We start from the raw sequence: 72,089 nt of genomic DNA, 5'->3' as shown, positions 1-72,089 counted from the left end.
CCTTGACAATAAGCCTCTCTCCGACAACTTTCTTTGCTTCTATCATCTTTCTTCATTCGCGTGTAGCAAACCTTGGATAGGGTAACCTATTTTTCCTCGGTACATGCATGATAAATGTATGACATGAAATCTATATGAAGAACTCGCCCTTCGAGGAGTGACATATGGTCGTAACTCTTGTATGATGAAACAAGAATCTTGATTCTTGCCCAAACTCTACAATGAAAATTTTCTGAGTGACGGCCATTGGGTCACCCACAAGTCCTGAATTCAAGATGCTTCAAGAAGGGTTTGCCCTGATGCAAACAAAAAAATAGCACATACAACCTAAGGACAGGTTCTATTCATTATGTGAGCAAAAGGTAGGTTTACTACTTGGTCTCTAAAAAGGGTCTCTCGTTGTCCCAGTGATCGCCCTTGTAAAGGCAATATGGGGGTTCAGCAGATAGTGGGATGGCACATGTACCAATCACTATCAGTCTAAACACTCAGCAAAGAGTTGGGGTTTACACAAACTTAAACCATGACTCAAGTCATAAGGCAAGCTGCTAGTCCCCCACCTAACCTAAAGCTTGTGTGTGCTTTCAAAAATTAAAACATGTGATGCATGAGACAATTCTACACAATGCATGAATAAAAAAAATAAGACAAAAGGTAAAAAATTTAAACACATCAAAAACACAAAGCTTAGTCCAATAAAGTTGAAAACAATACCGTCCCCAGCGGAGTCGCCATTCTGTCGCACGTCAAAAAATCCGCGCGGCATCGGCTGGCGATTTTTTTCATTTGTTGTTTGAGTTGATTGGTTCGTTGGAGTCGCCACCTAGTATTTAACTGAAGGCTACTAGGAAACCCGGGTACTGGTCTTATCAGAGATTTGCGGGTAAGGGACTGGTTGTGGTTAGGGAAGGTATTAGCACCCCTAACGCACCCTACCTGAGGTAAGCTGCTTCGTGGACTTGATGTGTTAAAGAAGTTTTAAAAATTTTGTTCTTTCATCGAATTTTAGAAATACGACTTACATGTAAGTTCATAATTCTTTATCCGTGATCAAATCAAAACATTAAATTCTTCTTTATTCTTACAATTTTATCATACAAAAAAAAACATTCATAAACAAAATACAAATCACACATTTCCTTTTCACTATACTTTTCTTTTCTTTCTTTTCCTTTTCTTTTTTTGTTCTTTTTATACATCACATTACAAAATTATAAAAAATTAAACACTAAACAAAAATTACATTACACAATTTAAAATTACAAAATAGTCCCTAAAACTCCAGAAATTGCAGGGAAGGACTTCTGCAAGCCGGAACAGTGCCGCAGGAACAGTGGCGGCGCGTGGGTTCACGCGCCGCCGCCGGTGAAGACCAGCAAGCTAGTAGATCGGGATCGTCTCCTTCTTCTCTTCTTGTCCGTACCGGCGGTGCATCTCCCAGTCACCTGCAAAGTAAACCAACAACACAAACAATTCCGGCTCTCCTTTTTTTCAGATCTGCCACGGCCTCTTTTGGGTCTGCTTCGTTGCAGATCAGCTGCTACTGCTGGTGGCCGGTCTGTGGGCACTGCTGAAGGTGCTTGCTGGAGGTGGGTCGGCTTCTGTCCGTCACTGTTGAGAGAAGAAATGGTCTTCTGCAGCTGAAGAGGGAAGTCGTGGGTCTGTGGGTGACGTTGCTGGAGAAGGGCTGCTGCTGACCGGTTGAAGGAGATGACGAAAGTGTTGCCCCGGCGCTGCCGTGTGTGGGCTGCTGGCTCACTGGTGAGAACGGGGCTGCTGGTGGTCTTCCTTCACTGCTGTTGTTCGTGGTTTTTGCTGCTGGAGCTGGGTCGGAGCTGCGGAAGAAGGGAGCCGCTGTGGAGGCTGTTGGGTGGAGCAACCGGGTCTGCTGGAGGAAGACGGTGCTGCTTCACGGGGAGGGGCCGTCGCTGCTGGAAGAAGAAGAAACCAGAGGGCAAAGGGGAGTGGTCGGTCTCTGTTTTTGGAGGAGAAGACGATGGAGAGGAAAAAAAGAAGGGAGGGTACGGTGCTGGTTTGTCTTCCTTCACTGCTGGTGTTCGGCGGATGACAGACTGGGAAGGCTGGTTGTGTTTGGGCGAGAAGGAGCAGGAAAACGGTGCTGGTTTGAGGGAAGAAGAAGATGCTGGAATGGGAGCCGTGAGTTCTGCTGATGGCCAGGAGAAAGAGATCGGCTGCTCCTGTGGTGGGCTCCGTTCGTTGAAGGTTGAAAACGCTGGGGAAAGGAAAATGAGGGAAGGAGTTGGGAGGAGGACGATCTGGTGAAGACGGGTTGTGTGGTGATCGGCTGGTGATGTTTTTGGCCGAAGGAGAGGAGAAGAAAGTCTGTGTGCAGAGGGGGCCGGTCTGTTTGGCCGAGGAGCAGCTGCTGGACAAGGAGAAGAAAACGAGGGGAATATGGAGAATAGGCTGCGGCTTGGAGAAAGAGAGCAGCTTGTGGGAGTGTTGTGTGCAGCTGGAAGAGGGGAGAAGACCGGGCTGAGGAGGAAAAAACCGAAAATCCTACAGGGGGGGCGGCTGCTGCCAAAAATGGAGAAGAGAGTGATGGTTTTAGGGTTTTTTTTGTTTAGGGTTTTATGTATTTTTTTTCTGATGTTTGTCAAAATTGCCCCCCCTTTTGTTTGAGTTTTGGACCAGTATTTATAGGTAAAATGTTGCATGGATCTCAAAATTGGTCCCTCAACTTTCTTTTTTTTTGTAAATTTGATTTTTCTTAATTTTTTTGTATTTTTTGAAAACGAGCAATATCAACGCCGACTAAATGAAGAAAATCAATGATTTTAAAAATAACGCGTTAAAATTTGAACGCGTTCCAAATGTCTTTCAAAAATTTAAATTCTTTTGAGACGATGCTAAAAATGCTAAAAACGATGCAAATATATTAAAAATGTATTTTTTGGATTTTCAATGTTTTTCGCTATTTTTGGATTTTTCTGAAAATTTATCAAAACATGGGTCAAAAATTGGGTAGCAACATATATATACCCCAAGATTTTTTTAGACTATTAAAATTTAATTAAATCGGTCCGTTTTGATTCGGTTCAATAGATTTTAGCTTTTAAAAATCAGAACGGACCTAATGATTTTATGGTTTTTCAATTAATTTTTGAAGTTTTTTTATTTGATTTTTTTTGGTTTAATCAGTTGGAAAGTTTTTTTAATACCCCTACAAGAAATTTAATTATTTTATTTTTGATTGATAAGAAATTAAAGTTTTGGAAATCCAACTTTGCTATGTAAATTAATAGCAGCACAAATTGTATTCATGTACAACAAACTGTGTAATGACAAACTGTATTCATGTATAACAAATTGTTGGGTAAGAACCAAGTAACGCCTTACAGATGGATATGGTGATTAAGTTCAATAGAAAATTATAGAAATAATGTTAGTGATGAAGCAGGAGAAAATAACGTCTAGTTTTGTGAATAGATCGTCATTCTTTGATAATAACCTCTTGAAAATATGAAAAGAAATAATGTTAGTGGTGAAGCAGGAGAAATTAGGATCAAATCTAATTATAAATTGTGTTAGGTTCAAGATGGGAGACAACTACATCCTTTTGAGAGAATTTGTGGGTGGAAGATAAGCCTTTGAAAAGTATATCACGAAGAAATTATCTTGTTCTTTTCTTGGTTGGCATGTTTGTGCTAGCCCTTACGTGTTGCATTGATCTATATGTCAGATCAGGCCCATGTAATTTTCTTTGTGCTGAAAATTACAAATTTAAAATGTTTATAAAAAGGAAATCAATCTTGCCCCGACAAAACTGGGTTAATCTGAAATTTCATTTGGTAATTTTTTTTAACTAGAACTTAAATAAACTGTCTTTTTCTGACGGTAGGGTTTGAGCTTCTCTTTCTTCTTTTTTTTCTTTTTTTTTCTTCTTTTTTTTTTCAGAGTTTCCTAAGGATAGTGTTTTTCTCACTTTTCTTTCAATGCTAAGATAATATTGGTGGCTTGGTCATTCTAAATTCCCATCTAGCAATCTCCTTTAACCAAAACCAAAGTCAATGTGTAAGGTTGGGCTAAACTAAGATCCCTTCTAACGATTCCCTTTCACTACAAGATTTCATAGTTTTACCGACGGAAATATTCTGTCGGTCTGTGATTCAGAGTTCGTCGGTATTTTTTTTACCGACAACATCACCGACGAAAAACGTCTGTCGTCTTACCTTTCGTTGGTAATACCTAATTTCGTTGCTAAGTTGATCGGCAAAAAAACAATTATCGATGGTTTTACAAATGAAAATTGCGTGCCAAAAACAAATTCCCGCTTGAAATATACCGACGAATTTTTTCCGTCGGTGATAATGGCATTTCCAGTAAATATTTTTCAACTCCAAGTTAAATGCCGACGAACAATATCCCTCTGTAAATTTATCGGTGAGTGTGGCATTTCCACCTCTCTGTGAAATTCCAACATAATTTATCCGTCTGTAAATTCATCGATGATTGTGGCATTTTCACCAAGCTACTGTGAAATGCCGACAGAAACACTCCATCTGTAAATTCATTGGTGATACTAGCATTTTTCGCTCTCTGTCAAATGTCGACGGATATAGTTCATCTGTAAATCCCTCGGTGATTAATTTTAAATATTTTTAAAAAAAATTATTTAGAATAAATAATATAAAATTATATAAATTAATAGTAAAAAAAACCAATTATGCAAATAAAATTTTTATTAAACATCAAAAACAAAAAAATAAAGTTAAATAATATTCATTAACATAATGACGAAGCTGAAGGAGGAGGAGGAGGCTGGTTGTTATACGGCCAAAAATAAGGCGTACATGTATCACCACTCTGTGATGTCATGTTCATGATCGTTTGGCGAAGCTGTTCATAATTCGTCAAGAGTTGATCGTATTTCTTGGTGTGATGAGTCGTGTGTTGTTCATAAGTCGCCAAAACAGTCAAAAAGAAAAACATGTAATAAGATAGAGGATAGCAACGACATTAGCTTGTTAACAATATTATTAAACCTCACCATCACATGAGCTGATCATCCAGTTTGACAAGTCTTTACACTTACAGATAGAGCTTGATAATTCTAGTCAAACAAGCTTATAGAAGGGGAGAACTTAACTGAGAATTTAATTAATAGATGTTACGTACACATAAATGATGAAGCATTCATTTTTTCTTTTTCTATCTGGCCGGCAAGAGCTGACCGCTGCTGACACTTCTCCGTTTACCGTAAGTTCAGACTGGCGTTTAAAATAAAGTAGGTGAGCAAATGAGCCTCCTGCCACAGCTTTCATTCTTTAAAAGGGAATTAATTAGTTCTTTATACAAAAGAATGGTAGAGATATATATTAATGTCAATTGAACTATGGGAATTAGTTATTTGAAAGGGAATTAATTAGTTTCTTTATACAAGAGAATGGTATGATTTGAATTCCAATGATATATTAATGTCAATTGAACTATAAATTATGATTTGAACTCCAAGAATGGGAATTAATTATTTGAAAGGGAATTAATTAGTTTTTTTAAAATAAAATAAAAAACCTCATCAGTTATTTAATAACTAAGGAATAACAAGGGACTCCTTAGAAATTAAAGCACCGGTAACAGCCCCAAAGCATCCCTTTTTTTATCCATAAGCCATCCCCACTAAACATGTATGTGTTTACACAACAAAAAAAAGTACATAAAGCAAGACAACAGTGTGTATGGAGAAGAACATTAAGAAAGAAAAAGACTCACTTCAGAGATGATAGGATTTTAGAGTACTTATTTGTTAAGGAGAGAGAGGGGTTGAGGGAGCGGCTGAACAAGAGAAAACGGAAAAATCATTTAGGGTTAGGTTATGTTTTTTTCTATACCCCATGTATTTTTTTAGACTATTAAAATTCAATTGAATCGGTTCAATTTAATTTGATTTAATAGGTTTTAGCTTTTTAATTTGGTTTAATTTGGTTCAATTTAATTTGATTTAATAGGTTTTAGCTCTTGGAAATATGTAAAGAAATAATATTAGTGGTGAAGCAGGAGAAAATAGTATCAAATGTAATTATAAATTGTGTTAGGTTCAAGATGAGAGACATATTTTTAGAGAATTTTTGGGTTGGGATAGGTCTTTAAAATTATGATTCACATGTTTGTACAAGTTAACTAGCAGAAAAGAAGGCAAGGTAGGCGACATGGGCTTGTGGTTAAATAATATATGGAAATGGACGTTTCATTGGCATCAATATTTATTCTTTTTTAGTAGTAACATCCAGAAAATTTATATGTTATTCTAGAAAGAGAGCACCTTTCACATAATCAAAAGATTTATAGCTTATACAATGATGGCAACTACTCGCTCAAATCGTGTAATTCTTTTCTTGATAGGCTTCTTTTAGGGTCTAAATGCAAATATTTATATGATTGGCAGTCCAAAATCAACTTTCTATAGGTGACTTTCATTTTAGACATCGGTTTTTACCAGTAGAGCAATCTAAATGTCCAAAACTTTGCAATTATGGACAAAATTCTTACAATGATAAGGAGTGTCCTCGTACATCCCTTGGACTCTGGATTTAATAATTTATCAGTGGCCTTCTTTAGTATGAGGTAGATTTTAGTCTTGTGCTTGGAATTTCTTTTCCTTCAGTATATATAGCATGGAGCTAGTGTTTGGCTTATAAGAAAGTATTTAAGTTTTAACAAGGTGCAATTGGATGGGGATTCTAGTTTCTCTTTGATCTTGTAGACTAGCGGTTTGATTAAAGTATAGTGAATCTAATTTCAGCTACATGGATAATGATCTCATGTATAGTGCAGATGTTATTCGGATATGTACAAATACATATCACTAATTTAGTTATTCTTTTCTATTATGTTTTTTTTTATTTTTTTTAATCTCATTTGTAACGTAGTCATTTTATTTTTTTATAAACAATTATTTTAGAAGTCATCTTCTAAATGACTATCTTTTGTTTAATGCACTCGATTATTATTTAAAAAAAAACTGTGATAATTGGCAAAATGTATCACAATATCATACTAATCACATAACATATGAACTATTAACGAAGAAATTATCTTGTCCTTTTCTTAGGTGGCATGTTTGTGCTAGCCCTTACGTGTTGCATTGATCATCTATATGTCATTTCAGGGCCGTGTAATTTTCTTCGTGCTGAAAATTACAAATTTAAAACGTTTATAAAAAGGAAATCAATCTTGACCCGACAAGATCAAGTTCAATATTTTAGTTATCGAATATTAAAAAACTAATTTGATAAAGATTGTATAAGACAGAAGTACGATATCATTACTTTTCTTAATTCTTATACAGTATACTACCTAGTACTGTTTATTCATCCTACAAAGAACATGAACAATGCTAATTCACTATCAGGGTATCAAGAAGTTTGCTATTTTTGTGATTTCAGGTTTGAGCACTATAATTGCTTATATGATGGCTACTGGAGACTTACATGGTTGTTAATTTCAGGGCCCGTGAGATTAGTTAAAATACGCATAAATTAACTGAACACCCATATTAAACTAAAAAAAAATTAAGGAAAGACCAAGCATCAGCCATGACATCACAACTCTATATTTGCAAAACTCTCTGCATAGTAGAGTAATAATAACTCAAGTTTTCTACAGTAGAACTTTTTTTTTTGGGCCAAATCTATGGAGGATAGTATCACTGAAAGCAGTCAGTAAATGTGAATTTGTAAGGCATTAAGATATCCACATCGAGTCAGATTATATGAATACTGGAATATGTAATTAAGTTTCGAACTATTTATTTCTGGTCTCAGATGAACAGTGTGGATAATTCTTAAGGAATATATATATTTGTAGGACAGCATTTTTTAAATGTCAAAAGACTCAAAACCAGTACCAGCCTGATGAGCAGATATTTGACTTTTCTTTCTTTTTTTTTTTTCAAAATACTAATCACCGCAGTCCCAAAAAGGGGTCTTTCCATGTTCACAACACGTAACAAGTTGACCATCTAGTGGGTCAAACACTCTAACGAGATGAGGCTTAGCCATTAGCCAAGTTGAACTATTAACAAATTGAAATTTCGAGGAAACGTTTTCAGAATAAATACCATTATTATAAGTGTCTTTAGATTCGATAATGGTAAGAATAAGTGGCGGCCAGAGTTTTTTAAAAAATGAAAGGATAAATTATTAATAAATACTATATTATATAGATATTTTAGAAATGAATTCAAAATATATATACTAATTTATATCAAGTAAAATTAATTCAAAAATACTTTAAAAATAAATAAAATTACATTATAATTATTCTATTCAAGTTTTTATATTTTAAAACCGCTTCATATATACTTCATTATCAATCTTATCGAATATATCTTTCTCAATATACACAACTAAATTATAATTTATCTACTTATCTTTTATTTTATTCCACATTCTACTCTTGACAATATGCATAGCAGAAAAATTTTTCTCTATTATAGCAGTTGTAACTAGTAGAAGTAATAACAATTGGATAAGCATATATACTAATGAAAATATTAAATTCTTCTTTGCTTTTACCATTTTCTCTGCAAGATTAGCAATATCTTCAATACCAGAAAACTCATCATCATAACATAGATCAATAATATACGTATTAAGTTGGTTACCAAGTACCGTAAGGTCCACTATAGAGAATTTATTGGGATAAAAATGAACAATGCCTAGTGTTTGTGTAAAATGAACGATGCTTGAAAAACATGTTTTCTACTAGATGTTTCACTTCCAAACAAATCATGTGAAAATATTAAATTTCAATAAACTATTCTATCAATGTAAGAGATGCTAAAAATAGTGGTTTTGCATTAATATTAATTTATTCCTTTATAATAAGAAAAGAAACATTTAATTGATTAAATTACCATATTCAAACGTTTATTTTGAACATATTCATATCAAAATCTCTAAATTATCATAAATCCTAATATTTTTAATAGCTAATTATAAAATAATAAAACTAAAATTAGACAATAAAACAAATAGAAAAAATTAAAAAAAAATTACTTATAGCATAAAGGAAAAGGCAAAAGAGGTTAATTGTTTAACTGGAGTTAAAGAGAAATTTGCATATAGGAGAGAGGCAAGGAATAACAACTCAAAAGAAAAAAAGATCTTAGTTAGTAAGGGGAAGAAAAGAAAAGAAAAGGGAAAAATTTAGAGTAATTGGCTGAACATATATATTATATATTATATTAAAATATAAATCAATTAATATTTTTAATATAAAAATATTTTAAAAAAATTAAGAGGACAATTGCCTCTTTTTGTCACTATGTGGCTCCGCCACTTGTAAGATTTGATATTTTCATTTTAAATAATTAAGATAAAATAAATGCTGCTAAATATATGTAATTTTTCTCTTATAAATCGGAGATAAAAACATCTTTTATTAGAAATGTTGCTGTAAATTGTACTTGGGTCAGGTAAAACTCAAACTTTGATAAATAGCCTGACATAATTGTTAGTTAAAATAGGATTCATAAGTGATGAAGTCTGTGAAAAATTTGAATAATTTTTTTCGAAACAATGAACTAAGTTGGTGGGGATTATGTTGGTATCAATTGCAGAAACAACTATCTGATGTTTAAGTTAGTTTTTGAATTTTTAAGTTTATTGATTTTTCGGATAAACAAGAAAAAATTATCTAGATATAAAAGATGAAATTAAGAGATGATTTTTTTTGTAGGTCGTTCAGAGATGACACATTACTTTTAAATGGCGATTGAGTCTTATAAAAACTTGTTCTGTAGCTTAACAACTTTTCCAAGACGACTATTCATAGCTAATCATGATTACGTTGAAAAATTCCTTGCATGTGAAATGAGAGAGTCAGCTTTATTTGTTTAGAAAATATTGCAGGATTGGCTTGTTTGTCGAATAAAAGAAATTTTATATTCATTATAATATATGTTTTACAATTTGGTAGTGATTGTTTTTCAAATAATTTTTTATGTTAAAATATATGTTAATGATTTTTTTTAAAAAAAAATTATTTTTGATATCAGCATATCAAAACATTCAATACATATTAAATTTTAACAAAACAAATTAAATTTTTTAAAAATACGGTTTATACCGCGTTTTCGAACGGTTTCTAGTCTTACAAATTTTGATCTAATCCCTTAACTAATGAGCTACCAATTTGAGTTGAAATGCCTAATTATCATAGGTCATTTCTCTTCGCCTTGCTATATTATTTTGATCACATTGTGTGTGTGAACAGAACTCGAATATACATGGAGTTCTTCTGCTTCATCTCAATTGCCGCGTGTGCCTGTGAGGCGCCAGAAGACATACACATAGGCTTTTTAGAACATGCAAATTGCCCACCGTACCCCATAAGACCACCCTTTGTTCCCTTTCATGTTTCCTCCATGCAAATGATGATTTTCCTTTATAATGCACTACACAAATCACCATTAATCGAATTTGAGATATCTAATCTCGACCCCATTTTCTTCTTATGACCTGAATTGATCTCAAGGGGAAAAAGTATATAGTTTTTCTTTTTTAACTCATGCAATCAAGGATTCTCAATCACAGTTGAAATGGCGTATGCATGACAATGAAGGGAATCTATAAATTTATTTAATGATGCTTTATCCAATAAGATTGACATGGAACATCTTAATTTTAAATGTCAATGGTGGATTAATTAGCTAAATTTTTAATTTGTGGTGTCCTTTGAATTTTTCTAGTCAGATATTCGGGAGGTGACTTGCATGATCCTCTAACATTGTTTTAATTTGTTATTTTAAGCGAAATCAAACATTATAAATTAAATCCCATAGACCAAGGTTAGAAAACAACCTCAAATCTCTTGAACAAGCCAAAAATGTTAAGGTCTAAAATGTTTGCATTGCTTTTAGTTTTTCTCCTATCCATCTCATGGGAGGCGACTTCAGATTTAGATCATGAAAATTTTCTCCATTGTCTTTTAAACCATTCCCAACCCTCTTACCCAATCTCCACAGCAATTTACACTCCGAACAATGAATCATACTCATCTGTCTTGCAATCTTATATTCGAAATCTTCGGTTCAACATGTCCACAACCCCGAAACCACTTTTTATTCTCACTGCATTGCATGAATCTCATGTGCAAGCTGCCATCATTTGTGCTCGTGAACATAACTTGCAAATGAAAATTCGAAGTGGGGGTCATGACTATGAAGGTGTTTCTTATGTGTCAGATGTCCCATTCTTTGTCCTCGACATGTTCAACATTCGATCAATTGATGTTGACGTAGCTAGTGAGACTGCTTGGATTCAAGTCGGAGCAACCCTAGGCGAAGTTTACTATAGAGTTTCTGAGAAAAGCAAAGCACATGGTTTTCCAGCTGGTGTTTGCCCTACAGTTGGTGTTGGTGGTCACTTCGGTGGTGGTGGATATGGCAACATGATGAGAAAATATGGCCTTTCCGTCGACAACATCATTGATGCGAAAATGGTTGATGTTAATGGAAGACTTCTTGATAGAAAATCTATGGGAGAAGATTTATTCTGGGCTATAACAGGTGGAGGAGGATCAAGCTTTGGAGTTGTTCTGGCATATAAAATTAACATCGTTCGTGTTCCTGAAGTTGTCACTGTTTTTCGGGTTCGAAGAACAGTCGACCAAAATGCAACAGATATTGTTGAACAGTGGCAACAAGTTGCATACAATATTGACGATGACCTTTTCATTAGACTTACCATGGACGTCGTAAACAGTACTACTCGAATCGGTGAAAAGACGGTGAGGACTACATTCCGAGCATTGTTTCTTGGAGACTCTGAAAGACTCCTTTCTATCACGGATGCAAGCTTCCCTAAACTGGGTTTGCTTCGGTCAGACTGCATCGAAATGAGTTGGCTTGAATCAGTCCTTTTCTGGACAGATTTCCCTCTTGGGACACCAACTGATGCTTTGCTAAGTAGAACACCACAATCACTGGTTTACTTGAAAAGGAAATCAGATTATGTACAAAAGCCAATCCCAAGGGATGGTTTGGAGGGGATTTGGAAGAAAATGATTGAGCTACAAGTGCCGCAGCTTACTTTCAATCCTTATGGAGGAAAAATGTGGGAGATTCCAGCAACTGAAAGACCTTTTCCACATAGAGCTGGGAACTTATGGAAGATTCAATATGCAACAAATTGGAATGAAGGTGGTCAAGAAGAAGCAAATTATTACATAGATTTGACAAGGCAACTCTATAGTTACATGACTCCCTTCGTGTCCAAGAATCCTAGGCAAGCATTCCTTAACTATAGAGACCTCGACTTGGGTATCAATCACAACGGCAAGGAAAGCTACTTGGAAGGAAGAGTTTATGGAATCAAGTATTTTCAGGAGAATTTCAACAGGTTGGTTAAAATCAAGACTAAGGTTGATCCAGGTAATTTCTTTAGGAATGAACAAAGTATCCCTACTTTTCCATATAGGAAGAGGTAGAAATATTTATTTTGTTTGTTGGACCTACGTGATTGTGCAGCAAACCAACAGCAAAAAAAAAAAAAAAAAGAGAGGATAGTCTGTTCTTTTTTTAAAATAAAATATTGTTATGTAATTCAAGAATATTATAAATTATGTGGTTAATTTTCCGTGACTTGATTGATTTAGTAAGAATAAATAGAACTCAAACAATTAATAACAACATAATTTAAATAAAAACAAATTCAAGGCACATCATTTATTTTTTAAATATTGAGACCATAATCTATTGAATTTATCAGGGTTAATTTATTAAATCTGCGATCCGGGTTATAAAACCATGATAACCCCATAAAAAGCAAATTGAAATAAATTATAAAAATGAATTTTCAACCATCTCAATATTAAAAGATAAAAATAAAAAAATTCAATTCAAAAAGAAATAAAAAAGAATAACCCGAGTTAATTCAAGTTCTCCTTCCAAACTCGTAATTTTGATAATGAGACCAGGATAACTTTATAAAAAAGTTAAAAAAACAGTTATGAAAACCATTTCTCAATTAATCTAACGTGAAAGAATAAAATTAAAAAAAATAAAAAATAGCAAAAAAAAGATTCAAGTTAATTGAAAATAAACTAAAGAATCTACTAACTAAGTTATAATAACGAGATAACCCCATAAAAACAAATCAAAATAAATCATGAAAATCAATCCGTAAAAAATCCAAGATAAAATTGAAAAAAAAAATAAAACCTTCTAGTTAAAAACAAATAAAAAAAATTTAAAGAGAGAAAATGAAAATAAAAATAAAAATTGGGTGACTGTCGATTTCTGCAATATTAGTTTTCTATCTAGGACAGCAATCGATCCAATTTCTTCATTTTAGTTTTCCTTCGGCCCAGCTATTAAAAGTGAGACCGGCCCAATATTAGACTCCAAATCTAAGATCATTTCCGGGTCCACCTTAGAAGGTCCCCAAGGTTTTGTTCTTGAACCAAAGCCCAAATTAACACAGCCGAAATGGGGCCCAGAAAAACCTAAATCCAAGACCTTAAAACTCTAGATTAGCAAGAACTAAATTAAAAAAGATTTCGTAACATGGTACTCAAGTTTTCTCACTCAAACTTCCACCAAGATTTCGTCCTCGAATTAAAAAAGCAATATTAATTCCCCATCCACTCCAGAATAATTGAGCAGGACCCACACTTTAGCAGGAGACAAGAGAGAGCCAACAAGGAGAAAGAGCACCAGAAATATTAATATTGCTGAGGGCTGACGCAAAATATTAATATTAAAAAAAAAGATTTAAAATTTAAAACTGTGTGATGCAACAAGGAAAAAACTATCATGTCAAATGACTCACGTGAAACCATCAATGTTTTTGAAGAGTTCCAATTTGGTCCTCAAATAGGAATCTTCTCGGGGTTATAAAGATTTATTTTCATCAGGTGGGTCTTAATTTCTCGCAGAAATCAATAAGAGTTGAGAAAATCGGTCGAAATTTCATACACATATATGGCATTGTTGGTCTTGAAAACCATTTATTTGAAAATATTAGTAAATATATGCTCAAGTGTGTTGTGATCCTCAATTGAGCCTTCCAAGAATCTTGAGTATTTTCTTCTTTATACGATAATGTCAAGTACGACTTTTGACAGGTTCAGTCAATTATTGCTATAAGATAATGACCAAAAGATTTGGCAGAAATTCAAGAATCATGATGCAGTTGGGGGCAATAATTTGAAGTTTGTCTTTATTTCCTTGACGTCTATTTTTATTACTATAATTTCGAACCACTTGTATCATAGTTTTCGGTTCAGGCTTGGTTTAAGATTTGAGTTTCAGATTTTAATTGGATTATTAAATTATTTAGGTTAATTTTTTAAAAAAAATCAAAATCTAATCATTTTAGCAAAACAATTTAAGAATCATAATAATACAGTTGGGGGCAATAATTTGAAGTTTGTCTTTATTTCCTTTACGTCTATTTTTAATACTATAATTTCGAACCGCTTCTATTGCCTCTCTCAGCACATAGAATTTGGTTGAGTGTTTTATTATTCAAAGTGTTCAAAAGTTCGAATACTATCCTTTCCAATGTGATTTAGTTTATTTAACCATCTATATTTAAGCCGGTGTCTTAATAAATATAGCATAAAATTGTAACTTTTCTTTTATTAATGTGATTTAGTTTATTGAACCATCTATTTTTAGATAATTTTAAGAATGCACATCCTATGAGTCTAATACATTTTAAAATTCAACAAACACAATAAAACATTAATGCAATGTAGACAAAAAAAAATACAAAAACAAATATGAGCTTTAGGATTGAAAAATGCTTACCTTAATAACGTGCTTAATTTTAAAGTTTATTCACGTTTAATAAAATAAGAGAAAAAACCAAAGAAAATAAGTCAAGAAATTCACCGCACATACCTTTTAATTATGTTGATAGTAAAAACATGAAGTCCTACTACTTAAAACTACAATAGAAAAAAGGATTTAAGTGAGGAACAAATGGTTTAGCAGAAAGAGTGAAGAGAGGATTGTGAAAATGAACTTCCAGTGTCCTTGCTGGGTTTTATACTAAATGTATTCCGACGGAATCCTAGATGGAACATTAAATAATATTATTTTTAATCAAACGGATTCTCTCAGTAAATTCACCTTAAAAATTTCATTTCGCACTAAATTTTTCAAAAAATCCTCCAAATGTTTTGCAGTCCATCCATGATTCCGTCGATAAAAAAAAATAGTACACGGTCAGAGATGCAATTATTAACAAGGCATTGGAATTCGCAGTCCGTCGGTAATTCTCTCAGGAACCTGACAATCACTTAATGCACTTTAATTGCCATCACCGCCATGAGAAGGGGAACAATTCCCTTTGCATCTAGAATACACAGATGGACACGATCCGTTGTTGTTTCCATTGGTTATTTGGGTTGTATTTCCCTCGGTGTTGTTGACTGTGAACAGTGCTAGAGGGAGTAGTTCCCTTCACCTCTGAAATACACTAAGGGACATAAACCGTCAGTGTTTTCATTGGTGTAATGGACAGTAAATAGTGTCAGAGGGAGGGGAACAGTTCCCTCTGCCTCTGGAATACACCGACGGACACAAACTGTCGGTGTTTCCATCGATGTTTTGCACAATGAATGACAAATTGTACCCATATTCCCTTTCTATCCATCAAGCAAATACTTAAATTAAAAGTTAAACGCACAACACAATAATACCAGTTCATATAACAATTATAAAATAAATACTTCTTTGTTGAGAATTTCATTAATAACTATTACATTATAGTTTATTGCATTACACTTTCGTATTTTGATAGTTAGTCATAATTTTCTTCTTCTTCTTCAATTGACTCGTCATCAGCTCCATCACAATCTTTTATGGTGATAACATTGTTATCATCATCTTCATCGACTTGTGCTTGTCCGCTAGAGCTCAGAACAACATTTAACTCCACAACATCAACGTCAACATTAACAAAAATATTATCTAAGACATGAAAATTTAAATTTTCTTCCAAGTCAATCGATGGAGCAACTCAATATGGTTCAACCAACTCACTTATTTGAAAGACATCATCTCCAACATTTGACTCATCATTCTCATCTTAAACAACCTTGACACGACTCTTGGGTTTGGTTTTCAATACGGATAACTAATTAACTCTTGAACGATCTTTTTTAAAGGAAGGGGTGTATGTGTAATAAACTTGTTAGCATTGCTTGGCGAAAACAAAGACATCATTGACATTGCAGAGTCTAGATTTTGAGTTAGTTTCGACAAAATCATGATAGGGATCTACTTTGATTCCTTTATCAATGGTGTCATACCAATAGCATTTGAATAAAAGGACTCTATTATGCTCGTTTTGATATTGCAATTCAATTACCTTTTCTAATTTCTCATAATAGTCAACTTCAAACTCACTAAAAGTCAATCCTTTAATACAAACCCCATTGTTATATCTTTCTACCCTGCCCATATTCTTCGGTATGAAACTCGTACTCATTAATAAAATATTTGTTATAGCACTTCATTTTTCTTTCAGGACCTATACTTAGTAAAGACAATGTAGCGATAGCATTCCTTCTTATTTTATAAACTTGGTACATCAAGTACAACAATGAATAGTAATCGAGAATCCAGTAATGAAATTAAGTATCTTGATAGATAATGAGTTTGTGATAGTACTTACATGTGTTCTAAACCACATCACAAATTTTTTATCTTGTAATCAAAAGATTTGAGATTCGGTCAACTATGAGTTATTAGACAGTAAATATCGATGATCTACAATAGGTGACAAACTACAAGGGTCCTTGTGTATTGAAGAAGGTTTTCTCATGAAAAGCTCTAAGGTTGTTTAGAATAGGTGGATAAGATCTAGCTTAGACTTGGTGAATTCTGATTCTGTAAAAAAAATACTATATATGATGTATCCAGTTTTCGTCTCATATCAATAAAGTGAATTTTGGTCATATTCTTTGTGTAAAGAACCTTTATTTAAAAATTGCATGGTATCACATCATTTTAAATCCTTTTTCCTAAAAAAAACTTGAAAAGAACTGGTTTTATGCATGATTACTAGGAATGAATTATAATATGTTCAAGATGAGGTTTAAGCGACTCTCGATTAAGAGGTGACCAAACCAAACAAACCAATGTTAATTATGATATAAAACCTATCTTTAAATGGCATTTTCTGCATGAATAAATGGTTGGTAGTGACTTTGTAATCACCCACAAGTTCTTTCAGAAAAAGGACAGTTTATTGATATTAACGATATGAGTTTAAAATAGGAAGGATCATCTTTGTTATCCCTCCACTTTCTAAAAATATATCTCTTGTGGTTCACATTTAAGCCTGAATAAGTTTTTGTTTGTTAAAACTCTAACTAAGATCACATCCCATACTAGAGGTAAGAAGAAAATATAAGCAAAGTGCCAAAATACACACATGGACCTATGAAGGTCAAAACCCAACACTAAAGGGCATCATAAAAAAAAAGTGAAAGAAAGGAAAAGAAAAATAAATGATGGTCTTATGATACTCCAAGACTAAAGCAAAGATCCCGAAGCGAAACTTTTCATTAAGAAAAAAAGTCTATACAAACGAAGTCTAAGAGACAACTTCATAAAAGAAAATAGGTAGAAGAAAAGTGATCATAGGTCTTTAAACCTTCAAATACTTTTTAAGCTTAAAAAAATCCATCTCTTTCATAACCTATAGCCATAGCCTTTATTACATGTCTTTAGAACTCCTTTCTAATCAAGCACACATAATATGGTCTAATAAACAACGATATTACCGTTCAGCAAAGTGATAAATGAGTAGCAACCCGCTTTTATTCATGAAAGAAAATTTTAAATTCTAACATGAGGTAAAACCTTGATTCTATACAGTTTTTCAAGTAAATACTTGAAACCTTTTTGAAAACTGAAATAAAAGGTCACCTCTAGTAAAAGCTTGGCCTAAAGACGACTCACACTCTGAAATCTGATAAAACCCTTAGGGGAATTGCTTAAAGAATTGTTTTGATGCATATATCGAAAGTTTTAGTTTTCATGAATGAAACTAAGTCTTTCAAAGATTTTCTTTTTGAAAAAGATTCATGTGCTAGAACAAAAAACCAAAAAAGCCTTTAAATGAAAAAAGAAAATTAAAGCATTGACAAGAGTATGATAGAAAGCAATGTCAAATCACATATCTGTCTTTGAGAAGATTAGTTTTGAAGAATAATTCATTTGTTTTTAATATTTACAAACTTATTATGCAAAGCATTTGATAAGTCTTTGCTCCATAAATATTGCAAAAAAATGACATCTGTTGTTATCCATTTTTGAGACCCCACATAAACAAAACATACAAAAAAAAATAAAAACAATATTGGAAAAAAATAAAGTATATATATCAATGAAAAGAATATACTAAAACGCCCAGGAAATTACCAATGTGCAATGACTCAATTGGAATTTTTCAAGGTCTAATCGAATTTATTAAGGGCTTAATCGCAAGAAAAATTGATTCTTGAAGTCAATTTAGTCTTTAATTGGAAGACATTAAAGTCTAGGAGTTGAATTACAATTTTTTTAAGAGTTAATTTGATCTAATCGGGGGTTTGATTGCATAAATATTGAAGTTTAATGGGCAATTAAAGATTTGATTGAAGAAATCCAAAATCAAGGACCAAACTGAAAAAGGCGCGTGAATATAAGAGCTAAAATTGATCAAATCAGGGGTCAAATCGAAGAAATTAGAAGTTTGTTGGTCAATTGAGGGTCGAAATATACAAATTCAAAACCAATAACTAAAATGAAAATAATGGTCAACTTGAGGGCTGACAATTGAGTTTGGTAACGATGAAATTGTATGAAATTAAAAGTTTAGAGGCAATTATGGGTACAATTAAAAGCAATTGGAAGAATAGGAACTTAATTGAATTTTATAAAATCCCAAATTAAGAACCATAAACAACACATCATTTAGAGTTAATGAAGAGAAAGTGAATGACATGTTATTCGTCAGCTTGCACCTTTATTTTGATAATTTTGACCGATCGAGTTGACAATCTCAGACGCATAAATATGGAATTATAAACCTTCAAATTGAGCAAAGTTGGATCCAAATGAAAGGTGTGAACCCCCTCTACCAACTTTAATTGGTATCAAGTGATGAAGTCAAAATTGTTTTGACAAGACCTCAAAAATGGACAAGTTAGTTAGCCCCGACAATGCGACCATCATGCGAAAAACAATTTGGTTTTCATGTGTTCACACATAAAGTTTTCTCAATGGATTCTTATCAGCAATACTCCTCTCAAGATCAAGAGGTCAAAAATAGATTTAAGACCTCCTAAAACCCTAGCAAAACCCTATAAATACCCCTTATAGATCAAGAAAATGGGCTGAAAAATAGTTCGGTGTCAGGCTCCTTAAGTTGTTTTTTGTTAGCATATGCTAGATTATCATTAGTGGCTATGAGGTTTACTGGATTACCAACAGCATCTGCAGGGTCTGATAGATTACCAACAATGGCTTCATTTGGAGTTGCCATATACCAATCCTCGTCTAGAGCCACTGGATTACCAATAGTGGCTAAAATTATAATTTTGATTTCATAAATGGTTTTCATGATGTGTCCTATATTTTTTTTTAAAAGCAAAACACAGCTCCTCACAGATCTAATAGAAAATCAATCTTTCAATAAATTATTTTTACTCGTGCATGGTTAAGTAAGTCGACTGAATTAAAGATTCAGATTATATAAATTTAGAATTCATTTAATTTAATTAATAAAAAATATTTATATTATATCTTGAATTGACTGATAGTCCAGGCCGCGTTTTATAGCTACGCTATTACTCTCAAAAGAAAGAGAAATAAATACCGACCCTAGGTTGATGTAAGCAATGGTGTACAAATACTTATCGTATTGACCTTATGATTTTCCTGCCGTATTAACCTCTTCTAGGTGATGCAGACATCCTTTTAAAATGCCTGCCTGCATTTGCTTTTCAATTATATCTACTTGAATATTCATCAATTTCAAAAGACCAAACCCACGAGCAATTAATTAACTTGGACTAAATGGCACCTCACATGGTCTGTCCAACCCTTTGTTATTTGATATTTATGCATACAAATATCACACAATTTATTTCTACATATATATGTTAGAGGCCTATATAAAATATCAATTATATTTCAGATTTTTATTTAATATATTGAAATGATTGGAGGATTACATAATTAATTTACTTACGAATTACGATTTTTATCAAATCACTCTTTCTATTCACTCACTACAACATTTAACAGTTTTACCGACAGAATTTTTCCATTGGCATAAGACACATATTCCGTCGGTAATTAATTTACCAATGAAATTATCAACAGAAATTCTCTGTCGGTAAATCTTTCATCGATAATTTTTTTGTCCGTCGGTAAATCCGTTGGTAATAAAAAAAATATTATTACCGACAAATTTACTAACGGAATAGACGTGTTAAAAAAATTACCCGCTTCATTCCATCATTATATCCCTCGAAAAATATCATCGGTAATTCCGTCGGTAATTATTTAAAAACATTTTAAAAAAATTCATTTTATAAAATTATAAAATAATTAAATTAACATAACTGAACACTCTATAATATATGCTCAAAATGCTTGGAAAAAAGAAGAAGAAAATCAACTCAAACAAATTTGCAACAAATAAATAAAACGAAAAAATAAATTCAACTAAAAAATTCATATGAAAAATGAAGTTGCGATTGCTAAAAATTTAAAAATCCTATAAATAAATCAACTAAAAATTGATCTCATATGAAAAAAAAAATCTCACAACAACATTTATACAATTATTAAGAACAAAAACAATTAAAAGGAAAATAAAAAACAAATATAGTGAAAACAATTATGAAAAAAGAAGAAAAAAAAATCTTACCTTAATGTAGTTGCAAGTAAAGCTAATGAGAGATTTTTTTTTTTGTTAAGCATATTAATTAAAAAAAACTAAGGGGATAAAAGAAGAAAGAAGAAAAAGACATACCCGAGCATGGAGGAGAAGAGAAGAGAAAGAAATAGATATTGATGTTTTTTACATATATGGAAGAAGAAGAAGAAGAAGGAATAAGTTTGTCTCTTGTGAAATAAGAGGATTCAAGCTTTTTTGTTGGGGCGCGTTAGCGATAGTTTTACAGACGAATAATTAAATATTTATATTTTATAATTATTTCATCGGTAATTTCATCTGTAATATTTAATTTAAATTTTCAATTTCATAAAAAGTTTTCAGAAACCGCCAACAATCACTAACGATTTTTTAATCTGTCGGTGATTCCGTCTTTAATATTTAAATAAAAATTTTAAATTGAATGAATTTTTTCAGAAAACCTCCAAATAACACCGACAACTTTTCAATCAATTAGTGATTTTGTCCGTAAAGAACAACAATTAACAGTGCAATTGGAAAGTGAATAGTTTTGGAGCTCTCTAGAAAATACCAACGGAATTTTCCATCGGTGATTCCCTTTGTAATTAACATAATGAACAGTGTTCATAACGATATTACCGACGGACTTTATTCCGTCGGTAATTCCATTGGTCAAATTGACACATCATCATTTTTTTTACTTTGTTTTAATTTTTTTCCCACTGTAATTCCCTTGGTATATACCAAGGGAATATGTTCTTCGGTAAATTCCCTTGAAAATTTACCGATAGAAATATTCTATCGGTATTTTCGTTTGTATTTATCAATTTTCTGGAAGTGATTTGCTTTTCAATTATATCTACTTGAATATTCATCAATTTCAACAGACCGAACCCACAAGTAATTAATTAACTTATTAGACTAAATGGCACCTCACATGGTCTGTCCAACCCTTTATTATTTGATATTTATGCATAAAAATATCACAATTTATTTCTTCATATGTTAAACGCCTGTCGTTTGTCAGCTTGACATAGAGCTTACAAATCTATCCGAAAGCACAAGGAATGGAGCAGTTATTGACCACAACTTCGTCTTATTCAACTTCCATACATATGAATATTCACATGAAATGGATAATCCATGCTGGAATTCCTGTAAATGAACAAACTGTTTAAAATGAAGAATCCACAATAAAAGTGTTGTGTGACTGGAAAGGTTGATGAAAGATGAGTTGTGCTGAGATGAGATGGGATGTGAGGGAGAGGGGGTTTAGTTTGTTGGTTACAGATTAGGGGGAGGGGGGTTAGTTGCATAGGGGAAGGAGAAATAGGGGAGGAGAGGGTTGACAATTAGGTCATATATTAACTACTACCGATAGAATTATCGATGAAATGTTTCTATCTGTCAGCAATTATGTCAGTATAAGTGACACGTCACTATATGGTTTTCGCTGTTTAAATTCATCTGTAATTCCGCCAGTAAAAGCATCCACAAAAAAATACATGTCATCGTACTTTTTGGTTTTTTAAATTTTCTTTTAGTTCGACTGAGATTCTCTCGGTATTTACAAACAGAATATTTTTGTTGATAAATACTGATGGATTGGGCAATGGAATCAATTTGGTCAGTAAATATCACCCCAAAATACGAATGGATTTTTTTCATCAGTGATTTTGTTTGTATTCGTAGATTTTGTGGTTGTCTTTTAGCTTATTTTCTTAAGCCTATGGTCAAAAGTTATTTTAGTTATTTTGCAGCTGGTTTTTTTGTTGTTTTTGGGTGGTGCAAGAGCATTCTAGTCTTTTAAGAAATAAAAATGAATTAAAAAAATTGACAAGTGCTGAGAATGCATTATCCACTCTGCTATTTATGGATGACATGTGCGACTGATTCCAGCGGCCAAAAAGGCCATTCCAGGGTTGCTTCAACTTTGTCTCGGCATCTCTTCTATAAATATGTAACACGTGCACTGATAAGAACTTTGGTTCGTCAGTGGTGGTCTTTTTTTTTTCTTTTTTCTTTCCTCTCTCTTTCTCGGTCTTTCAACCCTACCACCCAATTTTTCAAGTTAGCCCCTAAACTTATATTTCTTTTTTTATTTAGTCTCTGCTCTTTTAGTTATGATTTTATTTTTGAAATAATTCTTTGAATTAGATTTTTGTTTCGATTTTATCTTTTTTTTTTACTTGCCTTCATTCTTTTAATTACTATTTTGTGTAATATAAGATAATTTTTGGAATTGCATTTTTTTTTGCGATTTTCCCTTCATAATTTTTTTTTCTAATCGATTTCATTCTCATTCTTTTGATTGTTATGTTTTTTTTTTGCTTTGCAAAATTGGTATGTTTTTACCCGATTGAATTCTTCAACATTTAATTGGTTTGTATTTAAGCTTCTTGATTAAGCCTATGTCTAAGGTTTCATGGGTTACCAGATTTGGAAATTAACCTGGCTTCATGAGGTTTACCTATGATTGTTTTGGGGTTTTTTTTAATCTTTTTTTAAGGTGATATTTTTCAATTTCATCCTTTAATAGTTATTTAATTAAGACCAAGCTCTCTTTTTTTCATGCTTTTTATCACTTTGGTTTTATCATTGTTTTTTATTTAATTAGATTACTTCATGTCTTTTTATTTGTTATTCTTTGTTAAATGTAAATTTTATTTTTGAATTATATAGAATTATTTTTATTTTTTTTTTGTTAATCATGGATGTCCGAGTCAGCTTACGCGCACCTCGACTAATCCCCCGAAGCCCTGAAGTTAACGACCATATAAATCTCTAGTGGCCCTGAGGTTTGTGGCATTTGAACTAGTGACCTCTGAAAGCAAACTCAGGGTCCCCCCTTACATCCCATCCCATCACAACACAACTTATTATTCCTCAACCTTTCCAGTCACACAACACTTTTATTGTGGATTTTTCATTGTAAGTAAATCTACCATTTTTTTTTAGTTTGAACACAATTTTGAAATGTCAATTTTTTTATTGCATATTTTTGTAGTATATATATTTTGTTTGGGTGTTTACTTGTTTTATTATTTTTTCTCAAATAAACTTGTTGTATGGATATATGATTTTGTACATGTTATGGTTTGTTTTAGATTTTATAAAATTATATATTTGTGTAAATTGTTAAAACTTATGTTGAATTACCAACTTAGGTGTGTTGTGATGATATAAATAATGGCTTGTTTAACGAGTCTGTTTTATATTTTGTTAATTTTATTGTCAAGTTGTAATTTTCATAAATTAATGTGTACAAATTTATATGTACGTAGATAATTGATAATGAATTAAGAGAAGTATGGAAATAGGTTGATTATTTACTTAATATTTTAATTAATACAATTTTATTGTCATCATTATTATATATATATACATAGGTTCAATAGAAGTCATGAATGATCGTTCATGGATGTATCGAGATTTACCCTAAGGATTGCGAATGATGGATTATTGTAACAGGATTCAAGGTTTTATTAATTATAAAACATCTATTTCGAGAAATATTAATGGAGGCGGTATTAAGTGTCCATGTATGAGGTATAAAAATAAAAATTTTCTCCATTTAGATGTTGTAACGATGCATCTTCTACACAAATGGTTCATAGAGGAATACCTGTGTTGGTATATGCACACAGAGAATCATTTGTTCCTCACGAGACCATAGTAGACAGGATGGTTGGGCCAACTTCTAGTGTTAGTAACGTGCATGGAGTTGAAACTGACAACTGTAATCCTTATAGGACTATGGTTATGGATGTGATGAGAATGAATCAGGGTCATACTGATCAATGTTCAATCGTAGATGAAGAATCTAATACAGATGTGGCCAAATGTTTTGATCTTTTGAAAGATTCTGACAAACCATTATGGGATGGCTGTATAAATCACAGTAAATTATCAGTCGTTGCAGATGTGTTTACCATCAAGTTGAATTATAGGTTGAGTGAGGTCGGTTATGACAGAATTGTCGAATGGGCGAACAACATTTTACCTGAAAGGAATAAGCTGAAAGAGAACTTATATGATGTTAAGTTCATGATGAAACCCCTCGATCTAGGATACCAAAAAATTGACACGTGTCTAAACTTTTGCATGTTGTACTTTTTTGAAAATGATGAACTGACCAAGTGCAGGACATATGGGCATTCCTATTATAAACCCAGAATTGGAAGGGGAAAGACTCTTATAGCACATAAAAAACTTAGATACTTTCCAATCACACCCAAACTGCAGAGGTTGTTCATATCACCAAACACTGCTAAGCACATGACATGGCACCTATCACATGATACGGTGGATGGAGTTATGGTGCACCTTTTGATAGTGAAGCTTGGAAACACTTTAACAGCGCACATCCTCACTTTTCAATTGAATCAAGGAACATGTATCTTGGGCTATGTACAGATGGATTCAATCCATTTGGATCATTTGCTGCTCTTTATTCTTATTGGCTGATTATACTAACGGTTTACAACTTGCCACCGGAGATGTGTATGAGGCTAGAGTTCATATTTTTATCTACAGTCCTAATAGTCCAGGTCGGAATATAGATGATTATCTTTGACCATTGATTGATGAGTTGATGCAGTTCTAGTTATCTAGGGCATTAACTTATGATGTATCGACGATACAAAATTTTCTTATAAGGGCAACTTTGATGTGGATTATTAATGATTTTTTAGCTTATGGAATGGTTTCTGGTTGGAGCACATATGGAAAACTAGCAAGTCCACACTGCATGGAAAACAACAAGGTATTCATGCTAAAACATGGTTTTTTGATTGCCAGCGACATTTCTTACTAACAAATCAAAAGTATAGAAATAACAGAAATGATTATTTTATTGGTAGAGTTGAAAAAGATGTCGCATCCCTGCGTCTTTCCGGTAAAGAATTGTATGACATGGTATTAGAGTACGGTAACATTGTGTTTTTCCAATTCGATAAAAAAAAGTTTCATGGTTTTGGTTTGACCCACAACTGGGTAAAATGAAGAATTTTATGAGAGCTTCCTTATTGGAAGACCAATCTCCTCCGCCATAACTTTGATGTCATACACATAGAAAAGAATGTGTTTGAGAACATTTTCAACACGGTCATGGACATGAAGAGAAAGACAAAGGACAATATTAAGGCTAGAATGAATATAACATTGTTTTGTTACCATAAAAATATGGAGTTAGATTTATGTCGGGTCACAAGTCATAAAGCCCAAACCAAGCTCCATCTTAGACAAGAATGCACAACTACTAGTGTACCAATGGCTGAAGAGTCTGCGTTTTCTTGATGGACGTGCCTCGAACATATCAAGGTTGGTTAATTTGAAGGATTGCAAATTGTATGGAATGAAGACCCATGACTGCCACATGTTTATACAAACACTCATTATATTAGCTTATCGTGATTTATTTCCAAATGAGATATAGGATGCCCTCATAGAGATTAGTCATTTCTTTAGAGATATATGCTTCAGCAAATTACAGACACAACACACTGAGAGGCTTGAAATGAATATTGTCAAGACAATATGCAAACTTGAGATGATATTCCCTCCATCGTTTTTTGACTCGATGGAGCATCTACTTATATATTTATCATATGAGGTAAAAGTTAGAGGCCTAGTCTAGTATAGACGAATGTGTCCATTCGAGAGGTTAGAGATTACATATGCAATGTAATCTTCAATATTATTTCCATTGTTTATGTTAATTGAAAACATTCATTTTATTCCATACAGGTCTTGTTCAACTCTAAGAAAAAGGTAAAAAACAAGGTGCATGTTGAGGCATCGATATATGAGGCCTATATTGTTGAGGAGATCTCAACATTTATCTCGTACTATTTTGAGCCTCATTTGAGAACAGGAATCAATCGCATTCCAAAGCATGATGGTGGTGGTGAAGTGCCTTCGAGTGGAAAGTTGTCAATATTCTCCAATCCTGGACGACCCACACCAAAAAATGCTGGCAGGGAAAGATATTTGTCTGAAATAAAATTCAGACAAGCACATAATTATGTGCTATTTAACTACGATGAACTAGGACCTTTTATTCAATAAGTATACTTCTTAAACTGTGTTATTAATTGACTATTCCTCTCTTGTAATATCACAAACTCATACATTGTTACATACCTCGTAAGCAATAGCACATAATGGAAAGAAAGAAGAAAAAGATAAGAAATATTTAAGAAATATTAATAAGAAATATAAGGGTAGAGGTTCAAAAGTCTAAACAAAAGTTTTCTTGAACTTTGTAACTTTATGAGAGGTAAAAGTTTCTAAAGGAAAGCCAAGAGAGAGTAGTTGTTCTAGGTATACATTACAGACCCAAAAACAGGTCATTTATGGCTTGCTTTTGTTTTTTTTTTTGTTTTTTTCGGTTTACATTCATCTCTTTGTTGCTATATTGTTTTATTTAATTTTCTTTTGAAGTCTTTTTGTGTTTTTGATATATTAAAGTTATTATTCAAGTTTTCTATATATCTAATGTTGTTTTAGTTTTTTTTAGCTTAAGCTATGCATGTTAAAGTAAATGTGTTTATCCTAGGTTTGTTAGGCCTATTCATGCATAAAATGGGTTTAGAAAACCAATTTTAAATCCATGTTGCATGAACATGTAAGTTGTTTTAGGTTATTAATATTTTAATTTAGTACCTCATGCTTAATTCTGATGTTTTTTCTTAGTTTTGTTTTATTTAAACATGTTTGTATATGTTATTGTGACTTGCTGGGATAAAAAGAGCATGTTTTAACAGCCAAAAATGCATATTTCTAGGCTTGGCAGTGGCTATGCATTTATGGGCATGGCTAGGTTTTTTTTTATTTATAGGCAATGTTTTTTGTGTTCTTAGAAAGAATATTGTCTTAGCCCCTTGATTTGGACTAAAATTTTCAACAACAAAAAACCCTCCAGATTTTTGGTAGTTCGTCCATGATTCTGTCAGTAAAAAAACAAACAGTACATAGTTAGAGATGCATTAATTAACAAGGTATTGGGATTCACAGTCTGTCGGTAATTCCCTCGAGAACTTGATAGTCACTTAATGCATTTTAATTGCCAGCACCGACATAAAAAGAGGAATAGTTCCCTTCACCTCTGGAATACACTGACGGACATGATTCGTCGGTGTTTCCATCAGTGCTTTGGACTGTATTTCACTCGGTGTTTTTAACTGTGAATAGTGTCAGGGGGAGGGGAACAGTTCCTTCCGCCTCTGGAATACACCGATAACCACAAATCGTTAGTGTTTCCATCGGTGTTTTGCATAGTGAATGACAAATTATATTTGAATTCCTTATTTATACATCCTACAAATACTTATACTGAAAGTTGCACGCACAACACAATAACATCAGTTCATATAACAATTATAAAATATATATTTATTTGTTGAGAATTTTGTCAATATCTATTACATTATAGTTTATTGCATTACACTTTCGTGTTTTGATAGTTAGTCAAAATTGTCTTTTTCTTCTTCAATTTACTTGTCGTCAGCTCCATCGCAATCTTCTACGGTGATAACATTGTTATTATCATCTTCATCGACTTGTGCTTGTTTCCTGGAGCTCAATACAACATTCAACTCCTTAGCATCAGCATCAACAAAAATATTATCGAAGATGTGAAAATTTGACTTTTCTTCCAAGTCAATCAATGGAGCAACTTGATATGATTCAACCAACACTTACTTGAAAGACATTATATTCGACATTTGACTCATTGTTCTCATCCTGAACAACCTCGACACGACCTCTAGGTCTAGTTTTCAATATGAATAACTAATCAACTCTTGAACGATCCTTTCTAAAAAAAGGGGTGTATGTGTAATAAACTTGTTGGCATTGCTTGGCGAAAACAAAGACATCGTTGATGTTATGGAGTCTAGCTTTTGAGTTAATTTCGACTAAACCATGATGGGGATCTACTCTAATTCCTCTGTTAGTGGTGTCATACCAGTAGCATTTGGATAAAAAGACTTTATTATGCTCGCTATGATATTGTAGTTCAATTACCTCGCTATGATAAAAAGACTCCATTTGGATAAAAACACGTACCCATTAACAAAATACCCGTTGTAGCACTTCACTTGTCTTTCAGGGCCCAGACTTAGTAAAGACAATGTAACACTAGCATTCATTCCCATTTTATAAGCCTAATGCGTCAAGTACAACAATGAATAGAAATCAATAATTTTATAACGACATTAAGTGTCCCAATAGATAATGAGTTTATGATAGTACTTACATGTGTTTTGAACTACGTCGCACATTGTTCATCTTGTAATCGAAAGATTTGTGATTTGGTCAGATGTAAGTTATTAGACAATAAATATTGATGATGTTGGCTATGAGGTATAATTTGTGATATTACAAAAGAGAAATAGTCAATTAATAACAAAGTTTAAGTAGCATACTCACTGAATAAAAGGTCTAAGTTCATCGCAGGTAAATAACACATAATTATATCCTTGTCTGAATTCTATTTCAGACAAATATCTTCCTCTGACATCATTTTTTGGTGCGGGTCGTCCAGAATTGAAGAATATTAACAAGTTCTCACTCGAAGGCACTTCACCACTATCGTCATGCCTTGGAACGCGATTGATTCTTGTTCTCAAATGAAGCTCAAAATAGTACGATATAAATATTGAGATCTCCTCAACAATATAGGCCTCACATATCGATGACTCAACATTCGCCTTGTTTTTCACCTTCACCTTGGTTTTATTGTTGTTTTTTACTTGTTATTATTTGTTAAATTTAAATTTTATTTTTGAATTAAATAGAATTAATTTATAAAAAGTATAGGTGGATGCTCACTTGTATATATGTAGCAACATGTTAAACAGTTTGTTCATTTACAGGAATTGCAGCATGGATTATCCATTTAATGTGAATATTCATATGTATGGAAGTTGAATAAGACGAAGTTGTGGTCAATAACTGCTCCATTCCTTGTGCCTCTGACATATATATATGTAGAAATAATTAAATTGTGATATTTTTATGCATAAATATCAAATAACAAAGGGTTGGACAGACCATGTGAGGTGCCATTTAGTCTAATAAGTTAATTAATTACTTGTGGGTTCGGTCTATTGAAATTGATGAATATTCTTCAAGTAAATATATAATTGAAAAGCAAATGCAGGCACGCGGTTTAAAAGTATGTCTGCATCACCTAGAACAGGTTAATACGGCAGGAAAATTATAAGGTCAATTGCTTACCATCGACGTAGGGTCGGTCTTTAGTTCTCTTTCTTTTGAGAGTAATATCGTAGCTATAAAACTCGGCCTAATCTATCGAGTCAATTCAAGATCATATAACTTCAATATTCTTTATCATAATATTATTTAAAATAAACTTAAACCAATCCTAAATTTATATATATAATCTGAATATTTAATTGAGTGGACTCAGTTGAGTCAACCACGAGTAAAAAAAGATTTATTCAAAGATGTTTTCTATTATGCCTTTGAATTTGCAAAGAGATGCTGGAAATGCATCCAATCAAGGCTTTTTTAGAGGAGAAATTATTAGACATGTGAGGAGTTGTGTTTTGCTTTTTAAAAAAAATATAGGACACATCATGAAAACCATATGATAAAAACCATAAGTAAATTAATTATGTACATAATCCTCCAATAATTTCAATATATTGAAATAAAAATCTGAAAAGGAAGAACTTAGGAATATACATTGGATGAGAATTCATATGTATGATTGTGCAATTGCAAAGAATACGAACAAGACATATCTTTGTCCTGAGTACTGTGGACGCATGTGATTTGTTTGGTGACAATCGACCTATCACAATTATTAATTTCCTCTCGGTACCAAATTATTCCTTGTAAAGAATCCTTGCTTTTAATCGGATTGAATATATGAATTTAAGGTATTTTTAATAGTAAAATAACAAAAAATATTTATATATTTAATTTAAATTGTTAATGAATTGGGTGATTTATTCTTAGGTACCAGTAATAATTAAGATATTAGTACTGGTAGATTTCAATTTCTGGGATTCTAAAAGAAATGGAATTTTTTTTCAATTTTTTTCTATACAAATTAAGAACACGAAACACAATTTTCTCACAAACCAAATAAGTTCTAACAGTTTTTTTTTATTAACGTGGATGTCTGGACCAACTTACACGTACCTCGACTAATCCTCACGAGTCCTGAAATTAAGGACCAGATAAGCCTCCAATGATCATTAATATTAATAGTCTCAGGGTTCAAACCTGAAATTACGCTCTTACAAAGAAAACAAACCTTTTAATTTTAAATTTGAATAATTTTTTCTTAGACAATTTCTTTGACTATTTTATAATCTAGTCGTTTTTACATTTATTTTCCATGTCTTCTTGCCGTGTGCATGTCTTCTAATGGAAAGAGGAGTAGACAACGACGGGGAGATTGTACAAATGCATTGTAAATTAATTAACCATTCTAGAGTCATATATGTGCTACATCTATATGAAAAGTCAATAAAAATGAAAAAAAATACCCGATGTATTTCTTGGTGTATAGCCCTATAGAATATTCTTAATATATACGTTAAATTTATTGACTAATCTTTTGAACAATATATTTGTAATTAAGTAATCAATGATTATATATATATTAAAAAAAACTCATATTTTTTAAATATAATATGGATGTAATATTCATTTTTTTAATACTAATCTTTTGTTCAAATTAATTATGCAATTTTTTGTTCAAACTCAAGGAATGAAGATATCTTTAACCTTATTTTACAGCATAATGGGCTCTAAAAGGCTTTAAATTAATCTACTAATGAAGAAATACCACTATCTCATTTTGTTTTCGAAAAAATACGTTGACTTCCATTCGAAAAAGCAAAAATAACATATTAATCTAAATTATTATATTATAATTTGAAAAGGAAAAAAAGGAAAAAAAAAACCACTCATTTTGGTACCAAATTTCTATGTGCTCCAACTGAATGGAAGATTTCTGGGTGTGCCGCTGGTTTCTTAGGTTTTAAATGTTCTTCCATTTAAAAAAAAACTAAATAAATAAATAGATAATCATTGTTTGATTGGCCATTGGATTTTCACATCCTGATATTTGGTAAGAGAAATTGATGAATCAAAATATTAATTACTTACGAACGACCAATTATTTGGTGTTGTTTTTGAATAAGTTAGGTAAACTTAGATTATGTTAAGAGTTATTTTTACATGATTTAATTTTTATTTTAAACTAATTTTTTTTTTCAATATCATATTCAAACTTTTTTTATTAGTTTTTCATATTATTTTTAAGTGGTTAAGTCAACTAGATTAGGTAATAATACCTTCTACGTGATAGAATTTCAGATTTGAATTAGTCAAAAAGTCATGTAGATAAATTATAAAATTACTTATTAAACTGAATTTAAAAATAATATCAAATAATTTTTTATAACCTAAATATTTTTATTACATTTAAAAAGCTTGCCTGGATTCGTAGCTAGTTCTTTTTTTATTATTATTTCTCTACATTTTTTTCAAAGTCAACTGTCTTTTACACCAAACTACTCGTATACATCATTATCTTCTCGAATTTCAAGTATAAGATTTTTCCCCTCCATTGTTTTTCAGACTTGTCTTTCAATTTAAAAATTTTATCCTCCTCAATATTTAAAATAAAAAAAACACTCCATTGCATTGTTTTAATTTCTTCTAAAAAATTCAATCCAAGTATTCAATGCTCTCGTAATACAAATTCAATCTCTAAAAAATATATTTTTTATAAAAAATAATTATAAATTCTAAACGAAACTAGTTTTATTTTTTAAAATAATATGAAAATATTCAAATAAAAATAAAAATAAAATATTCTCAACACACAGCTCCATGAAATCACAATATTGCATTAGCAAATTAATTTAAAACATAATCATTTAAGTATATGGAAAAATGTATTCTTCTCTCTTATAAAAACATAGAATTTAATATAAAAATAAGAATTCCATCATATTATATGAGATTGGATATTACAAATACAAACATACTAAATAGTTTCTCTTAGATCGAACCACTTCGAAATTACCAGCTGCAACGTATGATTTATGTCCATTGCCAAATCGGATTTGTTAACAATCGAATTAGACTGGTTGGTTAATTAACTACCAAATCACCTGTGGATTATCAACTGTCAAATCGTCCGATTTTACCGTGGAATCCATGCCCTGAGGTTGTGCCGCTAATTGTTCAGACCTTCTTTCTGGAAAGTCAAGAACACCTTCTTCTTTTTTCCCTTTCAAAGAATTCAATGACATCTTAGCCAGGTCAAAAAAAATGTATAAAATTCTACATTGGTATCTATGATTTCACACTAACATTTTCTCTATGAAATTAAAAAATCTCAAGGATAGGTATCGACTTGTTGCCTTATGAATCGACTCGGCAACCTAATTATCTGAACCTGACCCAAATTAGAGCTTGTTTAGGAAATTGATCAAGTCAAGCCCGTGTTACCTGTGATGGCAATTCCAATAAACTTTTTTTTTTAATTTTTATTTAATATGATATCATTTTAATTTTTATTTGTTTTTCTAAACAACATTAGTTTTATTTTTATTTGTTTTGAATAAAATAATTTGATTTGATGAATAAAAAAACATGATTTTAAAATAGATTTAGGCCGGCTCATGACTCCGGGAGGTGACCTAATCAACCTGCAATTCAGATATTAGATCGGGTGAGAATTATGAGATCAAGGCTCGCTTGCCAAACGTGTCATATCCCAATTTCATCTTCTTGATCGTCAAAGAAAAGCTTCCATATTTGAATTTTCTCCTAAAAACACGCTAATCATTTTCAACCATTAAATAAAACGACATTTATTTTCTCTATAAACACTTTCTCTTCGCTTAACTAAAATCCACACAAAGGCAATCATTCTCTCTTACACAAAATCAAATGGCGAAACCAATCCTTTTAGCCTTCCTGGTCATCCTTATCTTCAATGTAACTTCTTCTTCTTTCTCTGCCGCGGCTGATGGTGATGATTCAGTTTATGAATCTTTCCTTCAATGCCTAGAAAGCAACACAAACCCACAAGACGAAATCTCAAAACTTGTTTACTCACAATCTAGCACATCTTATACTTCAGTTTTAAGAGCTTACATAAGGAACGCACGTTACAATACCTCAGCAACTCCGAAGCCAGTTGTCATTGTGACTCCAACTCAAATATCCCATGTTCAAGCCACGGTTATTTGCACAAAAAAAGTCGGTTACCAACTCAAAATCAGAAGTGGTGGACATGATTATGATGGGATTTCCTACGTTTCTGACATGCCCTTTTTCGTTCTTGACATGTTTAATCTAAGATCTATTGAAGTTAATGTCAACGATGAGTCTGCTACTGTTCAAGCGGGGGCTACTCTTGGTGAACTTTATTATAAAATCTGGGAGAGCAGCAAAGTTCATGGTTTTCCTGCGGGGATTTGTCCCACGGTTGGTGTTGGTGGGCATTTAAGTGGTGCGGGTTATGGCAATATGTTAAGGAAATATGGGTTGTCGGTTGATAATGTAGTGGATGCAGAAATTGTTGATGTTAATGGGAAACTTCTTGATAGGAAAGCAATGGGGGAGGATCTTTTTTGGGCAATTCGTGGAGGTGGTGGTGGAAGTTTTGGGGTTATAATTTCTTACAAGATAAAGCTTGTTTCTGTTCCTGAGACAGTTACTGTTTTCAGAGTAGAAAGAACACTTGAACAGAATGCTACTGATGTTGTTTACAAGTGGCAATTAGTTGCTCCTCAAACAAGTAATGATCTTTTCATGAGGATGCTCTTGCAGCCTGTGACAAGGAACGGTAATCAGACTATTAGAGCGTCAATTGTGGCATTGTATTTAGGGAATTCTGATAGTCTTGTGGCTTTATTGGGAAAAGAATTCCCTGAATTGGGATTGAAGAAGGAGGATTGTAATGAGACAAGTTGGATTCAGTCTGTGATGTGGTGGGATGAGTCTCAAAATCTTGGAAAGTCGCCTGATGTTCTTCTTGATAGGAATCCTAATGATGCCAATTTCTTGAAGAGGAAATCAGATTATGTTCAGAATCCAATATCAAAAGATGGGTTGGAATGGTTGTGGAAAAAGATGATTGAAGTAGGCAAGACTGGATTGGTTTTCAATCCTTATGGTGGTAGAATGAATGAAATTCCTGCCTCAGAAACTCCATTCCCTCACAGGGCAGGCAATTTGTTCAAGGTGCAGTATTCAGTGAATTGGGAAGAAGCAGGAAGCGAGGCAGACAAGAATTTCATGACTCAAATAAGGAGGCTTTACAGTTACATGACCCCATTTGTTTCCAAGAATCCAAGGAGTTCATATCTGAACTATAGGGATCTTGACATTGGTGTTATGGAGGCTGGTAAAGATAGTTTCGAACAGGGTAGTGTTTATGGCTACAAGTATTTCAATGACAATTTTGATAGGTTGGTGAAAGTAAAGACTGCTGTTGATCCAGAAAATTTCTTCAGGAATGAGCAGAGCATCCCTACTTTACCAAGTAAGGCATAGAAGATTTTTAGTGGTGATTTTAACCAAATGGTTTGTAATAGAAATAATATTCTATAGTTGCTTTATTTTCAATTGGAAAGCTACATGATTGCTTTTTGGTGGAATCTTGCCCTTCCATCATCTCGATCTTTTCCTTTTTCTTTAATTTATAAAATAAATCTTACTTTAGGGTAATGCAAATCTGTGATCTTGACAATAGCAGATCATATCCCCTCTATTTATCATACTTGCCTTCTTCAAGGCTGAAAGGTTATAAAGACCTTGATGCCATGTGTATGCTTTTTCTTCATTTGTTCTCTCGTGAATGAATGGTACTTGTTTTGCCATGGAGCAACTTCATCTACAGTCACAAATCACAATATATAGGACAAGGAAAGGTGCATGAAGCCTCCGTATCTTTAGGTGATATGTCGGGTTTCAAAATTCTGAAAAAAATATAAAAAATAACGCCCAACAGCCGCAATATTACCGTGTCAATCATATATGAAAGCTTCAAGGTTTTCAAGGAAGGAACATATGCTCGTAAGTCCAAATCCGTACAAAAGGCTTATATATGTGCTTGTAGTCTTTACTTCCTGGGTCATCCACACACGATAAGCCTCCACATGGCTGACAATGTTAAGGCTTGAAAACAATTGCTCCAACTAGTTTAGATTCTTCACACATCTCTTAACAGATAGCAGTCCAACAACTTGTTCCCGCAGCAAAATCCCACTATATACCAGCAACTAGCTTACATCTCATGAACCAAATCATCTTCTTTTTTCAAACAAAAATCATGTTGATGATGAAGATGAACTCATATTCTAGATAATAAATATGTGCTTTATGATTGACACCACATGACGAGGGTCGTTTCTCATCAATCTTTTGTGCCCCAGTTGCATCAATTATCCTCACAGATGAATATAGGTCCTATTGGCTTTAACAGCTATATATCACATGTGGCTCGTATTGATGCCGACACTCAATTTAATTATAATAGACTCAACTTGAATCAAATGAAGGCTTGTATACATACTTTTTCTTCGTGTTTTATGTCCTGCTCAGACTCATTGTGTTGCTTCCTGGTAACTGACGTTGTTCTTTTATTGCAGATGTTGAACATGACTCAGGGGTGACTGGAGGCTCTGCTTCAAGGTCTATATCATCCATGTTGATTCTAATAGTAATCTTGATATACTTTGCTTGTCTTTAAGGATCAGAGGATGATGATGTGTTCGTAGCTATTCTTGGATTTCTCTTCTCTTTTGTTTGGCATTCCAAGTGGGAACTCATAGGCCGGCCTGTTTGTATATAATTGAGGATTTTTCAATTCCATTTGGAGAGGGAAAAAAAAAAAGGAATCCTTGAAGGATATTTCTACTTCTTTGTATGGTGTTCCCTTGTTTGATCCTATTTATGAAAGGACTATAATTTGCCATAGAATGGTCACGGCTCAGTGACAACGACCTGATATCAGATGGTTTGGAGGTCCTGATTCCTGAATTTAGGCAGTGAAGATATGTGGCTAAAACTGGATGTGAATTAGGGGCTAGCCCAAAGGCCACAAACATCTACCGGGCCCTTCTTCTTTAATCAGAAAGGGCAGGCTGCTTCTATGCATACGAAAATGGAGGCTCATAATCTAAAACAAGAAAAAGAGGCATTAGCCCATCATATTAGCTAAGCTAAGAGTTAAGGATCTACAATCATATTTCGTTCTTATGAATTTCTTCCTGTGTTCATTCATAGGCTGGGTTGGGAAGAGGACATGTGGCCAGGAGTTATGATTTTTGTTTTTCAAAAATAGAAAGGCAGATAGACTATCTCAATCTTTGGGGGAAAAAAAAATATTATGTACACATCATTCCATTTTTTTTTATTTGAAAAATAATTAACCACACCTGTATTACGTTCGAAGACCAACAAGTCAAATAGAGTATGGCCCTATTTCTTTCGGAGATTATAATTATGCTTGCGGTTGTATTTACTGTTATGTATAATTTTTAATAGTATAAAAAACATAAACAATAAAAATATGTTTTTTCATGTTTTTGTTGTATTTTTTATTAGGATCTGTACATAGTTTTAAGACTCGGTCTAGCCTGGCAAGTTGATCCGAGACCCAACTGACCCGTGGCTGGAATCGGACCAGGTTGAAGAAAAAATAGGGAAAGGAAAAACCCGGTGTGACCCGGCGACACAGTTGATCCGGTCAAAAACCCGGTTGCAACCCCTTAACTTTTAATTTTTTTTATAAAAAAATTTACTCGGGTGACCCGGTCAAAACCCGGGCCTTGAACTGGACCGGCCACCAGACCAGATCTAAAAACTATGAATATGTATAAAAAGTTATCGCAACCCCTTTATCAAATATATTTTATGATTGAGGTTTTTTTTTGTGTAAATCAATATCAAGATCTTCTAAAAAAAGAAGATATCAACACTAGCTGAAGAAACAAAATTAAACTATCAATCATAGGTAATTTCCCAAAGTGACTAAAATTTTATTTGATTTATAGCATACGGTGAAACCATTCTAAATCAATTGTATATTGTCTTACAATTAAACATTCTCATATATTGGCAGAAAAATTGAATACCATAGGGATAGCAATCATAAACCAACGGTCCAACAACAGAACATTGAAATCAATAAAATTCTTTGCCATAAAAACAATGAACGAACGACTCCTAAATAGATTAAGAGTAGTGTTAGACACTAAAAATCTAAAGAATTCAACCAACTTAATCATGAAAAACTTTCTTGGTTTCAATTCTCTTGTTCTTGGTTTCCTCTTGGATCCTCCAACACAGATTCATCCACATAAGGCTCAAAATCTGACTCAAATGAAAAGGTCTCCACAACATCAAAGCCCATCTCCAGTCTCAAAGGTTTAGTTCTTCCATCTTTTAAGTTGAAAAATGTCAACTTATCAATTCCATCCCTTAATGCAACATTAGCATTGCAGACGCCAGTAAGGATAATATATGGTAACTCTTTTGTTAAAGCTTCAAAGTTCACTATCTGCTTCTTCTTCCATATTTTTCTATCATAGTTCTCGATGATCCATAGCTCCATGAAACGTTCGCCTTCCTCTTTACATATTAGGGCAAGATTTCCCTCAAACTCACCGAGCATCATGATCTTTTGATGATAATTCTTACGAACCGGTTCGGGTAGCGAAATCATGCTATATATCTCTTCCTTCACATGGAAGGCAAAAATTTTACATCCAAACGTAAGCCAATGAAGTGAACCACAAGCAGATACAGCAGGATTAAAACCAAGGAATGACTCGGACAAAATTACTTCCTTCAGTTGCTTCCATGCATGGATCTTTGAATCAAAAACCTCGCATCGAAGATTGTTAAATCGATAGGAATCTCTATCCGTACGAAACTTAGGCTGAGAAAATCTCACAATCTTGTAATGCAAAGGTCTTGAACATAACACAATCATACCAATTGCTTTATTCCTATATCGAGTCTTTGGATTCGGAATTTGTTTCCATTGTTTTGTAGTGGGCTTGCACACATAAACCTTCGGAATGTTTCGATATGTGGCGGGAAATGCGTGCAAAGCAAGAGACCTTGGTTTGTCGAAGCCTCAATCTTTACAGAACAAGGTAAGAAATCGAGGGATAGTGTAGGACGCGAAGTTGTATTGTCAGGAGACAAAAAGATAGAAGAAAATCCTGACCTTATTATTCTTTGCATGACAAAGCCAGATATGCTTTCGGTTCTCTGGCTATGGACATTCTTTGATGTTGATTCATCAGTATCCGAATCAAGATTCTGAGTACAACCCATTAACGTAATTGGTGTTAAGCATAAAAGACGTAAAAAAAATAGTAGGGGAGATGTAAGAGGAAATATTGAGATATAGCAGAAGAAGGTAAACAAGTTGTGCTAGCGGCTCATGGATTTATATGGAAGAAGAAAGTAACGTATATATATGGTAGCTAGTCAGTGTAATATAAGGATTCATCATTAAGTAGGAAACCTAATAGAATTCCTTTCCGTTTCCTACGAGGACAAGGAACGGTGGAAATCGAAAGCATTCTGTTTCCTATCTCCAGCAGGAATATTTGTGTAGCATCTTGGGCATGATAGTTTGGGTAGGAGCTGAACTGGGTGGGTCTTATGCGATGGCTTTTGCTTAGGCTGATTTGGGCTCAGGACTCCTGGGCTGAATTTTTGCTGGGTCAATGGAGAACCAATTGATGTTTGTTCTTGATACTAAAAAGAATAATAATAATAAAAATAATTTATGTTATTTGACTTTTATAGGCTGAGTGTAAAAAAATTAATTCAAAGTTAATGTTATTAATTTAGTGGGTCTAATAGATTTGACCTGGAACTTAGCTAATCTACATCTGGCTGAGGCTGGGTGTAAAAAATTTAATTTGAAATTGATGTTTTTAATCTACTGGGTGTAAATGTAATCGATCCAGTAATTTTTTTTTTTCCCAAAACAACACCACCCTCTATTTGAACTGGGTTTAATTACTACGATCATACTCGTATATATTTGATAATTACTCCTTAAATAACATAAAATCTCTCTTTTTGGCCAACCCTTTTTCCCCAGCCATTTGCTCAGATTTTGTTTTTACTGCATGTAACATGGTTTGACTAATTGAAAGGATTGGATGTTATAGGCTGCTGAAGATCTGCTTGCCATCTCTTTCACCAATCTTTCAGCCTCTTATGCCTCATTCATTAACACCTCTAAACCGGTCAGTATGGAATCCAACTCTAGCTGTCACGCTGATTTAATGGCTGATGCATTCAAGAAAATAGAAAAGTCTTGGAATAATTTTGAAAGTTCTTCATTTTGGACTTTGAAGTTTCCATTCTTTGAATGAAATTTGTGATCAGCATAAATTGGCAAGTGGCTATAAAGATGCAACTTACCTTGTGTTGATGCATCACAATCTGAAGGAAAAAAAATGGAAAGATCAAACTTCAGCATGCGTCTTTTACTTCTTATACTTTTAGTCTCTTTAGCTCGGTCAGCAAATTCAAGTTCATCTCATGAGATGTTCTTGCAATGCTTTTCATCTCATATCCAGCATTCCAAATCATATTCAGAAGTTATCCTTACTAAAAATAGCTCTGCTTACTCATCGGTTCTGCAGTCATCCATTCGAAATTTCAGATTCTTGAACACTTCAACTCTGAAACCTCAATTTATAATCACTCCATTTAATGAGCTTGAAATCCAAGCAGCCATTGTTTGTGCCAAGATATATGATATGCAAATAAGAGTTCGAAGTGGAGGCCACGACTACGAGGGCCTGTCTTTCCTGTCTTATCAAGAATTTGTACTTGTTGATCTTGCTGAACTTAGTTCCATCAGTGTTGACATCGAGAATGAGACGGCATGGATCGGGGCAGGTGCAAGCATAGGAGAGTTATATTACAGAATTGCGGAGAAAAGCAAGGTCCATGGCTTCCCGGCAGGTACTTGTCCTACGGTAGGAGTTGGGGGACACTTCAGTGGAGGTGGATTTGGTACCATATTCAGGAAGTATGGCTTAGCAGCTGATAATGTTATTGATGCTAGGATAGTTGATGCTAATGGAAGAATTCTTGATAGAGAATCAATGGGAGAAGATCTTTTTTGGGCCATTCGAGGAGGGGGAGCGGCTAGCTTTGGAGTCGTTTTCTCATGGAAAGTTAGATTGGTTTCGGTTCCTCCAACTGTAACTGTTTTCAATATCGAAAAGACCTTACAGCAAGGTGCAACCAATCTTCTTCATAAGTGGCAAAACATTGGAGATAAGCTTCATGAAGACCTTTTCCTCCATGCTACTATAGCAGTTGCTACCTCTAGCCCCAATGGCAATAAAACTATTCAAGTTTCGTTTGTGTCATTGTTTCTTGGCAGGGCTGAGGAACTTCTCCCTATGATGCAAGATAGCTTCCCTGAGTTGGGCTTAATGCGCGAAAACTGCAGTGAAATGAGTTGGATCCAATCTGTCCTCTATTTTGGTGGCTTCTCACCAAGTGACTCCTTAGATGTTCTACTTAGCAGGACTGCTCAGTTTAAGGGATTCTTCAAAGGGAAATCGGATTACGTTAAGGAACCTATTTCAGAAACTGGCCTGGAAGGGCTGTATAAAAGGCTCCTTGAAGAGGAGACATCAATGTTGATCTTGACACCTTATGGAGGGAGAATGAGTGAGATTTCGGACTCGGAAACACCTTTCCCACACAGAAGTGGGAATATTTTCGAAATCCAGTACATTATAACATGGGATGTGGAAGAGGAAACAGAGAAGAACCTAAAATGGATGAGAAAACTGTATGCCTACATGGCCCCTTACGTTTCAAACTCACCAAGAGCTGCCTATCTCAACTACAGAGATCTTGATTTGGGCAGGAATAATTATGGAAATACCAGCTTTGCAAAGGCAAGTGTTTGGGGCTTGAAGTATTTCAAGAACAACTTTAAGAGACTAGCGCGGGTTAAGACTGTAACAGATCCTTCCAATTTCTTCAGGAATGAACAAAGCATTCCTGTGCTGCAAAGAAAAAGGAACCTCAAATAAACTTTACCCCAAGATATTGTACAACATATTGGTAACAACAGGATAGATATTAATAAACTATTTAGCAAATTTTAAGTTAAAGTAAAAAGCCTCAGAGAAATGCTAAATCTCAATTTATTGTTTGCTTCGGGCCTAGTTTTGCCCAAAAAACTATTTCAACTTAAAAATTTAAATGATTAAATAAAATTTTAAAATATAATTTATATTATACTCTAACATGTTCTTTTAAATAAAAACTCTTTAAGCTTAAAACTTGCATAAATCTATATTATCATGTATTTATTTTTTTTATTAAATAAATAGAGATAATAAAATTTGAACTCGAATTATCTCAACTAAAAAAATTAACTTGTTAAATAAAATTTTAAAATATAATCTATATTATTTTTTAAAGGAGATACAGGTATCCAATGCCTAGCTTTCAGCCTCTTGTCTATGATTCACCTGTAAGAGTTGTGCATGGACTTCCCAATTTTGGGTTAGGCTCAAAAGTCTCGAAGTCCTTGTGCACAATTGGGCCTCTTCCTGTTTGACTTACAGAAGATCCACAGCCAAAATGACTGAATTGGACTAGGCCTCCAGAAAGCCTATATATATTCCTTTGTTCTGAGTTACTTGAACAAGAGTTCTTGGCAGAAGATCGACTTGATAGACCACATAAATCTGCAATCTTTCGGTGTTTGCCTTGTCAAACACATTCATAGAACTAAAGAAACTAAAATAATCAATCTTAACCAATTAAATTATTAACCAAATGCAGCAGAGTCAACTAAAATCTGATTGAAAATGTCTGTTGTCTCAAGCTGTTTGCTCATATTTTCTAACAATTCTGAAATTCCTCATCTACCCGACAGACAAAACTTTGAAATTCAGAAATAAACCATGTGATTGCTTTATTTGTCTATTTTTCAACTTCAGTTTTCAATCACTATCTGAAAGCTCCATATTCCATTATAGATTGCATCAAATCACGGACCGTTACTTGGTACCATGACATAAGTTTTATGCAAAAATATCATCATCATCTAAAATGTATATATAGATTTTTACATAGTATTTTTGTATATAAAAAAATTCAAAGCAGAATTCAAAAAGTTCGTACATACATCTAATTAAAAAAATCAACTATTTATACAACAAAAAATATATTATCAAGCTCAATCCTTACACAGTCAAAATTAATTAGTCAAACTTGTAACTCAGATCATAAACTCAACTAGGCTCAATAAATTTTTTATATATATAATTTTTTTATCTAAAATAAATACTTATAAAATCAATAACTAACAAAATATCAAAATGATTGGAAAAAACATTCACACTGAAATAAATTACATTGTTCAAATAATAATTAATTAAATATGATGAAATTAAAAAAAAATACAATTGTAATGAATAAAAATAATAATAAAAAAGAAGCAAAAAAGACAGTCTCTCGAACTAGGAAGGCTTAAAGTTCCTAGGCCTCCAGAAAAAGTTCAGGCACGCTTGGACCTGAAGTAGCCCACTACCTAGATTTTGGTGACCTCTAGTCGCAAGGAAATCGGACTGGTATGCTTCAGACCAAAAAAAGCCCACTTTCAATTATATTTCGATCCAAAAAAACAAAAAGAAAACCTTTAAACACCTTCTAAAGTATGTCAATAACCTCTAATCATCCAAGAATTGGCTCAAAAACTCACAATCAACTCAGAATAAAAAAAAATTTTGGGTTTAGATCTACAATTTTAGAAAAGTTCAAGGAAAAATAAAACATCTTGAATAAGCTTTCTTCGTCAATAAGAACTTATTGATACCAAACCACCTATTGTTATGTCCAAAATCAGTTTTAATCGAGATTTTTTTTTACTTTTTCTATCTATCACTAGAATCCAATCACTTTCTCTCTTATCTCTCAAATTAAGAACAAAAAAATAAAAAAATAAAGTTTGGGATCAAAATTGAATTTCATAAATTATTAGGGATTTATAATTGGAAAAGTTGGAGTACCAAAATATATGTTTAGTTTCAAGTTTAGGAAAACTATTTTTTTTTGTTGTTTTTTTTTCATCTTAGTCCTTTATATTTGAATCTTGCCCTTCTTTAATAAATGTGCTTTAATTAATCATTAATTTTGGCATAAAAGTGTAATAAAAAAAACAGAGACTAGGAAAAAAGGAGGGACAAGTCACTGGGGTAATTTACAGTGATGTGAACAGTGACTTAAAGAACAATATTTTCCCCATGTATTTTGTCTTTTAGAGCATTTCTTAATTGATTTGAAATATAAGAGTAGTATTTTCAAAGAAATTGCGAGGGGGGCAAAGATTTGAAGAAGCAAGGAAGATATTATTGGTGAAAAATCATCCATCCAAGGCTTCTTCCTTTTCCAAGAATTCAGCCGACATCACATGAGACTATGAAAAGTAAAAAGGATGCCAGCTTGAATGAACAAGTAAAGCTACAAAGTAAATATCTTTAACAATGTATGGGCTTCTATACTCTATAGTGAGAGCCAGCTCTGCTATATATGTGCTTTATTAAATCCTTAAATTCTTTACACATTGGATTAACTAAACTCATGATCATGGTGTAGTTGCAGACATGGCATGGGAACTGGTTAGGGTTACTGAAACTATTTCTTTTATAATGATAAATTTTGTTCTAATGATATTTGAAGTATTTTGAACTACGGCCTGACTCTCATGCAAGGATATCCATGGCTCCAAGCTAGGTCTTCAGAAGTCGGCTTCTTCCATTTTCACTCACAGCCGCTTCTTAAATTTGACGGCAGAAGGATCACGCAAGGAACAAACCAATTTTCTCTCCATATTTTATAATAAATGGTTAGTTACTCTGGAGTTTAGTGTCAAAAGTTCTTAATAGTTAGCAGAGCAGGAGACTCCTAAACGCATAATTTTTAATTTAACTATTATATCAAACTAATTTTTTCCTACGAGATTTTAGAAGTTTGGATTCACATGGGGTTAAGGTTTTATAACCAATAGAGTTAAGTAAGACATCTAAATTAACTATATAGTAAGTGGCCTGAGCTTGGAACCGAGATATTTGTTTTCCCTGTAACTTCAAGTTCGAACCCTGTAATTGTTAGTATATATGATGATCACTAGAGACTTACATGATCATTAATTTCAAGACCCGTGAAATTAATCAAGGTACGCGCAAGCTAACCCGGATATCCATGGTAATAATAAAAAAAAAGTTAGACATCCAAATTACATCTAGTAATTATTATTTAGGATTGGTCATGTTTTCTTATTTAATCTAGAGTTAATTTAGATTTTTTTTCTATTTAATTTACAGTTTTTTCAGTTTTATTTAAAATGTATATTTTTTAATAATATAGAAGAGAATATCAATAACGGATATAAAAAGTTATTCTGACATCTTCAGATAATAAAATATTTTTGGAGCAATTAATTTCGTTATCCAGTATGTATGAAAGACTTCTTTTGTACTATTTTATGTTTATCCAAATCATTTTTAACTGCCACAACCTCTTAAGGACAACATTGTTAATTATTTACATATGATCTCATAGTGGGAGAGCAATAATTTATTTGGTGATCAGTGAATAAGATTCCAAGTTATATCACAACAAATTTCTTGTCAGCATCTATATGTAAGGGAATTAAATTAATGACCAGACAGCAAGTCATTAGCATCCATGCTTGCTTATCATAATGTTTCTTTTCTGGTTAGAAGCCATGAAAACCAGCGTAATCCAAGAGAAAAACTCCTTTCTGTGCACCATTATGTATACTTTGACAGCGTCATCTTACTTGGAAAACATTGATATATAAACTTTCTTTAATGGGATGGAATCTTTTAGTACTAAGAAATACTAGTTGAATTATCAATACACTTAGCCTTTTTATTTTATTTTAATTAATGTGGGTATTTAGACCAGTTTACATGTATCTCAACTAATTCACGGGTCCTGAAGTTAATGACCATGTAAACTTGCAGTGATCTTGAGATTTGTAATACTCAAACTGGTGATCTTCAGGAAACAAATATATGACGTAACCAATTGAGCTATACTCCTTAGGTTCCTCATTTTAATTTTAAAAGTTATTTATCTTTTATATTCAAACATGTTTTTCATTTTAAATTGTGATAAATACTCAGATTTAAAAACAAAATTAAGCTAAAATTCATAATGCACAACCACCACCACTCCATCCAACTTCTCCTGTGTTGTCCAAACTAATGGCCATGGTTTAAAGAGACCTTGGAAAAATCTGATTCGTACGTGCTCGCAAGATTAATAATGGCAGTGGTTGAATGAATGCATATACCAAGATGCTAGACTTTTCTAAGTGTAAAATGAAAAGGGGATTTTGAGGATGGGCCACTAAATACAGAGGAAAGTGGTACGCATGCATACCCAAGGGGTGTAGTAGGCATTGTGAAACGTAGAATTGGGCCATTATATATACCATTTTCACCAAATATAATGCTTCCTGGTAGGTGATGTGATTTGAAGTATTTGACACCCATTAGTCCAAGCTTGGCGACTCCATAAAGTTAAATAATGATCAATTTTCTTTCTCTTGTTTTGGAAATCCAGCTTCAATGACCGGATGATTGACCATGGCCTTTTGGTTTTTACCCTACGAACACGCTGTATATTTTTTTTTTAATTTACGTGTTCGTTCAGACTACCTTATATAGATCTCGATTAATTTTATAAATTTTAAATTAATGATCATGTAAACATGTAATAACCTTAAAAGATTTAAACTCATTATTAACAAAAAGCAAATTAAAAATTGAATACACTTACTTTACTTGAAGGAAGGAAAATGTGTTTGGCAGTGCGGTTGTGAGTGCTTTTTAAATAATTTTTCGTGTCAAAATGCATGCCAATGATATTTTTTCATTTTTTAAAAATTATTTTTGACATCAGCATATCAAAACGATCCAAAACATACAAATTATATTAAATTTTAACAAAAAAAATTTTAACTTTTTTAAAAATACAACCGCAGCCACGTTTCTAAATGTATTCAAATAGAGAAAAAGAAAACTCCAAGTTATGGCATTGATTTAGCGCAGAAGGGGAACGTTGATAAAGGTCTGGAAACTTGGCGCATGAAGCGGCGAAAATGCTCTTGAATGCATGCGCTAACAATTTTATAGTAAGAGAAAGTTGTGAAAAATCTGAACAAATTAACGATGATGATGGCAAAGGATCCTGTTCCTTTGAACGTGGAACATATTTGCTACTTTAGACTTTGGTTCAATTCTCTAGGGTTTCGCCTTCCGAGTAAGGTCATTATCATCTTGACTGATGGTTCCATTTCTAATTAACTTGTTCTTCAAGCTTATCTTCAATACCCTAAAAAGCATTTGATCACATTACTACGAGAATAACTGTCATATGCAACGTGGTGGTTGAAATTATATTTTTTAAAAAATATTTAAAATTAATTTTTTTATATTTTTATATTATTTCAATGTACTGATGTTAAAAATAATTTTTAAAAAATAAAAAGATATAATTTGATGTATTTCTGAGTAAAAATATTTTGAACCGCAACTATTATTACACTTCAAAAATATTTTTTTAAAGCTAGATTGTTCAAGTTGCGGTGAAAATTATGATTCAAATTAATAAAAAAACATTTATAAAGAAAAATCCATCATTTAAAAAATTTGAAAGATGATAAAACATCAAGGTCGTTTTGATTTTTGAGTCTCGACCTTCCCTCTTAAATGTTTCAAATTCGAGATTTTTTAAATGTGTGATCTTAAAATGTTTCGCTTGACTAGAGGCACTGAATTAATGGAATACATGGATCACACACCGCTCCATCATATTGTGGCTTGAAGAACATTCAGACCCACAGTTGACTAGAAACTAATGAATTAGAGGGCACAAATGTGAAAATGAATTCGATTCAACTTAGGGCTTAGCACCCGTTTAATATTGAGTTCTAAACAAAATTGGGTAATTTTTTTTTAAATTATTTAAAATTCAAAATAATATTAATTTTACTTTAAAAATCTTGAAATAAAATTATTTTGAGTTTATCTAGATATATTAATTTAAGTTAAGTTTTTTAATCTAATACAAGTTTTAAATCAATTTATAAATCAAGCTGAATTTATAAACAATTAACTACGAGTCATTATCAAGTCAATTCTCAAAAAGCATGTTACTCAATTATGATCTTATATATACATTAAATAAGGGTGATGATCATGGAACTACTCCACTACTCTGACCCTAGCTAGATCATTTTATTAACATTAATTGCAGGGGAAAAGGTATAATATCTACTTTTCCTTGAAAAAGCTGATGATAATAATTATTATTATTATTATTATTATTTTATTAAAATGAATGTCCGAATCAGCTTGTCCATACCTCAACGAATCCCACGGATCTTGAAGTTAATGACCATATACATCTTTAGTGGCCATCATATTAACAATAACAGGGCTCTAACCTGAAACTATAGGAAAATCAAATTTTTTAGTCTCAAACTTTCATTACTAGATCACCTATTAGATGGTTGACGATGATAATTACTTGTGAAGTCTTGATGATATCTTAATATTACTAAAACAAAAAAAAAATAAAAAGAAAAATATATTTATTACAAAACATTGACGTGGTGCCTAGCATGGGCAAACTCACTATAAAAATTTTATATTATATCTTTTGTAGGTGGAGAAGGGGAATTTTCTAAAATATATTCTCTTTTAGACCCATCTTTTCCAGAGTTCAAGATGTAATTATCTAATTAATAATCAAATCCATGCTTTGAAAAAGTATTGTAAACATGCAATTTAATCCCTAATTTATTAGGCATCTTTATAACGAAGAAGGAATTCAAATCTCAATTATAATTATAGATATGTATCACCATTAAATGTATGTTTATGTTTATAAAATACATGCTTTTAACAGAGTTAGATCGAGGGCTGAAGTCGTTAATTGAAATTATAGGGACGGATATGAAAAGGATAAAAGATAAAGGATTGAGTTGACTAAATATATAAAGTAGAGGTACCGTGATGTGCTTATTCATTCAACAGTCTTAGCCAAAATAAATTCACGTGAATCATGGTCATATCCACTTTAATTATTTGAAATGGGCGTTTGCTTTCGAGACTAGTCTGACGTAATGGAGCCCTGTTCGTGGTTTTGTATGCATGGGAAAACTAAGAAAAAAAATATAAATTAAATATAAATTTTAAATAATTTTTAAATTTATTTTAAAATAAAAGTTATATGGTAACAAGTCTTCTTAATTTTTATTTTTTCTGTCTTGAAATAATAACAAAAGCTTACCAATATTGACATCTTTTAAATATATTTTAAATATTTTTACCAATATATATATATATATCAAGGACCAGACCCACAGGGTTCAGCGAGCCCCCACTTCATTTTCTGTGATGGTTAGCTTTACTAATTGACATCTTTTTTCTCTCTCTTGCTTTTTCGATGATATTTCTATTTTTTTTCTTTTCAACTCTGCGTGTTTTTTTTTAATAATTTTGTATTTTTTTTAACGTGTTTAACAATGCACTGCAAAATACTTTTAATTAAAATAATATTTTTTTATTTTTTATTTGTTTTTAGCATTAGTATATCAAAATAATTAAAAAAATCTAAAAAGATTACTTTAATATTTTTTAAGAAACAATTAAATCACACAAAAAAAAATGTCTCATGACCCAAGTAAAATGATTAGCAATTCAGTCTTAAAAAAATTAGTTTTCCTTTTATCTTTTGAGTGGAAGAAAAATATATTATAATCTGTATATTGAGAATTAGCAGGGTTTAAAATGATTTTTTTCGATTTTATTTTATATATGACTTCAGGATATTAAGAAAAAATTAAGAAAAAATCAACTTGAAAATATTGGATATTTTTAGATTTCAACTTTGATTTTCTCTCGAGGACTACTAGTGTTGGAATGAAAGAATAGAAATCAATGATTTTTAAGCAATTTTTGGGTATAATTTATTGATTTTTTTATATATATATATTTTCAGTTCTAGACCACTATTTAATTAGATGTAGTACTCTACATTTAACACAAGAAGCTCACTTCACTCCACTCTTTCTTGCTCCTGCTTCAAATTGCAAATGGAACATGGGGAGAGGTCAATTCTTAACCAAAAAAACTAATTGCTTGAAGCCACAAATATTTAAGATTGACAGCAACAAGAGGATGAGTTGCTTCTAGCTAGTACTTCGAAGACAAAACGTGTTTAAAACAACTTGAAGCACTAACTAGTTGAATTGTGCAAGAAAAGATAGAAAACATAACTACTCAACGATCAATTGGCAAAGAACCTGATCTTAATTTGAACTAGGTAATTATAATAAAATTTAAATATTGTGGGAAAATTATTGTAAATTAAAAGATTATAATAACAGTTTTATTTTTTATTCTTTTACGATATAATTTTTGGTTTTTTTCTTCCAAACGAATGAATGATGTCCGCATCATTAAAAAAACGTGTATGATGTTCGTCACATGTAATGTTTCTCTTTAACATTGTATAAAACGTATAAAATATGAATGATTGAGACTTGTTGATGGAAAATAAACATCGCAATCAAAAAGATAAATTTAAAAGATAAATTTAATAATTTCCAAGTTTTAATCATATTCGTTGAAATAAAATTATGAATTATGAAGTTAATTATATTTATTTTATTATCTTTTTATAAAATAATACGTGAAGCTATTTATATAGGAGTTTAAACTGACTCCTTTTAATAAAAGAAATTTAAACAGAAAAAATCTAAATCAAATGAAATTATGACTTGTAATTATGAAAAATCAAACTAAAACTCTGTAACTTTACTATAAAATTCGAATTCAACTAGGAACATGAAAGTATAGTTCAAGTAGCTTGCACTTGATAATCATAGTCGATCAATCATGGTGAATTCTAGTTGATGAATATTGATTGTGATTGATTGATCCTAATTAATTATGACTGATGGTCGGGAGTTCAAGAAGAAATCTTGATATGGTCAAATATTGTTTCTTGCCTTTGCATTCTCTACCTAGTTCATAACTTGATAAGTTGTCTGCACGGGTCGGGCTAAAATTTCCTTCGCACAAAAAAAGATATGCTCAATGACAGTGGTTTTGAAAAAATAAAATAAATTTAGAACTCAGTTTATGGTTTCAATAAATTGTGTTAATTTAATAATATAATTATATAAAAAAAACTTCAATGACTAATAAAAAAAATAAAAGCTTACCAACTTTATGAAAAAAATACCCTCTAAATATTCTTAAAAAATCTTAATATTTGATAAAAAAAATAAATAAGAATATGATAACAAAAAAAATAGAGGTGAAATTAAAAAATAAATAAATCAAGAAAATAATAAAAGACTAAAAAATAGCAATAAAAAAGTTTAGACTAAATTTAATATAAAAATTAAATTAAATTAAATAATAAGGATGAAATTGATAAATAAAATAAACCAAGATAAAGATAAAATATATAAAAATAGCAATAAAAAGAACAAGATGATGAAATTAAAAAACAAATATAATTTTATAAATTATTTCAAATATAATAAATAATAATTAAAAGAATAAAGATCAAATATAATAAATAAAAAAAATTAAAGAATAATAAAATTAAAATATAATTTTAATTATACAAATAATTTCAAATAAAATAGATAATAACAAAAATAACAATGATGAAATATGAAGGAAAACAAATTCCTGAGCGGGGGTACAGAAAAAAAGAGATAAAAAAAAATGATTGATGGAGGGATTGTTAAAATGATTAGAATAATGCCATGGAAGCTACTGTTCTATTGAATGTTTGGCCAGAGTATGATTGTTGTTGCTTTTAAAAGATTTTTTTATTCAAAAAAGTATGCTAATAATATTTTTTAATTTTTTAAAAATTATTTTTAAGATTAGTACATTAAAATATTTGAAAACATCAAAAATATATCCTTTTTAAAAAAATTAAATTTTTTTTTTAAAATGCTTTTAAAAGATACTCCCAAACGCTAAATAGATCCAATAATATAGCATAGGTAAAAGACCAATTCACTAATGGGGTTCTACTTTGACTTGGAAGCAAATTCCTTGCGAAGTTCTGTAGAGGAATGAATAGAGAATAATTAAATAAAACTTGTTAATTGGGTTAAAATTATCAGAAATGGTTATTCTCAGGTAGTGGAGGCCTATTTGTTGTATTATGAACGTATTCACAAATAACAACTACTTGTAAATATACCAATAATTACTTTAACAATAAAAATAAAAATAAAAATATATTTATTTTTTATCCTTGTGTCTGTCTCTCTTTTAATATGTATGTACGGATATCCTAACTTGAATACCGTCAAATCTTTCTCGACATGCATGCTGCCTAACCCCGTACACCTCAATAAATTTTTCACAACAAAAACGGAGAATATGACGAACACCTTTAATTTAGGTAGACTTACAAGTCGGTTGTTGACAATATCATAAAAATCCTCGTGAACATTAATTGTTTGATTTCCATCGCATTAAATCGTAAGGTAAATTCATTTGCTTGGTCCTTCAAGTTTAGAAAATTTGTTGGAATAACCCCTGTATTTACTTCAATTTTAAGCAAGACAACCTTCGCTCTCTCTATTCGTAGATTCAAGAGGATGAAAGGGCTGCATTTGACCAGATAGATTCAAACTTTGAGGGCTGTTGGCATGCCTAAAGATAGAGTAGGGACTGATTTAAACAGTTGTGGAAACTTAAGGGACCACACACAATGGGTTGAATTAATTAATAGACTCTTGATCATCTAAATGCAAACTTCGTTAACGTGACGTTAGGATTAGATCAACCATGGAGTCATCAACACTGCAGACCCTCTATAAGAGAAGTCTTGTGACCTGGTTTTGGAACACAGGCTTAGCTAAAGTTTAGCTGCTAAACAGCAAGAAAAAAAAAGAAGCAGGGAAAATGGTTCCTTCAAGGTGTTCCATTCTTTCAATCTTTGTAGTCCTGCTGCTATCTCCTGGACTCACATTTTCACTTCCAATTAAAGATAGTTTTGTCCAGTGTCTCTCACAAAATTCAGAATTTGTCATTCCTGCCTCAGATTTCTACACCCCAGACAATAGCTCTTCATTCAATGCTGCTTTGGAATCTACTGCTCAAAACCTGAGGTACTTGTTGCCTTCGGTGCCAAAACCTGAGTTTATTTTCACTCCTCTGTATGAAGCCCATGTCCAAGCATCTGTTATTTGCTGTAAGCAGCTTGGAATTCACCTTAGAGTCCGCAGTGGAGGCCATGACTATGAGGGTCTCTCTTATGCCACTGAAATTGAAACACAATTCATTGTTGTAGACCTAGCCAAGCTTCGAGCTGTCCAAGTTGACATTGAAGATAATAGTGCATGGGTTCAGGCAGGAGCAACGATCGGTGAGCTTTACTACAGAATTGCAGAAAAAAGCGAAGCTCATGGCTTCCCAGGTGGCCTTTGCAGCAGTTTAGGCATTGGTGGGCACATTACAGGAGGTGCCTATGGTTCCATGATGAGAAAGTATGGCCTTGGTGCTGACAATGTTATTGATGCTCGGATAATTGATGCTAGTGGCAGGGTTCTTGAAAGACGAGCCATGGGAGAGGATCTTTTTTGGGCTATTAGAGGTGGTGGAGGAGCCAGCTTTGGTATCATTACTGCCTGGAAAGTAAAACTCGTTCCTGTGCCATCAACTGTGACTGTTTTTACAGTTACTAAGACCTTGGAACAAGGTGGCACTAAGCTTCTGTACAGATGGCAGCAAGTTGCTGATAAACTTGACGAGGATCTCTTCATCAGGGTTATAATTCAAGCAGCTGATGGTGCTACAAAGGGTAAAAGAACTGTCACAACTTCCTATAATGCCTTGTTTCTAGGTGATGCCAAAAGACTACTCAATGTCATGGAGCAAGGCTTCCCTGAATTGGGTTTGACGCTGAAGGATTGCACCGAAACCACCTGGCTGAAATCTGTGCTGTACATCGCAGGCTACCCAGCCAATACTCCTCCTGAAGTTTTGCTTCAAGGCAAGTCAACATTCAAGAACTACTTCAAAGCCAAGTCAGATTTTGTCACAGAACCCATACCCGAAACAGCACTCGAGGGGATATGGGAAAGGTATTTTGAAGAAGCGACTCCTTTCATGATATGGAATCCTTATGGTGGAATGATGAGCGAAATTTCAGAGTCATCAATTCCTTTCCCGCATAGGAAAGGTATCCTTTTCAAAATTCAGTACTTGACCATGTGGCAAAATCCTGCAGAGGATGCTTCTAAGCATATAGATTGGATCAGGAGGCTTTACAATTACATGGCGCCTTATGTTTCCATGTTTCCAAGGCAAGCATATGTCAATTACAGGGACCTTGATTTGGGGATTAACAAGGAGAGCAACACAAGCTTTATTGAAGCTAGCGTTTGGGGCGCCAAGTACTTCAAAGATAACTTCAACAGGCTGGTACAAGTGAAGACCAAAGTTGATCCTGGCAACTTCTTCAGGCATGAGCAGAGCATCCCACCACTTCCAGTCTCCTTTAGAAAAAGAAAAGGAAGGGGACATCATGGGATTCATTAGCTAGAGACATAATTGGTTGGAGCATCATCATATATGTGTCTTTATGGGAATAATATTGTACTGAATTTGATTTTATTAGTTTTGTTGAGTTCAGAAATATTAAAGAAACATGTCCTGTTCGCAAGTTTTACAGAAAACTGATGTAATAAACTAGCTATTGTGTGTTCAAGATGTAGTAGAAAGTTTGCTTAAAGTAATAAACTAGCTATTGTCTCTATCATTTCTTCTAATCAAAATAAAATTAACACAAGATGGTGTTGTAACACTCTTTTCATTGCGACATGCTAGAGATGCATGGACTTGACCATTAAAAGTAAGCAGATACTTTACCCAGCAAGATTAGGATACTAAAATTTCAATAAAATGAAGGATTGATGATGTCAAGACATAATTAGTTCACTTGACAACATTTTTAACTGGTAATGAGAAGATTAACTAGTTGACAAGACAAATTGATGGACATTTTTAGACGAGTTGTCTCATGTCCTTCAATTGTTCAATTTTTTTTGGCTTTGTTAGTCACAAGATAAACAGCTGCTGTAAGAGATAACATGGTGGTGATACGAAGATGATCTCAGCAAGATCTTGACATTTAGAACTGTTGGAAAATCGGCATGGTTAAATTCTTGAGGCTAATTTGTTCTTCGAAAGAAATTTTCGCTGTTTTTTACTTTTTAGCCACTCGTGAATATCCAAATCTGAAGATTCTACCTCTGAAGTTTGTGTATGTAGTCTAGAATTCAAAGCTCTGCCTATCTTAACAATGCGTAGAGCGCAGGGACAATGTGATAGGATATTTTGAACCTATATTCAGGTTTAATTAAATCCATTTTCATTCATTTTCTCAAAGCAATCTTATTAAACCTAAAACCTAGCTAGCAGCCAGCCAGGTTTCAAAACATATTTAAATAAGAGTTAATTTTGTTAAATCTAAATGATTTGATAAGTTTTTTTTTTAAAATATGATTGAAGTTAATTCAATTAAATCTAATTTCACCTACAACCTTGTTAACTTGATGAAAATCTGATTTATTTTTTTTAAAAAAAAACAATATATTTTTAACTTTTTTTTTTATAAAAAACAAATACTAAAATGATATTTTTTTTTATAAATTAATCTTGATTAACTCATTCAGTATGTGATTCATGCTTTATATTGAATAAGTTTAATAACTTTAATCCTATATTTTAGAAAAAAAAACCTCTTTGTGCACCCTAAAAAGATGGGTTGAAGATCTCCAAGTTACATTAATCATTTTCTTTAAAATAACCAATTATACTTAATGCAAAATCTGGTTAGATTGATCAAGGAGCCCAGACTAGTGAGATCCAAGGCCTATTAAAGCCTTTTACATACCTTGGACCTTGTGATCTAGTTTTGTAGGCTAGGCTCAGCCCACTTTCAGTTGATAGTTGATCCTTATTTATTTATAAGAAAATATTAGTCTATTTTAAAAGTTTAATTTATATAAAAAAAATTGAGTTGAGCTATTAAATAATATTATGTGTATACTTGAGAATTTTAAAATACTCAAGTCATTATGTGATTTGTTTTATTTTCTCAAATTTTTATGCTGGAAAATTCAAATTTTAGTAGAGTTCATTGTTCATAGCACTATACACGGTCATGGGCAGGCAAAATTTTCAATGGATTTGAATTCCCAGAACACTGAATATTAAATAGATTCTTGGCAAAATGATCCATGCTGTGCTAAGTAGTGATGTTAGGATAAGAATCCCAACAGATAGCAGCTGTTTGTAAGAGGAATCTTGTAACACTTCAATTCTTGAAACACAAGCTAAAGCAGCAGGAAAATGGTCTGTTCAGGTTCTTCCCTTCTGTCAAATCTTGGTCTTCTATTTCTATTTCCTTCTTTGTTACTGTCACTTCCAATTCAGAAATCTCCTTTGCCTTTTCCAACATCTTGTACGCTCCACAGAACTCTTCATTCACTTCTATTTTACAATCTTCAGCTCAAAATCTTAGGTTCGCACTGCCTTCACTGCCAAAACCTGAGTTTATCCTCGCTCCATTGAAAGAATCTCACATCCAAGCTGCTGTTATTGACATTCATTTTTATAGACATTTCCAAGCTTCTATCCATTAGTGTTGATATTGATGATAGTAGCGCATGGGTTGAAGCGGGCGCCACAAATGGTGAGCTTTACTACAGAATTGCTGTGAAAAGCAAAACTCACGGCTTCCCAGCTGGTCTCTGCACCTCTTATGGCTCCATGGTGAGAAAATATGGCCTTGTGGCAGACAATGTCATTGATGCTCGGATAATAGATGTTCATGGAAGAGTTATTGACAGAAAAGCCATGAGGGAAGATCTTTTTTGGGCAATTAGTGGAGGTGGAGGAGGCAGTTTTGGAATCATTACTTCCTGGAAAGTAAAGTTGGTTCCAGTTCCATCCACTGTGACTGTTTATCATTGGAACAAGGATTACCAAGACCTTGGAACAAGGTGCTGCTAAAATCCTCAATAGATGGCAAGAAGTTGCTGATAAACTTGACAAGGATCTCTTCATCAGAGTCACTATACAATTGGCTACGGCTGGTAACAAAGGAAATAGAACCCTATCAACTATTTATCATTCCTTGTTTCTTGGTGATGCTAAAAGACTCCTCCAAGTTCTGCAAGACAGCTTCCCTGAGTTGGGTTTGACAAGACACGATTGTATTGAAACAAGCTGAACCAATTCTGTTCTCTTTTTGGCTGGGTATTCCAACGATACAACAACTGAATTTTTACTTGGAAGAAGGAATTTATTCAAGAATTACTTCAAAGCAAAGTCAGACTATGCAGAAGAACCCATACCTGAAACCATACTTGAAGGCTTATGGGAATGGTTACTAAAAGAAGACAGTCCTAATATAGCATTTACTCCATATGGTGGAATGATGAGCAAAATTTCAGAAAATCAGACTCCTTTCCCTCATAGAAAGGGTACCCTGTTCATGATCCGCTACTTGACCATCTGGGATGATCCTTCAGAGAATGTTGCAAAGCATCTAGATTGGATTAGGAAGGTTTATGAGTACATGACACCTTATGTTCAATTATAGGGACCTTGATTTGGGGATGACCAAGAATACCAATACAAGCATTGAAGAAGCAACTGTTTGGGGCACCAAGTACTTCAAGGATTACTTCTACAGGTTGGTGCATGTGAAGACCAAAGTTGATCCTGACAACTTCTTCAGGCATGAACAGGCCATCCGGCCTCCTCTTCCTCTTTCCATGAGAACAAATCGTAGACGAAATCATGGATAGAGATTGGTTTGCATTGTATTATAGATTAAAGTTTTCTATAAACAGGAATAAGAAATTTCAAAGAAATCCAGCATGTCTCAGGTTCTGCATAAAAGAAACAATAGTTTTTTTAACCATTTTTTTATATTCTATCTCAAGACACAATCCTGAACAGCATAACAGGAATCAATGCCAAAAAAATTGACCTGTTAGCAAATTCTTTCTTTGGAAAGATGTTAGAAATCTTTGTATCTCATGTCTACATTTTTCAGGAATTCTGACATAGGGCTAACAAAAGTCTTACACGGCAAAGCATTCGGGGTGTCGTGCTTTTCAAATATAAATCAAGTGATTGATACAATGTAAGACTAAAGTGGAACTGATAACTTCTTTTGTTATCATAAATCATAAATCATAACATGAGAGACATATCTCAACAACTACTAAGAGAAAAGAGGGAAGCAACTTCTTTTTTCCTTTTTCTAGTAGTAATCAATTAGAGCCTAGTCTTAGAACTCTGCTAGTTAAAACAATCATATGGATTTATGTTACTCTTCAGCCTCTCATAGCAAAACAAGCCAACAAAAATATGATAGAGACTCCTGACCAAGTGATACTGGCTGGACTAAAGAGATGTTAATGATGGGATCCAAGCATAGGTCTGCTCAGACAAATGCTCAGACTCTTCTCAGCCAAGGGATCCAACCAGTGCATGATGGAAACCAAGGCAGGGGCCATTATCAGTGAACTTTAACATATACAGGACTGAAGGTGCATAAATGCCTTGCTGCAGAAATGTCATCGAGGCTCATATAAGTGATCATGTTCATGGAAGAGCTGATCATGACAGACAAAGTTCTGTTTTGGGCCATTAGAGGAGGTGAGGAGCTAGCTTTGGAGTCATCAGTCACTACTGCTTGGAAACTAAGACAAGCCAAAAACAGAAAGTGCACTTGAATTTATTGGTTGAAAAGTAAAGCAAAGAACTCTTATTTCACTTTTACTTTAAGTTTAGTGCTCGTAAAAAAATGTTGCTCCTTCGTGAACTTTTAAGCCAAGCCACATGGCCCATAAACCTTCATTTCCAAACCTAATCTTCAAATATAAATTAAAATCCAATGTTTGGAACAATTTATATCAATCAATCATTCAAGTAAGACATTCAGATTAGACAATCATGGACATATTATTCATCATTACCTTGCTTGGTTTGCTCATATTGGCTAATGGAGTTGCTGAAAACATGGTGTTTAACAACTTTGCCATTCTTGAGGAGCTCGAAAGCTTTGAGATAGATGAAGAAAATGATGTGGTACTTTTCGATATCCCGTCTTGGACAAGTGAACGTGGTGGCAAGGTTCTTGTTAATGTTGATAGCTTTGGTGCTGTTGGAGATGGAATTTCTGATGACACCCAGGTGCATATTTGAATTCTTAGAATAACTTCAAAAGCTTTTCCATAATTCACACACTTTAGTGATTGATCTTTCCATATGAAGTCCACATTTTCAATCTCATACATTCTCCAAATTTATGTCTTCTGACCCTAAGCTAAATAGGTATCATTGACACATAAGCCGATTGCCCTGACCAGATTATATGTTCTGTTGTGATATTGCCAGGCCTTTGTGAAAGCTTGGGAAACTGCTTGTGCTACACCAGAATCAGTTTTCTTGGTTCCTTCCGAACACCATTATTTAGTTAATGCAACAAGATTTAAAGGCCCTTGTGAAGATAGATTTGTCATCCAGGTAACTTGCTACGTTGCTTCAAAAGGTTGCATACCAAATTTATATTTCATAAATTGTTGTCAGTACTGTGTTGGCAGATGAGTACTTATGTTCTCGAACCAGTTGCGTCGTCATCTTACGTTTAACATGTCTTTGTTATTATGATTTTACAGATAGATGGAACAATTGTAGCACCTGATGAGCCTAAGAACTGGGACCCCGATCTTTCTCGACAATGGCTTGAGTTCTCTAAGCTGAACGGAGTCCTCTTCCAAGGAAATGGAGTTATTGATGGTTCAGGCAGCAAATGGTGGGCGTCATCTTGCAAAAAGAACAAGACCAATGTGATTATTCAAAAATCTTAGTCTATAGTATTTTCCATGCTTGAATTAAACAAAACTTTCATTAATATTTATTTTATTTCTTCACAGCCTTGCAGAGGAGCACCGACGGTAAGGATATTTTTCCCTTAATTATATTATGCATCCTTCCAAAACAACTGTAGAGATTATGTGGTATATAAACAAATGAGGCCTTCGCAGGCATTAACCATTGATTCAAGCTCATCAGTGAAGGTAAAAGGTCTTACTATCAAGAACAGCCAGCAGATGCATTTTGTGATTTCCAAGTCAGCATCCGTGCGAATATCTCAAGTTAGTGTTTCAGCTCCCGGAGACAGTCCAAACACTGATGGAATCCATATTACTCAATCAACTAATGTTGTTCTCCAGGACTGCAAAATTGGAACAGGTTTTCAGACCTCAACCCCATTTTTTTAGTCTTATATTTTTTGTTAGTACAGAAAATCGGAACTAGAATAGGGAGGTGAGTGTTATTGGTAAACATGCTGACTGGTTTTATATTTTGTTGATTCTATGGAATATTCAGGTGATGATTGCATCTCAATTGTTAACGGTAGCTCCGGTATTAAGATGAAGAGGATATATTGTGGACCTGGACATGGAGTCAGGTTGAGTTCAATATGAAATTCTAGATATCATGCCAAATCCCACAAAAAGAGAAATTATAGGCCAGATTTTACCATTGTTCTATACAATTGAGTACAGAAGAGATGGGACTGAAATTCTTAATTTTCATTATTAACCTTTTTTTTCTTTTTTTCTTTTTTAATTCTGTCACTCAGCATTGGAAGTCTTGGGAAGGACAACTCAACAGGCATAGTCGCTAAGGTGGTCCTGGATACTGCATTTATCAGTGAGACAACCAATGGCGTCAGGATTAAGACTTGGCAGGTAATACTCGAGGACATGGTTGTAACTGTTTTGATTTTAAAGGAAGTGTTTAAATGATGTTTTCATACAATATTTGAGGAATGTTTGATGGATTATGCATCTAAAATCCCCTGCTGACATCCTTTATATGCTGCAGGGAGGTAATGGTTATGTTCGCGGGGTACGTTTTGAAAATGTGAGGATGGACAATGTCGATAACCCCATCATTATCGACCAATTCTACTGCGATTCTCCAGCATCCTGCCAAAACAAGGTACATATTCCAAGCTCAATTCCATTATTTTTACTAGATACATCAGACACTTTACTCTTAATAACCATCTTAGTCATGTTATCAGAATTCTGAAAAATTATCAAATTCTGTGCTTTTCTTTTGTTAGACATCAGCAGTAAAAATTAGCGAGATCATGTATCGCAATATTAGTGGGACTACAAAGAGTGAAAAAGCAATGACATTTGCCTGCAGTGACTCAGTTCCTTGCAGCAACATAGTCCTGAGTAACGTCAACTTAGAGATGGAGGATAGCACAGTAGAGACCTACTGCAATTCGGCGGAAGGTTTTGGATATGGCATCGTTCACCCTTCAGCCGACTGCTTAACTTCCCATGACAAAGAGACAGAACTTTCCCAAAACTACATTCTCAACGAGGAGACAGAAATTGATGAGCTTGCAGATTCCAACAGCGACCACATTGTTCATACTGAACTTTGACCTGCCCCCTAATGAAATTAAAATATATCCCCATTAATTAAAGTAATATACTAAACTGGGTAAATGGAAAGTATAGTATACAAGTAGAGATTTCTTGGAGGAGGTTTGAGGTGCCCCTGTTAAATATTTTGGGAATTTACTGATATTCCATACATAGTTACAGACCAACAGCAGTAGAAAGCAATTATGCAGTTGGAAATTTTAAAAATTATAGTACTTCTGTAAATATTTTGATTATCACATGTCTGTATTATTTGGATGTTTGTCATAATTTGAAGTTGGAACAATTCTAGTGATTTCTCATAGCTTAAAGAAACTGGTATTACAGTGCAGTCTTCTCTTGAGCAAGTTCTTACAGGGATAAAGAATTGATCGAATACTGTAAATTGATCATGTTGGTTTCAAATCAAAAGCCTGTACCGTATGTCAATCCCCTCTTCAGAGCTCTGCACACATACTGAAGAGAATCGCCGACAAGCAAAATGATTGGCCTTCCAAATCCCACAAACAACCATGATTTAATTTGTTATAGAATACTAGCTATTTGAGTAGCACTTCGTAATAGGTTGGATAATATTTTTTCCTTTCAAATAAAAAAAATTAATACATTAGCTTTTCCAATATATTTTTGGATATAAAAGATTCTCAATCATAAAAAGTTAAGGATGAACTGAATAAAACTATAACTTCCAACCATCTAACAATTCTGAATGAATTTTAATTTTCTTTTAAAAAAAACAACAAAAAAATAATTAGGGTTAACTAGGGTTACCTGCTAACCTCATGACCATGGATACAAGATTGAGATAGCTCTTTAAAAAGGAAAGTGAAAACAAAGGGCAAGAAAATCAATTCGTAAAAAAATAAATATTTAAGGATGAAATTAAAAAAAATTAATTTTAAAAAAGATCTAAAAAAACCAAAATAAATTCATGTTAACTTTTGAAATTAGTGACCGTAGTCATAAGGCTGAGACTAATCATATAGAAGACAAACCTAAAAAAACATCAAAGCAAAACTCAATAAAAAGATGCTCAACAATAAAACTAAAAAAAAAAAAGCAATCTTCAAAAAAATAATAAAAAAAAATCTGAGCTAATCCAGATTAACTTGCTAACCTCATGAACATGGATAGAGGATTGTGAAAACCCCATATAATGAAAAGCAAAAAAAAAAAACACACAAAGACCAGTTTTTTTTTTTTAAATCAAATATTAAAGAATAAAATTGAAAATGAATCAGTTTTGTAAAAGGACATAAAAAACACAAAAACAACTCGCGTTAAACTTAAATAAATCAATAGAAATATCAATGTAGTGCCTAGACACCATTTCTTTTTCTTTTTTTTCACTCTTAAGATTATTTTAGGCATTACCTTGTTGCAAAACAATGTGAAAACACACTTATGACCCAAACAATTAGATAATAATCGATGTGTTCCTATGAAAAGACTATGTTACCCCACATATTTTAGAGTTACTTATAACTAGTTCATTAACCCGCACTCCATCGCATGTCAGACCAAAAAAAATTTTAAATGTAAAAAACAAATGTCAAAGTTGTAGAGAATTTTTTGGCAATATCATTAAATCTAATGAAGCATATCAATCTTGAAACCTCTAGATCTGGTTCTTTATCTAGTTTGAGTTTCAAATTAAACCATGTAGGAGTTGTTCCAAGATGAATAGATCAACTTCAAGAGTCCAAAAAAACTCGAATGATAGGTAAAAACATGCCTCAACTTTTTTTTAAAAAAATATTTTTATTAAGATGAAAACATTTTTAAAGAAAATATTAAGACAAAAAAAATATTGGATCGATCTTAGTCAACTCGCGTACGTCCCTGGTCATGGACTCTCTCAGGTTTAACAATTTAAACTATTTTTATTTAATTATAAAATAAAAAAATATATGATATCAAAATTGAACATCAACCCAATACTGAGATATTTTTTTTATTCCATAGTAATTCTACAAAAAGCAAATCAAAGGAAAAAAAAATACATGATTGAAAAAAAAAATTAATTAAAAAAATTAAAGGAAAAAAAGGCATATAGGGTTTGGTTGGTAAATCGGTTAAACTCACAAACCGGATCAACTTGCTAAACTCACGAACTAGGTTATAGACCCCACTAGGATTGATAACTTGGTTTTTTTTTTTCAAAACTATTATTTATTTAACCATATGATATAAAAAATAGATAAATATAAAATCGAGCACCAACCCAATATCAAAATATTTGTTTGGCTTCATCTCTAACTAACTCAATATAGCAACCCATTCTTCTTTCCTCTCTTTCACTCCTATTTGCTCTCTATGTCATTCTTTCCTCAGGCTTCAATGTTTATCTATTATTTAATTTTAGTTTAATTACTCTTGATTTTTTAAAAAATGAAGAATCCAAACAATTTCTTGCAAAATCAATTATCAATCTAATATCAGGATAATTATTTGATATAGTAGAGAGTACAAATAAAAGAGTATGTCAAAATAAATTATCAAAAAAAATAATCCTAATCAACACAAATCAATAGACAAAATTAAAATAAAGATATTTTGATGACTAAAGAAAAAATCATAAAGGTCAAATCACATCTATTTAAAGCAACAAGGGGCTACTCTTTTGTCTTGTTTTCAATTTTGCTTTCTTGGTTTTAACTTTCATCAAAACAATAACATTAAATTCTTTTTTTATATGAAATTTAGCATTAACTCAATGCTGAGATTTTTTTTTTATAAAATAAATTATCAACTCTAAATCTCAATAAACACACAATCTAATGAGTAATTTAAAAAGAAAGAAAATTCAATAATTGAAGCAAAAAAAGGACTAAAATGCAAAAAAAAAAGTGTTTTACTATAGTAAGCCACAATGTTTATGAGTATAGGTGAACAATATTTTCCCTACACATTTTTGTTTTTTTTTCTTAATAGATCCTAACTTGAAATCTCACTTAATAATTTAAAGTTTTAAGTTCAAATGGTTCTTTGATATGATATTATATTTTAATGACCAAGTAGTCAAGAATTATTGAAATTTCATCTAACAACTTCAATTTTTAAGTTTCCCACCAATATATGCAGCAGAGTCTTGGAAATATAGAGCCATCAAACAAGGTGTTTTCAATATGTAGGATAATTTCACAATCAACAACGTGTCTACGAAATACATAGACATCAAACATGTTGTGTTGATTATCCTCATGATAGTTTATAAAAGAAAAGTTTGCATGCTAGAGAGAAAACAAAAAAGACTTCTTATATATTATTGTGTTTATTCTACATGTCCTTACGGGTATTTATATAGAAAATGAGGGAGCTTTAAAAGAAATGAAAACATAATTGCAACAACATCATATCCCATACTTGTGTAGCACATAGATTAGACATGATTATAGGAGCAACAAATCCCATTATACTAGCCAAGATGCAAGTCCATGATCCTAGCCAACATATCATATTATATTATATTACATTAAGGAAAAAAATATAATTTTTCATATTTTATTTTATACTATTTACCATAACCAAATTAATAAGATACAAAGACAATTACTTTGCCTTATATATTATTATCAAACACAATTTTATCTTCATATTCTTTATCTTGCCTTCTTTATTTATATTATCTTTATCTCTTTTGTTTTAGTATAGTAACCAAAGTTATCTAATAAATCAAGGTTGGTAAAGAAGCTAAAACGTGCACAATGATTCTTTCTTTTGATTTTCTAGTCTCGCTTCTCCTTATTTTTTGATAGTTTTCTAAATTTCCTCTTGAAAAATTCTGAATTTTCATTTTTTTCTCATGTTTATATATATATATATATATATATATATATATGACACATTTCTGGACATGATTCATATATAGTTAGGTGACCACTCCCAAGAGCCAAACTATATGGGAGAGCCTGTAAACTCGAGGTATCTAGCGATGATACTCTTACATGTGGGATAGTACATACAAGTGGTAGTGGTAGGATTCAAATCATAAATGTTTTTTTGTTAACTCTTTACTAACCATTACCAATTGATCTACTAGTTTTCCAATTTGTTGTGCTCTCCAATCAATTCTTCAGTCACTACTATTCTGCACACAGCACAAAATCTCAGGTTCTTATTGTCAAAATGAATTGAGGGACAGTGATTTTTCGAGGAATTGAGTTCTTTACAATTTTGCCACTATATTTATTTATAATCTTCATGAGTACTCTATATGGGGAAAAAAAAAGTAGAAGAAATATTTGTTTAAGGCATAACGTCTATATTAGTGGCAACGTGTTTTGATCCAAAATAAAATATTGGCTTATGAATATGACTTCGATATATGCAGACAGGTAAAGATACGAATTCAGATTTGTAAAAACCAAAAAGATTATCCAGAATTTTTTTATTAGTACAATACATCAAACTTTAGTGTACACGTTTAAGGTGGGGTTGTGTGTCGGCGCGCAGCAGTTAAAAATCCAAGGATACAAAATCTTCCTTGCCAAAAGATCCCGGCTGTGCTAAGTTAACTGGCAGAATGATTCTTTCAAGCTATGCATCTCTTTGGATATTTGGAGTCCTGCTTCTATCTCCTTCTCTGATAATTTCACTTCCAATTCAGGATAGCTTTCTACAATGTCTCCAAAAAAATTCTGACATGTCCTTTCCATTCTCCACTTTGTTGTACTCTCCAGTCAATTCTTCATTCACTGCTATTTTACAATCTTCAGCACAAAATCTCAGGTTCACGCTGCCTTTGACTCCGAAACCAGAACTTATTTACAAACCTGTGGAGGAATCCCATATCCAAGCTGCAGTTATTTGCTCAAAACAGCTCGGAATTCACCTCAGAGTTCGCAGTGGAGGCCATGACCGTGAGGGGCTCTCTTATGTCTCTGAAATTGACACACCTTTCATTGTTGTAGACCTGGACATGCTACGTTCTATCAGCATTGACATTGATGGTAATAGCGCTTGGGTTCAGGCAGGAGCTACAATTGGTGAGCTTTACTATAGAATTTCAGAGAAAAGTAAAAACCATGGCTTCCCAGCTGGTGTTTGTCCTAGTGTTGGTGTTGGTGGACACATTACAGGAGGTGGATATGGCTCCATGTTTAGAAAATATGGCCTTGCTGCGGATAATGTCATCGATGCTCGTATAATAGACGCACAGGGAAGAGTGCTTGACCGGAAAGTCATGGGAGAAGATCTTTTTTGGGCAATAAGAGGAGGTGGAGGCGGCAGCTTTGGAATCATTTCTGCCTGGAAAGTTAAACTGGTTCCTGTTCCATCAACAGTGACAGTTTTTAGGGTTGCCAAGACTTTGGAACAGGGTGCGACTAAGCTCCTCTACAGATGGCAACAAGTTGCTGATAAACTTGACGATGACCTCTTCCTCTCTGTCAGTGTACAATTGGCAAATGCTGGTAAGAAAGGTAAAAAAACTATGTCAACTTCCTATGATGCTATGTTTCTTGGTGATACCAAGAGACTACTACAGGTAATGCAAGAAAGCTTTCCTGAATTGGGCTTGCAACAGCAGGATTGCATTGAAACAAGTTGGATCAATTCAGTGCTGTATATGTCTTTCTTTCCCAACAATACAACTCCTGAAATTTTACTTCAACGGAATAATTTGTTCAAACGCTACTTGAAAGGCAAGTCAGACTATGTCAAAGAACCAATACCTGAAACCGCACTTGAAGGGCTATGGGAAAGGTTATTTGAAGAAGAGAATCCTAGCATGGTATTGATTCCTTATGGTGGAATGATGAATAAAATCTCAGAATATCAGATTCCTTACCCTCATAGAAAGGGTAACCTATTCATGATCGACTACTCAACCAGCTGGAAAGATCCTTCTGAGAATGCTGCAAAGCATATTGATTGGGTTAGGAAGATTTATGAGTACATGGCACCTTATGTCTCCATGAATCCTAGGGAAGCGTATGGAAATTACAGGGATCTTGATCTGGGCATGAACGAGAAGACTAACACAAGTTGTGAAGACGCAAGTGTTTGGGGTACCAAGTACTTCAAGGATAACTTCTACAGATTGGTACAAGTGAAGACCAGAGTAGATCCTGATAACTTCTTCAGACATGAACAGAGTATTCCTCCTTGCCACATCTCTGAGAAAGAGAGATTGAGGCTTTCATGGTAAGAAAATGTATCATGGTGTTTAATCTTATGGAAGACATAATAGACGAAAAATTTGAGACTCAATTGTGACAGAATATGATATAATGATGCAGAATTATAACGTAGCAAACAACACGCCTACGCTTTTTGCATGATTCAACAGGTTTTCAGCAAATTAATCACACTTCTGCCGTTTCCATATCAGATTCCAAAGGCTGTCATGATCACTCCACTGCTCTTCTGGTAACTGATAAGCAGAAATAATGGAGATTTTTCCATTGTTCGTGATCTATTTCCAAAAGACTTATCCTCCCTTTCTATTGCAATTACTCACAATGGAGGAGGTTCTTAAGAAAGATTATTTTTATTTTTTTCTAAACTTTAAAAAATTATATAATATACTTAATAATTTTATTTTTTGATTTTTATTATTTTTCTTTTATTTTCAAGTTTTCAGGTTGATTTTTAGATTTATTTAAGGAATGATAAATCTCTTCCAAAAATAAACTACTTAAAAAAATATTTATATTTAGTAATAAAATTAAAAATTAGTGTTTTTGTATGATTTTTTTTTAAATCTACATCAACTAGGGTTGTGTTCGGTTGGTATCGAGGACAAAAATTATATAAGCATGTTTAGTTGAAGAGATGAAAATAAAAATATAAAATAAAAATATTTTAAAACAATTTTAAAGTGAATTCACATTTTCAAAACATTAGATAAAAAAAGCTTATATATATATATATGTTATTTTTGTTTCTTGTACTTTAAAATAGTAATTAAACACTAACTAAAGGTGCAAGTAGTTTATTTTTAATAATGGATCTCTAATGTTTAATAATCTTTTATATAATGACCCCTTTAAATTAAAAAATATATATTTCTTGATTGATTTTGGCATCTCAATATATTTATTGCCCAGGAACATAATAATTCAGATACCACCACATTATTGGGGTAATAATGGAGGTAATAGTGGCTGACCATAAAATTATTATTCATTAAATTTTTATTGATGGAAGGTCCCTTTCTATAATTAAAACGAGTGAAAGATATTGGGTGAGGCCCATGCCTATCATGGGTGATTTTGAGTGCTCAAGCTTGCCTTATCAAGATGCTGCTGCCATTTGAACTTTGTTGTCTAGTAGACGCTCTCTTGCCCATAGTATTTCCAAGTCAATTGTCTCTATTTTTCCACGGTTGCTGCCTTGCTGCTTTGGATCCGTTTGGTCTGCAAGTATGGAAGGACCTACCTTGTCTATGTGTATTTATATTTTCTTTTCTTTCTCCAGTCCTAGGCTTCTTCCTGTCTTGGATTGATTTCACTTCCAAAATGTTTGCTGTTTTGAGCTATATATATATAAAAATGCCCATGTCATTTTATTTTTTATTTTTGGCTCCTTGCAAGTACAAGTGCTTAGTATAATTCCTTAATTATTTAGGATTTTAGGCCAATAAATAGACTTGTAATTAAAAACATAGAGAATAAGTATAAAAGAGAAAAAAGGTGTATAGAAGAGAAAACACTTAATGAAACATTTATTCCTCTCAAATTTTCTTCTTATTCTTTAGCTTTGCTATTTTTCATTATTGTCCATAAGCTTTAGAAAATTACATATGCCTAAATCGGAGAGTATTTTAGATTACTTTGCTAGAGTATTGACCATATACAATTAGATAAAGTGATATAAAAAGAAGATAAAAGAAACACGTGTGGTGAAAAAGATCTTATGCTCACTACAAAAGAAATTTCATTATATGGTGGTTGCGACAGAGGAGTCATCAAATATGAATTTTCTAACAATTCAAAGTCTCATGGGAAAACTACAAGCCCATGAATAAAGAGTTAATGAAATTCAAGATAGCTTTAGATACACCTAAGAAGGTAGAGTACTTAGACAAAGCAGGGGAAGATGAGGAAGAGACAAATTTTAAAGAGGAGGTTGAAAGAGCCTCAACAGGTCAACCAGTCAACCGAATGAAGCAAACTAGTCGACAGGTTCCACTAACAATAGCAATCTAAGAACTCGGTTTGACAAACAAAAATTAAGTGTTATAATTGTCAAAGAATAGGTCATTATACTAGGGATTACTGGAATCTAACCAAAAAAGTTGAAGAGAATGTCAATCTAGTAGTAGAGTGGGAGTAAGAAGCTACCCTATTACTAGTCTATGATGCAAAAAATAAAAACCTAAGAAAACATGTGGTATCTAGACAATAGAGCAAGCAATTACATGTATGGAGATAAAGACAAGTTTATAGAGCTTGATGAATTAATTAAAGATAATGTCACCTTTATAGATCATTCAAAGGTTTCCATCAAATGGAAAGGTACGATTTTGATTTAAATGAAAAACGTTAGTCATCAATTTATTGTTGATGTTTATTATATCCTAACTATAAAAAGTAATATATTGAATTTGAGATAATTATTGAAGAATGATTATAAAATTAAGATGAAAAATAGCACATTGACATTACTTAATACTCATGGAACTATAATTGCAGAGGTAACTATGAAAAAAAATAAGATAGTTTTGCTAAATATAGAGATAAATATGCCTAAATACCTAAAGACATGTGTGAAAACTATCTTATTTAGCACAGAAATGCAAGGATCCAATTACATTTTAACCAGGGGCTTGATTGCAAAATTACAAGAATTACAAGGACCAAATTGAAAGCAGCCTTTAGAACTGGAAAACGGAGTCGTATTGCAGAGACTGTTCACCGTCTTCTTGCTCTGCAACGGCTCCGCCATTAAGGCAGAGACGTTTCATCCGTTGGCAGCAACGCTTACGTTTGATCATGGAAGGCGGCCAGTTACATGGCATTTAGGAGGCGACCGTTACAGCGCCAATCGATCTCTGGCCTTATAAAAGCTGGGCAAAGGCAAACTCTCAAGGGGGCAAGACTGAGAGGAGAAAAAGAAAAAAACTGAAAGGGAACTGAACAGAAAGAGAGAAGAAAAACCCAGTAGACAGGGGAGTGGAGAAGCTAAAACCCAGACTCGAAAAACCACAAAAACTAGGGGGACCGGAGAAAAAAGAGAGGAAAAAGCGACGAACGGGAGAAAAAGAAAAAATTGGGGGCAGAACTGAGGATAGGAAGAAGAAAATAGAGGAAGAAGAAACTAAAAAAAACAGAGAGAAACCAGAGGGAGCTCACGTTCAACGAGCAGGACATCATGCTTTTATTACCATCTCCTTTGTCCTGAGCAGGGGTCACAGAACTGGGGTAAGACAAAAACAAAACCAGGGGAGCAAACAGAGGAAATCCCAAGAAACAAAAGAGGCTAGCAGGAGGGGAGATTGGATGAGCACGAACCGAAAACCATAGCTAAAAAAACTCAGCCTAAGGCCATTGCCTTCATCTTTGCAGACATCCCTGTAGAAAAAGAAAACGCCCAAAAAAACATCACTGAAAGCCGACACTTTCATCATCTCAGGAGCTGCGGGAAAACTAAAGTATACGGGCACATAATCAAAAGGAAACAAAGGAAAGCAGGAGAAGGAGCAGAGCAGAGGATGTAGTCGGCAAGTCAGAGCTTCGCCACCATCTCCATCGCCTCATAGACCAGGTAAGCTCATCCTTTCCCTTTCTACAACTTAATTCATTGGACACTGTTGCCGTGCATTTTAATTAGCCCTTACGCAGCGTTGTGCGTGTCTTTGCCTAACTGGGTCACTGGCTTGGGCCAGTGACCTGGCCGGGCTGGCTGGGCCTAGCCCAGTCCATGTGGGCTGAGCTAGGCCCAGCCCAAAAAAATAAAAAAAAATAAAAAAAGAAAAAAAAAAGAAAAGTAAAAAAGTAGAAAAAATAAAAAATGTGTATGCATGAATAAAAATAATGTAAATTTATTGGTTTATTCACTGACGCCAGAGTCAGGAATAAAAATATTGGTTTAAATTTATATTATTTTTATTCGGTGTATTTTATTTTATTTAGAAAAATAAAAAATATGTGCATGCGTAAAAATCAATTTATTTATTCACTGGCGCTAGAGTAGGGAATAAAAAATATTGATCTAATTTTTCGTAGCTACAAATTTTTACCAACGCCAGAGTTGGAATTATTCGAGCTTGAATATTCATTGGCACCAGAGTCAGGAATATTATAAACAGATCATCATAACATAAGCGAATAAATGTTTAGCAATTTAAGACAAAACCAGCAATGCAGTCTGCCTCAGGCAGAACGTTTAAGGGGTGATAATATCTTCCTTTTTACGTAACCAATCCCGGGCCATAGAATCTCTGTTGACCAGTTAGGGTTCCTAGTGACCATAATACTAGGTGGCGACTCCTCAAACAAGACCTTTTCCCCTAAAAGAACAAGATGCCATAAATCTGTTCTTTTTTCCATAATCAAAGATTATTTTTTAGGGCCGCCGCGATGTCGGGTGCGACACTAAAT

The 72,089-nt window shown here is 32.9% G+C and overlaps 7 protein-coding genes and 1 pseudogene across 7 annotated transcripts; 7 read left to right on the top strand and 1 right to left on the bottom strand.

Annotated features, from left to right (window-relative positions):
* Positions 1-10,832: 10,832 nt before the first annotated feature.
* LOC133700827 (berberine bridge enzyme-like 8) lies at positions 10,833-12,607 on the top strand. Its single transcript, XM_062124516.1, has one exon. It carries the CDS (start codon positions 10,852-10,854, stop codon positions 12,451-12,453), a length of 1,602 nt encoding a protein of 533 aa, XP_061980500.1. The 5' UTR covers positions 10,833-10,851; the 3' UTR covers positions 12,454-12,607.
* A 21,058-nt stretch (positions 12,608-33,665) lies between these two features.
* Positions 33,666-36,819, top strand: LOC133705843 (berberine bridge enzyme-like 21). The gene is made up of 2 exons (XM_062131240.1): positions 33,666-35,439; positions 36,548-36,819. Exons 1-2 carry the CDS (start codon positions 33,840-33,842, stop codon positions 36,646-36,648), a joined length of 1,701 nt encoding a protein of 566 aa, XP_061987224.1. The 5' UTR covers positions 33,666-33,839; the 3' UTR covers positions 36,649-36,819.
* Positions 36,820-38,205: 1,386 nt separating this feature from the next.
* On the bottom strand, positions 38,206-39,245 carry LOC133670550 (uncharacterized). The gene is made up of 2 exons (XM_062091066.1): positions 38,977-39,245; positions 38,206-38,875 (listed from the first exon to the last, which is right to left on the bottom strand). Exons 1-2 carry the CDS (start codon positions 39,243-39,245, stop codon positions 38,206-38,208), a joined length of 939 nt encoding a protein of 312 aa, XP_061947050.1.
* Positions 39,246-40,384: 1,139 nt separating this feature from the next.
* LOC133698579 (tetrahydroberberine oxidase-like) lies at positions 40,385-42,092 on the top strand. Its single transcript, XM_062121592.1, has one exon. It carries the CDS (start codon positions 40,388-40,390, stop codon positions 41,990-41,992), a length of 1,605 nt encoding a protein of 534 aa, XP_061977576.1. The 5' UTR covers positions 40,385-40,387; the 3' UTR covers positions 41,993-42,092.
* Positions 42,093-52,848: 10,756 nt separating this feature from the next.
* Positions 52,849-54,806, top strand: LOC133674016 (monolignol oxidoreductase AtBBE-like 15). The gene has a single exon (XM_062094975.1). The coding sequence runs from the start codon at positions 52,952-52,954 to the stop codon at positions 54,587-54,589; it is 1,638 nt and encodes a 545-aa protein (XP_061950959.1). The 5' UTR covers positions 52,849-52,951; the 3' UTR covers positions 54,590-54,806.
* Positions 54,807-56,404: 1,598 nt separating this feature from the next.
* Positions 56,405-57,867, top strand: LOC133670532 (monolignol oxidoreductase AtBBE-like 13; annotated as a pseudogene).
* Positions 57,868-58,974: 1,107 nt separating this feature from the next.
* Positions 58,975-61,837, top strand: LOC133700220 (probable polygalacturonase At1g80170). Its single transcript, XM_062123767.1, has 9 exons — positions 58,975-59,263; positions 59,468-59,596; positions 59,749-59,919; positions 60,007-60,027; positions 60,118-60,325; positions 60,464-60,545; positions 60,720-60,828; positions 60,965-61,081; positions 61,209-61,837. The coding sequence occupies exons 1-9, from the start codon at positions 59,024-59,026 to the stop codon at positions 61,539-61,541; spliced, it is 1,410 nt and encodes a 469-aa protein (XP_061979751.1). The 5' UTR covers positions 58,975-59,023; the 3' UTR covers positions 61,542-61,837.
* Positions 61,838-66,067: 4,230 nt separating this feature from the next.
* LOC133697551 (monolignol oxidoreductase AtBBE-like 15) lies at positions 66,068-67,875 on the top strand. Its single transcript, XM_062120186.1, has 2 exons — positions 66,068-67,689; positions 67,785-67,875. Coding segments are annotated over exons 1-2 (1,623 nt in total). The 3' UTR covers positions 67,786-67,875.
* The last annotated feature ends 4,214 nt before the right edge of the window (positions 67,876-72,089 follow it).

Source organism: Populus nigra, chromosome 1 (genome assembly GCF_951802175.1).
Source record: "Populus nigra chromosome 1, ddPopNigr1.1, whole genome shotgun sequence".
Taxonomy (NCBI): domain Eukaryota; kingdom Viridiplantae; phylum Streptophyta; class Magnoliopsida; order Malpighiales; family Salicaceae; genus Populus; species Populus nigra.
The sequence above is the reverse complement of the archived record's forward strand: the minus strand, read 5'-3'. Positions and strand labels throughout refer to the sequence as shown.

What these genes read in the sequence shown, in the direction of transcription:
- LOC133700827 (XM_062124516.1), top strand. Translation starts at nt 10,852, where the DNA reads ATGTTAAGGTCTAAAATGTTTGCATTGCTTTTAGTTTTTCTCCTATCC.
- LOC133705843 (XM_062131240.1), top strand. Translation starts at nt 33,840, where the DNA reads ATGGCGAAACCAATCCTTTTAGCCTTCCTGGTCATCCTTATCTTCAAT. An exon ending in GAGCATCCCTACTTTACCAA is followed by an intron (nt 35,440 to 36,547) that starts GTAAGGCATAGA and finishes CTTTTATTGCAG; the next exon opens with ATGTTGAACATGACTCAGGG.
- LOC133670550 (XM_062091066.1), bottom strand. Translation starts at nt 39,245, where the DNA reads ATGGGTTGTACTCAGAATCTTGATTCGGATACTGATGAATCAACATCA. An exon ending in CATATCGAAACATTCCGAAG is followed by an intron (nt 38,876 to 38,976) that starts GTTTATGTGTGC and finishes GTTATGTTCAAG; the next exon opens with ACCTTTGCATTACAAGATTG.
- LOC133698579 (XM_062121592.1), top strand. Translation starts at nt 40,388, where the DNA reads ATGGAAAGATCAAACTTCAGCATGCGTCTTTTACTTCTTATACTTTTA.
- LOC133674016 (XM_062094975.1), top strand. Translation starts at nt 52,952, where the DNA reads ATGGTTCCTTCAAGGTGTTCCATTCTTTCAATCTTTGTAGTCCTGCTG.
- LOC133700220 (XM_062123767.1), top strand. Translation starts at nt 59,024, where the DNA reads ATGGACATATTATTCATCATTACCTTGCTTGGTTTGCTCATATTGGCT. An exon ending in AAGATAGATTTGTCATCCAG is followed by an intron (nt 59,597 to 59,748) that starts GTAACTTGCTAC and finishes ATGATTTTACAG; the next exon opens with ATAGATGGAACAATTGTAGC. An exon ending in GGACTGCAAAATTGGAACAG is followed by an intron (nt 60,326 to 60,463) that starts GTTTTCAGACCT and finishes TGGAATATTCAG; the next exon opens with GTGATGATTGCATCTCAATT.
- LOC133697551 (XM_062120186.1), top strand. Translation starts at nt 66,068, where the DNA reads ATGATTCTTTCAAGCTATGCATCTCTTTGGATATTTGGAGTCCTGCTT.